A 72,089-nucleotide genomic window follows, 5' to 3' on the forward strand; every position below is an offset into this window, starting at 1 on the left:
TCAAAACGTTAGCTGCCACTTCCAGCATTGCTCTGTATTTAGCTCAATTCATCTTCCCATCAACTCTGACCAGCTCCCTGCTTAAGCAAAGTATTCCCATGGCACCATGTTACTGGTTGGACTGGGTGTTCACAGTGATGTGTAATGGCAGTATTCCGCTACACATACTATTTCTGACATTTTCCACAGGTTTGTTGAGTAACCTGCAAACTTGAAAAGGAATATTCTTATTGCCAATCTTTCATAAAAGCTAGATTTGAGCAAACCTTTGAAAATATTCAACTTTACCATTTTTCCTTCCTTATTTTATTATAAGGTCAAAGTTGCACTGCATTTAGATATTAGTTGTAGTTATCTTAGTCTTGCTCTTGTGCTCAGTTACGCACTCTATTTACAACATACACTGTTGTCAATTAAAACATTATTTTATCATTGTGAAGTATTTGATAGAGTGTAGGCCAGAGAATCTGGGCGCTGTTCATAGGGGAAAACTAGAACAGTGGTTACAGACAAATTTCTATTTAATATGATGAGGTTAATATGAATTTCACATGGTTCTATAGATACAGAAGCTCAAATATTTTTGACAAAATGTCTGCAAACTACTGCAAAGAGGAAATTAAGGCGTGAGACAATAATTCTCCACAAATTTGTCTACAGTTCTGCAGATGCTTGTGAACATGAAACTTAGCATTCAAGTTTCATGAGGCAGAGTATTCACATTTAGGGGTCATTGTTTTATTTTCTAAAGCATAAATAATGCATGTCTCATCCTTGCTCATTGTTGCTTATGGGTGTTTTTTTATGCTTCAGTCAGCTGACTATCTTTTAAAGAAAAAAACACAATCTGAGATCAATGATCAGACTGAGATGCTTGAAAATGAATTTGGTGCTGAGCAAACAAAAACTTCCTCACAATCTTTTGGAGTCACCCTGAGAGGAGTCAGTAGTCTTTTTTTGTATTGGCAGCTCTGCTTCCATGTTATAATGATAGGAATGGACTTAGACCATTTAAGTATTAAATCAATAGCAAATTAAATTTTTTAGCAGTGCAAGCTGCAGTCAGAATCACCTGTAATTAGCCTTGACAGACTCTGGTTACACCAATCTCATGTCACATTCTGCTCCAATTACACAGGCTGTTTAAGCTTCACTCGCAGCAGATACTGATTACTATTTGCACCTTTAAAAAAAATGATGCTATGTAGTTGCTTTTTGGGGAGTCATGAGCGTTTTCACTATTATTTATTCTTCAATAATAGACAATACGCCTTGCAAAAGTATTCATATCCTTCAAAATTGTCAAACATTTTGTCACATTACAGCCACAAACTATAATTTGGATTGAGATTTTTATGACAGACCAACACAAAGCAATTCAGACATATCCAATATTTTACATTATTATTGGAAAGTTAATCAGACCAATATAGTAAAATTATTACAGATATGCAGGAATGAAAGAGTGTTTATTTCTTACAAAAGGCATACATGATCTAAGTTATTAAATCTTACCGTATTATTTAAATTTAAGAAGAAACAAAATTGATATGTTTTCTTTTCTCATGCAAAATATCTTACTCACATAAGTTGGGGGACATTTTTCTGCAGTGGTTTTCAAGAATTACCAACAAATCTTAATTGGATTTATTTCTGGACTTTTTCTGGGCTGTTCTCTCAGATGGTCATGCTTTTGTCAAAATTGTTCCAGTGTAGCTCAGGTTTTATGTTTAGTGTAATCCTGCTGGAAATTAAACCTCTGTCACAGTCCCTCAAAACGTTAGCTGCCACTTCCAGCATTGCTCTGTATTTAGCTCAATTCATCTTCCCATCAACTCTGACCAGCTCCCTGCTTAAGCAAAGTATTCCCATGGCACCATGTTACTGGTTGGACTGGGTGTTCACAGTGATGTGTAATGGCAGTATTCCACTACACATAATATTTCTGACATTTTCCACAGGTTTGTTGAGTAACCTGCAAACTTGAAAAGGAATATTCTTATTGCCAATCTTTCATAAAAGCTAGATTTAAGCAAACCTTTGAAAATCATGTTTTATTTTTACTTTCACCCCACTTCACAATGCTGAGTTATTTGACTTATAAATATATAGAGATTTCAAGTGACAACACATGAAAACAAGGGGTATGAAAACCTTTCCAAGACTCTGAATGAACACATAAAATGAGCAAGTTGCAAATATCTCTGTGCATATCGGTGCTAAGAGTTGGAAATAAACCTCAATTCAGATAAAGTACAATGACCTACAGGCAGTTTGAAATGAATAGTGTGTCCTCCAAGCCTTTCCTTTTCCTCCAGCTCGCTACATTTGTCATCTCCATATGAATAAACAGCCATAGTTAATCTCTCTGTCCTTCCATAAAACGCTGCGCTACATATGCTAAGTGACTATATACGTGCTACCTACTAATGTGCCGGTCTTTCCCTGTTCCAGAAGCTTGGTTTTCAACAGAACCGACATTGCAAATTCAGCTGCAGAAGTTGTACAGACCTGTCATTTTCTGAATTTCTGTGAAAACACTGACAGCGTTTAGAATGAGCTCAGACTGATCAGCATGGTGGGATGTTTTTACACCATAATATCCTCTGAAACAGCTGTTGTAGATGCAAAAATGCCCAAAAGGGTCAACTTAAGGGTGCTAAGAGAAACAGAAAGAGGCTGATGCTGACCTGTCAAGCTCTCTGCAGCACATCTACTGTTGATCAAGTGCAAATTATCTCCACTTCAATGACATGCCATGCTGGGAATCTGCACACTGGCGCTGCCTCTTTAATAGACTTACACCTCATTTGGCCTCTAAAGCCTGGGAAGCCTCCCGTGGGATGGCCTGAGGCTGAGACGCACACACACTCTCACAGACAAATGCATGCACATACAAAAAGGAACAGTAAGTGATGCCTGCGCTGGAGGCAAAGACTTAGGAGGATGTTGGGGAAACAGGAAAGATTGCTTGCAAAAAGAAAGAAAGAAAAAGAAGTAGATGGGAAGGAGCTTTGAGAGACGGAAACAGAGACAAAGAGACAATGGTGGATAAAAGAAAAAAAAACACAGATGAGCTTGTGTTGAATGTGTCAGACAACAGATACAAAGCCTGATTAGGCCATTGCTGCTCAGTCAGGGAAGGCTGAACAATGTAGTCCGCTCTCCCTTTATGACAACAGACCATCCTGAGTCTGACCCTCTAACCTCTGTCACTGGCAATACGTGTCAGAGCAATGACGACACTCTGTCAGACTCACCCCTCCCTGCCCGTCTCCGTCGGCCCCCTCACCCCCTCACCCCCCTTTTTTCAGCTCTAATGACCCTCAAATTATTCACTTTTTCAACAGCAGGTGTTATACACACATTTGTTCCATCCTCATTATAGTGAAAAAAAGAGAAGAATACTTTGATTCACTAATTTCAATCAAATTGGGTTTTTTGTTCTTTTCATGCTTATAATAAAGGTGAAATTCACACAAAGGTTTTCAGGAAAGAAAGCAAAAAGTTCATTTTGAAATGGAGTAACAGCAGCGTTGCAGTGGACTAAATGCCACAACCTGGACTGTATAAATGTCTGAAACTGTTTTTTTTTTTTTTTTTTTCCTTCCAAAGGAGTTTATCTCCTTTTGTTTTGGCATGTTGTATAAAAATACAAGTAGAGTAAAATGGAGCACTGTCACACTGGTTTGGTATGCATCAGGTTTTGGCGGGTTGTCAGAATGATTACATTAGGTGCAGAAACAAATCTATGTTTTTTTTTTTTTCTCTTTGTTTCCTTTTACCAGGAAACTAATTTAATATATATATATATATATATATATATATATATATATATATATATATATATATATATATATATATATATATAATTTTAAATGACAAAAAATGCTTAAAATGGATTGTAAAAAAAAAAAGGGAGAGAGAGTAAAACTTTGAATTATTTACTTTCCCTGAAACACTGCATCTGTTTTAATGGACCTTTTGTTGACCTCTTGTGATGGACAAGCTATTACTTTTCAATTAAATAGTTTATACTTAGCCAACATCTTGACTCCCTTAAACTGAGGAGCAGCTGCACTCAAGTGGTCTCCTTTTTCACCAGACACTTCCTCTTTTTCAAAATTACTCATGTGGACTAAACTGCTGCTACAGACATACACTTTACATCAAAATAACACAAATGCAGCATCACATTATATACACATTATATGGATTAGCTGGCTGAATCTGACTGGTTTTTTTTCATATTTTACAATTTTATGTCATATACCTTTGAAGCCTCTATAAAAAAAGTAAATCTTGAACAAGATGAATTTGGATCTGAACGCAGAAGCAGCTTCTCTTTCATGCACTACAAAGTTTAATTGTTATCTATTAGAACTGATTAGGAAAAATTGAAAGTCACTTTTTGGAACAGTAAAAATAATCTTCATTCGCCGTAGATGAGAACATTTCCGTTTGTTTTGCTCAAACTGCAGAACTTTTCAGTGGTGGAAAAATTCCAAGAGATAAGTCAGTGATCAGGAAAATAATTTCAAAATATTATTTTTCCAATATCACACTTCACAGGGCAACTTCTGGTGTGCCAGGCTATAAAAACCACCAGGCATTTTTGTTCTACGATTGGATGTGCTGGAATTGGAAATTATTAAATAAAGTTAAACGAAAAGGACCAAAACTGAACAATTGACCTATTGGTATGTAGATTTAGCTTTTAGATAAATTGAATATAAATAATTATTTCATTGTATAGTGAATGTTTAGCTCAAAACAAAGTAAATGCTATTACATTATTATACAACATGTACCATAAACTAACATAAAGCATACGAGTATATCAGCATATTACTGTAAAGAGCTCTTCACAATATAATTTTCAGGGTGAATCTTTTGCCACATGCTAATAGTGGACGAACAAAGATTAAACGGCAACTGTTTTGTAATTTGAATGTAAAGTTTTGATAATAAATACTAGAATGTCAACAGTTTTGAATATTTTGATTTATTTCGGTTACTATTAACCTACATTCAAAATCAAATGAGGGAAATCAAAAATGTGTGATATAATTGAGTCAAGGAAAGCACAGAGATGTAGTAAACTTAAAAGGGAACTAAACTTAATGCAACATGTTGAGAAAGCTCTGCAGCTCACACAGATTGTGTATTTGTTTGGCTTTCAATCTCTATTAGAACCACCCTTCAAAAATATGAAATCTCAGAGGTTTTTTATAATTCTAACTAGTCATTGCTATCTGCTAATTGCTAAGATATTAAAGCCATTTTAAAATGTACTACTAAAGCTGTTGCAATCTTCACTACAGATTGGTGGTTCAATGTCAGTAACAAACTGCACAGTTTGAACTGCTTCAGGATTCACTCTTAAAGCAAAAAAACACAGAGACAGGGTAACTAGGAGGGCCCATTGAGGCCCCCAGACCAGCAGGTTGAGATTAGAGGACATTTGTTCCACAATATTGCTGCCTCCTGGTTTCCTAAGGCTGGCGCGTTTGCACAGAAGGTGCAGGCAGATATTTGGGCAGCGGCCAAAGCCTTTCCTTGCTTGCGGGCGACCTTGCTGGAGCTGCAGGTGCTCAGGAGGACTCCCTACTGCTTCCTAGCGTGGTCCGTGACCCTACAGGCTGATGGAACAAATGCCGGTCTGGGGAAAATAAACTTATCTCATTTGGATGACAACACACAGCCTCTGGCTACCGTGTAGCGTTGCACCAGTTTCCTGGCGGATCAGGTCAGTGGGTCCTCCTCTGCACTGCATGTTTAACGGGGGTGAGATATTTATTTTTGTGTATATCTCTATCAAAGAGATATACACAAAATTAATATATGATCATATATTAATGTTTAACATTGTCTTAAAACATCAAGATGTTTACTCATTTATACTTCAGGTGTAACCTTTTTGTTTGTCATCATTGCTATGTATAATTTTAGCCATTGTTTTTATTTATTCCTCACCACAAAAATGTAATCATATTGTGCAAAAGTTGTAAAACTATTTTGCTCAGTTTTAATTGCTAGGTAATTTTACTGGAATTTTAATACTGTTGACATTTATTGATGTACACATCATTCCAGATATGCAAGAAAATCACACACAATCAAATGATGTGGGATAGGCTATGTTTGCTCAGACATCATATATATTCTTTTTTTTTATTATATCAGTTATTTTAACCTGTTCAGCATCAGATCTCTGCCTGTAAACATGCATGTTCAGACATGTCTAGCAATGAAACGTACAAAGGTTTCTAATGCGCAAAATTATGAAATGCCTAGAAAAGGTATATGAACATGTTTTTTGTTTGAAATATTTGCTGTATTGACACCAAGCCTTTTGCAGCGGTCACTGCATGCTCTGCCATGGCCTGGGACATGGGACCGCCCCAGCAGATAGAGGCAGATAACAGCATCTACAGAAGGAGTCTCTCCTGACTGACCCGGCCCTGACCCCTGAGGTGAACCCCATCATGCAGAGGCGTTAGTGTGCCACCACACATGATGGATCACTCCTCGGATTCCTGTGATCTTATAATCAGGGCCAATCATCGGGACTCTCTCTGTTGCTATAATGATCGTCGATGATTCCTGCCTGGAGTATTCAAATGATGGATGGGAACGAATGCCTGGTCCTGAGAGAGGATGAGTCAGGCTTTCAGAGACTATTGAGAGTGTTAGTAGGCTGGGTGGTTGTTCACGTCTTTATCATAATGAAGAGGAGATACTTGACCCTGCAGTGGGCCAGGGTCTCTTGGTGCCTTAATGCTGATGTTTAAGGTGACCTCCCTCTGGGAGACACCCACTCATTGGATAACAGTTTTGCCAGATGATATGCTAATTCTAGTGACCCCAGGCTGAAGAGGTTACTCCCACATTAAGTGTTAAAGCGGATGATTAACTCAACACTAGTTATTTTTAAATTTTATTTATCTGTCATTTGAATACGTGATCATATTTAGGCAAAAACGTGAGTTTTAATCATGGGAAAAGAAAGCACAGTAATAGAACGTCTGAAGCCAGGCTCTGTTTCTCCATATCATAACAGCATGCAGCATCTCTTCTCTGGCCCCGGATTTGGGTAAAGGCTGTCACAAGCTCACATGAGTGCATGCATCACGGAGCAGGGGTACTCATCCAAACCCCACCCAAAAACCCAGTTCCCCGGTGCGGGGAATTACTGGGCCTCTTCCAGCTCCTGGTAACCCCTTCATTATCCACACACCAATGAGTCCAGATCAGATTCAACCTTACTGCAGGGGGGGGAAGGAAATGGAAATTGGAAGGCAAAGGCTGCAGTTCTCGCATCAGAACAATGCCTCAATGTTTCAAAGGGGGGCTTCTTCATCCAAAAGAGATAGCACTCACTCTATTCTCTCTACATTGAGGCATGGTGTGCTTACTTTTGAAGTCTTTCAGCCTACTTTATCTTGACACACCACCCTATGTATATATATCTTGTTAGATGATTTAACAAGATGTTTTGCAATTTCAGAAATTTGTGTCTCCGACACCAAGTCATCTCTGTTTCTGTCCTCTTTTCTCTCTGTATGTCCTCTCTTCATCTTTAAATTAACGTCTAAATGGACCTCATCTGTCCTGAGAGAACCTATTATCTAGTCCCTGTACTCTCATCTAGAGTCCCTGCTAGAGAGGGTTACCACCCTCATACAAACCTGTCCCTATTTACCCATAAACCCATCCTTACACATCGGGGGACTAAAAAAAAAGTCCAACCAGTTGAAAAATACAAACGTAACAAAGGAATTGCATTATATATAGTTAATTACCTACGGCCCTTATGTGGGGTGCAGAATTAGATGTTTTTAATTGCTTTATCACCTGGGCTTGTGAGGGCAGCAACTCGGCAATCAGCCTGATTCGTTTTAAATGAGCTGCCATGAGGACGTGGTGGAAGCTTGATGGTGTCTCTCTGCCCTCCGGCTCCTGGACCACAGTGAGGCCGAAAGGTTCCTGAATCGTAAATTGAATGTCTGTAAATGAATGGAAATCAACAGTGGCAGTCCCTGAAGCTCTCTAAGATTTTCCTGTGACCAAAAAAAAAAAAAAGAAAAGAAAAAGAGGTTGGCCATAATGAAATACTGTGTTCAAAGGGCTCTTTTTATTAAACAGAAAAGCCCAATGCTTTAACTCCCTAAGGATGCTACAGAGGTGGCCTTGGGATTTGAACACCAGATTTACTCAGACAATTAGCATATTCCTGTATTAAAGGAGGGAAGCGTGACAGTGTTTTCCAAGATGTCAGTATGTATCATTAAAAAGCATATTTTAATTAGGGATGTGTTAGTTCGTTACACTAAATGGATTAACATTGCTTGTCAAGGCTGGAGATGTGTTTTACATTCAGGTCCACTGGGGAACAAGGTCTCAGTTTAACAAGACATCTTAAGTTGAGATGGCTCTTGTTAGTGGAGACTCGGAAATGGCAGCCAGTTTAATATTAGGAAAATGTGGAGGCTGATGTTTGCGTGAAATCAATTATTGTATTGTGGAAATCTGCATCATGAGTCGCTATCATTTGCAACACCACTGTATTAACAGTGGAAACTGTTTAATTTTATTGTGCCTTGCAAACATATTCATATCCCCTAAAACTTGTCTAATTATGTCAAATTACACCAAAAAGCTTCAATGCATTTCAATATGATTTCACTGATATTCAAAAGAAGGACAGTAGTTATTTGTAGAGCATTACATTTGATGTTGCAGGAATATGATTCACAATTTTCTACTTTTTAAACAAATGTAAATCTTAAAATGTGGTTTAAATATGTATTTGGTCACCCTGCACCATCTTTTGGAATATTTCTTCCAGATTTTTACATCTAGACTGAATGTTCTTTGTAGAAATCGCTCACGGTCAATCAAAAATGAATGAAAAGCATCTGTTAACATCGATTTTTAAAAAAAGTCTTGCATTAGATTTGTTTTTGAATTCAAGTAGGAACTTTGACTGGGCCATTCTAACTCTGGACCTCCATAGCTTCTATATCCAGGGTTGATGAACCAGTCACAAGTCTTTATGCACTCTAACAGTGTTTTGTCAAAGATAATTTTGTATCTAGTTCCATTCATCCTCCAACCATTTATTACTATCTTCATACCCCACTTGAAGAAAGGCATCCCCACAGCATGCTCCCGTCACCACCATGCTTCACAGTGGGGACAGATGTGGCTGACATGATTTGCAGTTTGTTTTCCCCCATACAACATCTTGCATGTAGACCAAAAAAGTTAAAGCTTGATTTATGTGACTTGCAGTGTCCTCTATGCTGCGTGTTTCAAATTGTAAACATTACTTCTTCCTTTTTGCCACTCCTTCATTAAGTTGTATTAGAAGATAAATATATGTATATATATATTTTTACCAAATGAACTAGTTATATTCGAATCACATGGTTGAAATAGATATATTGCCCTATAAATACTCCTTGTCACTCTATCACCTGTTATCCCAATAAAACAAACAAATGAAGATTGTGGTTATAACATGATGGAGTGTGAGAAAGTCCTAGGAGTATGAATACGCAATAATATGTAATATGAGTGAAAATGCACATTACGTCATGATGCTCCAGTCTTTTAAAGTTTTTGAAAAGAGACTTAAAAGCAAGAAGCTCGACTGTGCACTTTCTGATGATGCAGCGAGTACAGGTTCTGCATGACCGTTTGGATCAAAGAGTGGTTATCTCCCGTATTGAGCTGTTCTCACCTCTGTCTTCTCTCATTATGGTTTGGACAACAAGAATTTCCCTCCCATTAATCAGAACCTGATCCCCAGGTCAGCCATCACAGATCTCCTAACAAGCCAAAATGCAAAAAGAAGTGTGGAAACAAAGAAAAAAAGAAAGAATAAAAAACAAGACAAGCATCTCTTGAATGTCATAGATGCCGGAGAATTGATTTCTTCCCTGTTAGTGGGGAAAATGGGTGAAGTACTACTGCTTAGCCAGAGGTTCTACTAAATTAGATTCACTTTGTGTGTTCAGTCAGCAGTCAGTCAGCAAAGTCAACTTGAACTGGGGGTGAAGTAAGCACACATTCATATTAATTGGCTTTTTTTTTCTGCTGTGAATGAAATAATCCTCCAACCTCTCCGTCCTGGGCAGCTCTGCATACATTCAGACAAGTTGTTTTAATCCATGTATGAGTAACACTTTGTGTTGGAGATCGTGCTCACCGAGAGCCCTATAAAAGCACGGCGAAGGAATTTGTGCCCTTTAGGATGGTTGTTACGAGGCGAACGCTGCAGCTGTGTTTTCGCAGACACCTGCAGGGATTATGGCCAAGAGGATTTGTGGGGGGAAAAAAAGAAGTTTCTTGAATTCCTGACAAGCACTGTGAAGTTTTAAATAAAAGATTAAATTAATTCTGACACTTTCCAATGTAAACATAATGACGTTATGCCAAACCGAAACTGCTTTAAATCCTGTTAAAAGAGAAAATGTCTGTAAGCAGAACTTTAAAATAGCTTTCTGCTTTGCCACATTCCAGTTTAGGCGTAATGTCCTGCCCTACTTTGCCAGTTCTTGATTAAAATGTTGACTTTTTGCAGGGTAATAACGTGATTAATGTAATTGAATGTAAAAGGGCGTAGCTCAGCAGCACTGCTGATCACTGGAGATGGATTAGGAGAGAAGGCTTTCAAATTGAATACAGTTCTCCCTCCTCAGCTTGTTAATTGTGCCGTTTACCTCTACCTGAGTCAGTGACCACTGCTATTTAGTCTCTCTAATGATGATGCACAGTCGGACCCAACCACAGATAATTAAAAAAAGCCTTCCCTGCACCCCCCCCCCCCCCCCCCCCCCCTCCGCCATCTCTCCCTGTCTAGAGTTTGGTGTTGCATTGACAAGCTGCACTAAGGCCAGATATTGAGCTGTCTGCTCTGCAGAGCCTTAGCTGCAGGATCTTGTAGTCCTCTTACTGCTGCTATGTTGTGTGCTATCAAGAAAGAAACCACCACACAGATTCTATTTGGCTGTTTGGAAACTCAAAATGTTCACTCACTTTTATTTGAAAATTTTTTTTTTCTTTTTCCGCCAACAATACAACTTTCAAACTTTCAATAGGTGCGATACCTTTTGAAAAATGTAATTCATAGTTATAAATATTTTAACTGTGTATGTATGGCATGATTTTAGACAGAGCTGATGAAATGAATATCAAGCAGCGGTGCGCAACATGATATATGCAAGCATGATCCTTCAAACATGAAGTCCACTAAAGAAAGTGACATGATACGCCCACACCCACAAGAAACTAACACCAGCGTTGTGTGAAGTGCGATGCTACAGAAGCAGGTGAAGTCCAGGAGAAGCCATGATGTAAAAGCTCAGAGGAAGAGAGAGCTTTTAGTGTTGATGCTTCCAAATTATGGAACGATTTTCTACTAGTAGAATAATAGAAAAGCTGGTTGCTGCTCATTCAGAGCTGCTTTACTGCATGTATGATTGTCCTAAATGTCATTTACTTTAAGCATTCTTTCTAGATTTTTATTGAAATTCAGCTAATTTGGGCATAAATATCTTATTGAAGTGATGGTTTAAAAGGCTGTGTTTTTTCTAGCAATAATTCAAAAGTAACATATTGGGTTTTTGGAGGAGATTAAAACAATCTTTAAAGATGACTTGATTTCAGTATATTTATACATTTATTTAATTGCCAGTGATGTCTTTTTTGTATCTCAACGTGGTTCAATAAATTAAGGGTCAGAAGCAAAACTAGTTTGGACAATAAGCATTTTTTCACCTTTTTTCTTATATTTGTTTTTGTAAAAGACAAAGTTGCTCTTATTGATGCAAATAATTGAGTTTTATTTTCAAGATAGTATTTTGCTTTTTTATATAAGACATAAAATGTCTTTTATATGACTAAAACATCATTGCATCTTTATGCATTCGTCTTCTACGTCAGGGAGAGCATTCATTTCTTTAAATTTCCGTCTCTTTCAGGTTATTAAATTTGAATTCTTTATTCCAAATTGACCCTTCTGAAACAGCCTCAGCCTAAAGAGCATTTTAACAGGTTTGAGAAGAGGAAAACCTGTGAATTACACAGCTTGCCGTCTCGAGTAAGCTGAAATAATTAGGGAAGAGAAATCTTTGGCTTGTGCAAACTTCCTTCCACCGCTGCAGAACAAAATAATAAAGAGAATGTGTGTGAGACAAAGGAACAGGAGACCCCCGTGGAGCCTGGGTCTCTGCTTCCTGTCATGAGTATTCCTGCGGGGTTTCACATGACAAAACGCAGAAAGTTGTTTTGTCCCCATGCCTGTCACCATCCACCCTCATAACCGCAGCTGTGTGTAGGGGTGCACATATGTGTGAGTGTGTGTGTGATTGTGTGTGCACGTGTGTGTTTGTGACTGTGCTTTTTTTTTTTTAAGTTTTTTTTTTTTTTTTTTAGTGCAGGCATGTTGTCTTGCTGTCTTCCCTGTCAGTGAATAGCCTGGCACCTGCTCTCATGTTCCTAATTAGTGTAATTTATTTAATTATATTCTACTGCACATATCTTCTCTTTTTAAATACATTTTCTTCACATACGTTTCTCCCCAAAATAGCTCTAAGGGAGGAGACAGAGCTGCAGAAAAGAGAGGCTTTAGGCAGCTTGGTTGTCATCCTCTCAGAACATATGCGTTGTAACTTTTTCTCCGGTAAAATTAGACACCAAACTGGAGTTTTTTTTCCCTCCTAAGATAACCTGACAACTAGCTGACTCACAGGCAGAATTTCGCCAGTAAGCTGCAGGAAAACAAGTCAGGTTTCAAGGCTGGTGAGTAAACAGAAATCAGAAAAGCACTTTAACTGTGACAGTTGGCCTAAGCACCTCTTTCTTCTCTGTTAGCTCTTCTGTTCCATTTGTCAGGTTCACTTGGCCTGTACGCCACTGTTATCTATTAGGTGTGTTTTCACTGCTCTTAGCACTACAGAAAAGCACCAAGCGGAGGCAAAGCAAGGCTGAAGGAGAAAGGTATGGAGCTGAAGAGCTATGAGAGTCAGCAGAGGCATTGAGCAAAAGTCTTGAGTCAGTTTTTGATGCTTGATAAATAGCTGAGGCTTTTTTTGAAGTACTCGGGAAAAAAAACAACTAATTTTGTCAATATTTTGTCTCCTTTTAATCTGTTCCTGGACAATTATCAAAGAAATAATAAATAGTTACACAAAGAAGTCTACATTGGAGTATAGAGTTGAAATATGTTGTGTTTATTTTATCAATCAATCAATCAATCAAATTTTATTTGTATAGCACATTTCAGCAGCAAGACATTTCAAAGTGCTTTACATCATTACAAACACAGAATCACAATCAATCATTAAGTCAAGTTACATCAATTGATTACATTTCAAATACAATTCTAAACAGGTGGGTTTTCAGTTGAGATTTAAAAGAAGTCAGTGTTTCAGCTGTTTTACAGTTTTCTGGAAGTTTGTTCCAAATTTGTGGTGCATAGATGCTGAAAGCTGCTTCTCCTCGTTTGGTTCTGGTTCTGGGGATGTCTTTATGCTGATGTAACCCCCATAAACTATGCTGATCTGTCTGTATGTTTAATGTGTTTGTTTGTTAGTTCTTAGAATGTCCTGTAGAGGGCACAAGACCCATATTTCTCCTGTGTCGGTACGAGAAGAAGAGTAAAGAAGAGGGAAGAAGAAGAAAAAATAAATGGCAGATTAAGCACATTTCAGCAGAAGTAGAGAAGTTACTACGCATAAGTGCTGCTGTGATATGAAAGAAATCTGTTTATTTTGAACTGGATAATGTACATTCTGTTCTGAGATTTCTCCGGTGAGTCTGTTGTTTTATTTTCAGCTGCTTACTTACGCAGAATGGCTACCTAGCTGGAGCTAAACGTTGCTCAGTGTTTTTCGAACTGGAAAAAAAACAACCGGAGTTTAAAGTGTCTCTCTGTAAGCAGCATAGCTCTGTGAAATGAGACCGTTTATGATGAAGTGATGTTTATTAAGTAATTTATTTATTACGGAGCGTTTTTGGTTTATTTTAAACGCTAATTTGGTTTTCACTGAGAAGTAATTGAAAGATTTCTATGATTTCCGTATACCTGTATGATCGGTTAACGCTCTGCATGCAGGTTGGTGTTTTTTGGACGACCGATACCTGAACGAGCCAGTGGTTCCAGAACCAGGAGGGATCCGCCGCCATCTTTGTGACCCGGACTCAAGCCTGGAAAGACGGAGGGCCTGGTGCTGCTGCTGGATGTTTTGCGTGGACAACAGATAAGCTTATTGAACAAAAAGGGGGCCCCAAATCTTTTTTTTTTAATTCCACAAACTATTTGTTCATGAACATTTTCATAACGGACAACTTATGTGCAGATTGACTGAACTGACTGACTGAACTGTTATATTGAAGGACTAACTGGAATATGTAATTTCTTTTGTTGAAATAAGCTTTAAAGCTACTGTTTAAAAAACACTACCCTCAATTTTCTATATATTAATTTGATATTTTTATATAAGGGTGGACAATTTAAGTTTTATACCTTAATTTTATTAAGGTAATTAGTGTTACCGGGATTATTATTTTTTTTTGTGGGGAAAGAAAAATAAACTTGAGTTGTTAAAACTTTTATGCTTATCATCCTCCTGTGTGACCCTAGAATAAAAGTAACTTTCCTACTGAATTTATTGCTAATTAAATTAAGTAGTGGTTGCACTATGTTTATTTTTTTTCCAGGTGTTGTTTTCAGAAATAGTTGCTGTTATTTTGGTATTCTGGTTGCTGATGTTCACTTTGTTGTCTTGATGTGTCCTGCTACATCTGTTCCTGAGTTGCTTTGTATCTGTTGGTCATGTCATTCTGTTTAGCTATAGTTTATCTGATCCTTCCTGTGTTTTGCCATTTTCCACTCAGCTCATGAGTTTCACAGCTGTTCCACATTCAATCAGTCTTACCTGTTCCCACTGCAATAATCATCTTCCCAGCACTTACATTTACCTGTTCTCCACCAGCTGCTGACCTCTCCTGTGTACTTTCATGTCTAATGTGTTTTTCCTTAATTTCTCCTTTCTGATTTTTTTCTAATTTATGTTTGCTTCTCATTAAATCATTGATCCATATCATTTTTGCCCTTTGTCAAGAACACAATATCTGACATATTGAGGAACTTTATAACTGGCATCTTGCCACAAAGACACAAAAGCTGTTCCAAAACATTCAGCTGAATGAAAAACCTCAAACATGGCACAGTTTCAGTTGTTAGACACAAGGCTGTGTTTTTGCACCAAGAAGGCCATTTTACTTAAAAAGTTGCTGTACAGTAGATTATTTTTATCTATTGAACAGGGTGACACCAGCAGACATGGATGGTTGTTAGACCTAAAATTAAATGTTCCGAGTTGTTTTAATCCCTCCTCTCCCCGTTTGTTGAAAAAAAAAGTACTTCAAAAATACCTTAATCACTGTGAATAGTTTTCTTATGCAATATTTTTTCTTTTTCTTTCACTTGTTCAAATTTGGAGCTTTTAGTTAATGTACAATGCTCCTAGGTGGACTAGGTCATAAAAATCAGCAAAAAAGCATCAAAAGCAACACAACAAACTTTGAAAAGATCATAGAAAACTATCGATCAACTTTTCTTTCAAAGATCACAACCATGTGAACAAAAGTAATAAAGAAAATGTTGTTTTAAACATTTTCCAGAGTATTACATTCCTTATAAATACACATTCTGATCATTTTGTAGCAAGAAACATCCTTCTGTAATTGCTAGGATGCAATACCTTGGAAGAGTCTTCTTACCTCTTGAACTTCTCACTTTGTCGTGTTAAAATCTCAATTTTGATGGGTTTTATTTGAAATGTTTTAAAATCAGAGTCAACATTTTGTAGAACCACCACGTCTTACCAACCCCCAAAGACTCACATGTCTGCATATCTAAAAACAAATTTCTTTTCTTGTCCTTCTTTTCAAATTACCTGTAGATTGAGAGGATATGTACACTAACATTTACAGTATATTGTTGTATACAACAAATAATAAATATAGCATTTAACACCAATAGTAACTCCTAACTGTCCTAAACCCAATGTTAAGTAGCATGGAGGTGTGATAATCCCCCCCAAACTATGGGGTGAAACTTAAATGGAGGTTTACAAAGTACATAAGCCCATAAAGAGCAACAGTGGAAACAGTGTTGAATTTCACTTCTTAACGTCAAAGAAGAATAACAATCCATCGCAGGCAGCCTCCCAGCTGACCCTCGTCCCATGTTTTCCACTGGAGGATCCCAAGCTTAAAGAAAAGACGCAGTAAATAATTCAGGGTTGTGATGAACACCACGCAGCTCAGCCACAAAAGATTCTGTCAAACTTTTGGCAACGGCAGTGCTGCGGCGGCCCGATAGTGTTTCTGAATGTAGCTCGCTGTACATCGACCATATGGACCCAATAATCACCAGTGGGATGAATCAGCAGATTTTTGATCTAGAGCCCAAAATCACACTACACCTTAATTAGTTGGTGCTGACATCGCCCTTCAGAGGACTAATTTGTCACCGCCGATGAAACAAATTCTAGCAAGCATCTTCTTTTGAGGAAACAAAGGTTTCACTCAGAATCTTGCCACATTTCAGCCGTCAGTTATGGTGAAGTAAATGTGAGTTTGTCGTGATTAATGTATTCTGCCCATCATGAAATTATTTGGAGCTGTTGTTCATGCAGCTCCTTGTAAGGTGTAAATAATTGCTGCCCTCCTTGGGAGGTTTAACCACCATGAAGCAGCAAGTTGAAAAGGTCAGACGTGTTCAGCACGCCAGATCTAAAGTGGTTTATTAGCATCCCAACGACATATTCAGGAGATCGCCTGAGACATAATTACCTGGATAAGGTACAGATGAATACTGTATTTGGGGGAGAAGGCAAGGTTGGTTGGATATTGGCTTTGTCTCCATTAACCTGGAGCACGGTGTTAAAGGATCTGTTTGTGGAGAGAAAATGACAGGGACTCGGGCTGATGAGGCTGGACGGAGACAGTTAAAGGCCCCTCGCTGCATGGGATAATTAATAAATAAAATACCAGGGGAGCCCCTGCCATGCCTTCGTCTATGACAGGGGCTGTCTCCAGTGCGCTAAAGCATTAAATGACCAATTTCTGTCAGACTAACTTCCACCACGCTCCCTCTCCCTCTCTCTTACGCTTGCCCTCTTGTCTCCACCATACTCTCTCCCCCCCACCATTCCCTCCCTCGCTTCCTCGTTTTTTTCTGAAGTGGGTCTACTTTGCTCTCTTTGCACTGAGTTTTTCAGCGACTGATGGCTCTAGTTCATTTCTGCTGAATTAATTGGTCCCTGAATGAATTCTGTTGACAGGGCAATTCATCATGTGTTTGGCCTGACAGTGACTGGGTGCTGGGTGGGGTGGTGGAGGAGGCTGGAGACGGAGGAGCGTGTGTGTTAGTATGTGCGGGGATGTACAGGGGTGGGTTTGGAGGAGTGGGGGTGTAGTTGGGACAGTTTGGGGGAGCCAGTCAGAGGTTGTGGGGGTTGTCTGCTCTGAGCTTCCTCTTCTTCATTCCATGTCGCTTCTTCATTTTCATCTGTCTTGAGATGCGAACGTATCGGTGCTTATGCTGAACTGTCTTCCCAAAACAGTCAGGAATGAAACAAATCAACTCCCCTCCACAGGATGAGCATCTGCCAGACAGAATGCTTTCTCTCAGCTTGAAGAGGGCAAGCAGGTCAGGGCTTCCCTGTTGTACGTATATTGGCTTGTTGTTGCACAGCCACACACTTCAACCTTAAGTCCCTCCTTGCCACTTTACATGCACACACCAACACAAGCCTGCCACCTCAGAGCTCTTCACCCGTTCCTGAGAGTGACATAATCAGGTATCAGGGCATATTTAGTGGTTAATTACACTATGTGTTACTCAGTGGCCACTCAAAGCGATAATTTAGCTCCTTGATGGGAAATTGCTCTGCACTGCTGACTGATCTAACAGGGACGGGAATGGTATAATAGCACATAGTTGGCAGATGAGGCCCGGGTTGAGAAAAGCAGCAACAGCTCTTGGAGTGCTCATTATTCTAATTGTGAACCACGCCGAAGCGCAGAATGCACATGGAGTCTGAGAAGCCTCTGAGCTTGAACGTTGTAGGAGACCTCTTTAGACTGTGTTGAGTCAATCAATGCTCACTCATTACAAACATCACAAAGTCATGTTCCTGTCGCCTGGATGGTCTCACCCGCCAACTGGGAAAATAAGCTCATAATCAGGCTTGGACTCTTTGGTTCTTCCTCTGTTTAATGGAATGATGAGATTTTTTTTTTCAGATAAGCATTCTCACAACCTAGCATATTGGGTTTATTTTTTTAGCTCTTTTAGAGACATGATGTGAAATCCACCGTTGATTTGCTGGCTTTTAGTTTGAGTGGCTCTGACTGGTTGGAGACTTAAAAATCTATAATTTTTCCATTAAGTGAATGCCCCATACATAAGTGCTACAAATGCTCTTGGTTGGAAGAGTATTCATAGTTAAGAATTTTTATTATCAGTTAGGTGTTAAAAAATGAAGCAAACGGATGGAAGAAGTTGTTTCAGAGAACCTGTATTACCTATGACATGTCTGTGGTTCGCTCAGGCTGCCAGAGAGCGAGAGAGAGGAAGACTTTGACCATATAATGGAAAAACAAAACATAAAATTGCTCTGTTTGTTTTGGGACTACTGGACGTTTTTCAGAAGGTTGTGTTTAATGTGTTGTGTAGAATGGAACATATTCTTTTATTAAAAGCAATCCAAGATGCTAAACTCTTATCATTTTGTCTTCATTTGAAAATATTAGTAAAACACTGTCTTGCAGCAACTGCTCCACAAAGAGTGGCATGATTTTGTCTTTACACAATTAATGTTTGCTCACAGCACAAACAATTTTTAATTTGGGTCTTATTGCTATTGGAATTGGCTATGGTCATGTTTGGCAGCTAAAACAAAACAAAAAAAGAGAACGGAAATCTACAACAAAACACTAATCGTCTCTAAACTCCTTGCATCTTTATACAGAGGCAAAATCCAGAGTAACTGCTCCAGGGAAGCTTTCACATCTTATACACTCTCTTTACATAAATGACAAGACGCATACATCTTTTTGATTTAAAGATGCAACGCTGGATTAATGCAGTGCTTTGTCTCCCTAACACAAATTCATTTGGGATTAACAGAGTTAACGAAGACAGCGTTGTGAACAGCGCTGCTCCCATGCAGCCACTAATTAAAGCTGCTTCTAATGAGGGCTCGTTGATTGACACGGGAGGGCTGGCCTCTCCCCTCACTTGCATCAACTATGACAACCACATGATGAGGCTGATGACAGGCTCCCATGCAGGCGGATGACAGGACGTCACAGCCAGACCACCGGCGGTCCTTGTCTCTGAACGGTACTGTATGACAACACCAGACTCATCAAGTCTTGCACTGTATAAGTTTAAGCAAAGAATGATTGTTGTGCTGAAATCTGAAGCCTGGGTGTAAGTGAGACCTTCAGCTAACCAATGTCTGAAGAATTTGGTGAAGGACATAAAGGAGTGACATGTAAAGTTATCTGTAGAAGTTCCATCTTTTGCACAGTCAGATATTTGACCACCTTTGCATTTGGTCTTACTCTGAAAAAGATGTGGTGGGAGGCTTTCCCCTGCCTTCAAAAATAAAATCTGGTTTGGGAAACTTTCTGGAACAAATAGTTTCTTACAATATTCCTAGAACATTTTGATCCTCAGTCGAATGTGATTTTACCAAATGCCTAAAAAGTTCAAGGAATATGAAAATTTGATTTGTGAATGGAAAGTTTAAAATGTGGAATGCATTTGCCACATTGAGCCCATGCATACAATTAGGTCTCAGCCACTCTAACAAATTAATAAGCTTTGATAAAAACCACTAACCTGAAGTCCTGGCACTATGTTTCAGTCATCGTTCTGTTAGAAGGTATATCTCAATTTACATTAAAACGTTTAATAAAATTGGCTTTGTGAACTGCTGTTGAGCTGGATGTCAAGATCCTGACCTGGAGACTAAGAAATTACCAAACCAGAGAATGATTCCTATGCAGCATGGATTTACCTCATGTCTGAAAGTTGACTTTGCTCATAGTTTTAAGGCAGCTTTCAAACTTTTCTCTCCAAGTTAAATGATTTATAATTCATATGGACTCAATTCATTCATTAGCAAATGAGGGGTTCACCCACACAGGAGCCTATAAACTGGACTGTGCTCAGGTTAGTGGCATTACCTTTTTGCTGTATGCCACTAAAGGTTGTCTCCACCCAAATTTGTAAATACAGTAAATCTAAAGCCAAATGGGATTATATATAACACATGTTGTGTGGGGTGCGTGGGGGTGTGTTTGCTACATATAGGGCCATGTGAATATACAGACAAACTTATATGTAAATGTACCTGGCATGACAGAGATAGACTTGTGTAAATGTATAAGTTCATCCTCTAATAGGATGCGTGGTTACTTCATAAAATTTTAATGTTGTGTATTTTCAAATGGAATTCGACAACTAGTCTGAATTGTTGCATATAGTCTGTTTCTTATATAATGCACTTTATCTTAATATTTTCTTCCCTGAGTTAAGTTTTTAATCTTTTTATTAATCTTAGGTGATTCAGGCTGCACCGTATGGCAGGGTAGCAAACACTGGATATCAGCTTTGACTGTAATTGGGCACATTCATATTTGCGTTAATCAAAATGTTCATTAATGCACAATATCTCCCTTCAGCAAATAAAAAAAAAAAAGTTACTAAGTTAGTAAAGTTACAAAGTTTGATCCAGTTTAGGAAGATTTAATGTTTGTCTTCAATCCAGCCGATTGATGTCTGAAGCTTTTATATTTTCAGCTCTTTCCCCAAGACTGTTTCCACCTGCTAGCTGCGGCATATTTTTGCTGTATAAATTATCAGTGACAGACATGAATCACACCAGAGAGGCCAAGCTGTGGGGCATCAGTGGGCCAGGCTGACAATGAGGGTGAAGTGTTTGAGTAAGTCTTGCGTGTGGCCCCGTTGGCCCCATGGCAGGGGCCTCTCTGTGTCGGTTTGAGAAGCCCCAAGGATGACAGGTGCTTTTCGTAATGCCTAACTGATGAGAGCCAATCAGTGCGCCGCCTTCTGCCTGGTGTGTGTGTGTTTCCTCTGCTGTTGTTGTCATCTGGACCTGCTAAAGTAAAGATGAGCTTGACTGACAGATGCAACCGGGTTCACAGTTTATTGGTTTCTCAGAGAGAGCCAGATATGCCAATTTAGACAGGGTAGTGACAAAAAAGTTCCCATCTAAATGGAATAATTTTACCACTGGGAATTCTCAGCTGGGGGAAGAGGAAATGCATGTGGGGGTGTGCCGGCGTGTGTGTGTGTGTGTTTTATCTTTTAACAAGCCCTGAATGACAAAACATAGGACAGTTAGGGGCTGACAGAAACAACAGCTTTTGATGCTTCACGGGGGATCCATGAAATAAACAATAGGCAGAGGAAAGCAGAGAAATTGAATTACAACTGACTGCATTTGTACGTTTCAGAGTGAGAGTACGGCCGGAGCGGCGGCGGCGGCGGCAGCAGCAGCAGCAGCGGGCTATGGCGAGATGAAACCAATGCATCATTAAATAGACTGGAAGTCAGAATGCTCTCCTGCCTTCCCAACTATCCTGCTTCTTTGTTTAGCTCTCTTCTGTCAGCCCATATTCACAACGACGTCCATAAAACTGTTGTTCTTTTTACGATTGACACGGGCTAATTAAACAGTAATCATCATTCACATCGTTTCTTCTTACTGCCTCACAAAAAATACACTTCAACATCATGCCATGAAACTTTGTGTATTTCATATTTTAGCGTAATAATCCATAAGTGCATTGTAGTCCTGACTATTCATAAAACCAAACGTCAATAAGCCCTCAGGAGAGACTCTCCCACACCCGCTTCAACCTTGATCCTTGAATCACTTCTTATGGGGTTAATAATGAGCACACATCAAGTCAACAATGGACATATAAAAGAATTTATTTCTCATGTGCACAAAAAAAAAAAAAAGAATTGGAACAGAACTGAAAAGGAACAATGATTGAGGCCACGAGGCTTTCCTTATAGATTTTCATCAGATCCTTTTAATGTCCGTGACACTTGTCCTGTATCATCTTTTACAGCAGCGGGTGACCCGGTCCAGCAGAGGTCCTCCACGTCCGGGAGGAAAGACCACGTTGTTACATTTTCAGATATACAAATCCCAAGTGCAATTTGTGGAAGATTGCTTTCAGATTGAGTGGTGTTCTCTTCTTTCCTGGTTCTCTTCCTGACAGCAGGTTTTAGCTTGGTTGCCCATTGTTAATCATAGAACAGAGAGATGGTGGACAGTTTTGTGTCTGAGGATTCCGTGTTTCTGCACAAGGAGATGATTACACCTACAAACAGCAAACAGGATGACATCTTTGATTGTTACCCAGGACTTCTTCGTGAAAGGGAAGTGAAAACAATTAAAGGAAAAAAATTAATTCTCACCACGAGTTGTTTGAATCCTTTAGTTAACCTTTGTACTGTTCTCCATGGGGACCGGTTATTTTGAGCCCGACAACAAAACAGCGACAGAAAGCCATTCAACTCATTGCATAGTGACATAAAACACCATCATGACAACAAATCAAAAAGGAAAAAAAAAAAATAAAAAAAGCAAAAACGACAAAAGACAACCTATGTGGATGTTAGCATCTGAAACCTGCCACTGCTATATAGCCATAGGTTATACTTTCCTCAGAGCAGAACATCACACTGAGACACAAATGTAATGCACGTTTTTCTTCTTTTTTTTTCATGAGCTTCAGTGTGTTTATCTACAAAGGGAGCTGGTACATTAGTACGATACTGCAGCGGTGTTTCTGTATGATGTTATATATTTACAGAGACAAATTGTCTTCACATTATTCACACATCTTTCTAAAAAGCAGCACTTAGTTTGCAGCTGTTGGAATATTAAGCCACTGGATTTCACCTTCCTCGCATGGATTATGTCGTTCACCTGTCTCGGCGTACATGTTGAGTCTTGACTCATTTATAAGATAATACTGAAATATTAAACTTACTGTAAATAAAATATTAAATATCAAACTAAGTCTTTGGCAAAGGTGGTAGGAGGAGTAGATTCACAGAATATTTCCCCCCAAAACAAACAGTCAAACAAAAACAAATGCTCAATTTCAGTCTCTGTGAAGAGAAAAATATGACTTCTACTAAATAGGTGTAAGTTAAGGTTGACAAAACAAGCTTGTAAGGCAATTATTGAAGCTAATTTATGGTTATTCTTGTCACAACTGCATCATCTTTCTAAGCTTTGGGGGCATCTTGTGGTTTTACTTATGCAACTGAATCAAGAGGCTTCATTTAGTCAAAGAGATCCAGGATGAATTGTTTGTGTTTAACTTAGCTATTATTAAACTGAGATTTTTAAGTAACTGTTCCTCAAAAAGACGATAAAAAAATCAATTAAATGGAGTTGTTAGTGCAAAAAAGAGCAAAGGAACATGACAGGAAACAAAAAAAAAACAATCCAGAAAATCTTTGATAAGTTTGTTTACATAAAAACTTTGACAGAAAAATCCCTCACATTGTTGAAGTATTTAAAATCCTGACATGACCCTTATAAATTCATGGTCACCACACTTTTTTTTTTTTTATACTTTGCAAAATAATTTACATTTTTACATCTGATTGTTTGCCACAGGTGCGACGTTGCTCTGGGAACCAAGGATCGGTAAACATCAAAGGACGTGCTGATAGCTCAGGATGGGCAGGAGAAGAAGGACGGCCGAAGGAATTATGTCAAAGCACCAGAAAAAAAAAAGGTTTGTTTTACTTTAAATGTAGAGAACCCATCTCTTTTAGGTGTGAAAATCAGGCCCGCAACATTGGTGTAAGTTGCTACATTATCAATCTGTGGGACCACCATCAATCACTCCTGGACATGTCTCTTGAGAGCAGACAAAAAATACTGCAGTTTATTACATAAAGAAGTGTGAGGATTCATGAATAAAATAACAACAACAACAGCAACGAAAAGACAAAAGAAAAAAATTTATAAATCCCACAAACATTTTTCCACATGGTATTCTTCACACAGTTTTTTTCTTCAGTTTATATTTTATAATATATATATTTATAGATTCTGTTGAAGTCATTCTGGAAATGTTCAAGCCTGTGAGGAATTTACAGGCTCCAAACTCCTTCGGGACCCCCTCCACCCCTTGCTCTGACCCAAAATGCGTAAAAGCTAGAGCTGGGTGCGCCAGCTCCAGCCTCGTTCATCCTTCGTCTTTATCGCATAAGATGAAGAGGTCCCAGTGTTTCTCAGACGGGAACAACGTGGAGGTTGAAGCTCCGGCCCTGCAGGTTGAGCTGGTCTCCGGGGTGACTAGTGGCGGTCATAGGCAGTGGCAGCAGCGGGAGGCGCGGAGCCACGGGATGCGGCACTATAATAATAAGGGGAACCTGAAAGTTAACAGAAGAACGAGCCGTTGGAAACCGTTGGAAACATTATGCAGGACAACTTTCTCGAAAAGGAAAAGTCACAGCTTCTGGTGATTTTAGTCGTTTATAAAAGAGCATAAAACACATTTAAATTAGATCAGTTACAGTGCCTTGCCTTGTACCTTGTCCCTGTTTCTTTTTTTTTTTTTTTACATTTTGTCCCATTACAGTGTACATTAATACGATTTGTGAAATGAAAAGATATTTATTTATTTATCAGTTTTTTGTAAATCACAAGTATTTACAAATAAATGACAGAAAAGTATGCTAAACATTATTCAACCCCACTGTTGCAAATACAGTTGAAAGTCTTTTGGGTTAGGACTCTACTTTGGACACCTGGGGAATAAAATCTCTTCAAATTTTCATTTGCAAATGGTTTTAGACTGCTTTAAAAGTCTTGCCACTAATTTTGATTTAGATTTAAGTCTACTCTAGACTTTGACTAGGCTTCTCGAACATATGAATATGATTTTGTATGTTTATAATTAGTAATGGGATTTGATTAAAGGGGCTGCACAGTGGCGCAGTTGGTAGCACTGTTGCCTTGCAGCAAGAAGGTCCTGGGTTCGATTCCCGGCCGGGGTCTTTCTGCATGGAGTTTGCATGTTCTCCCTGTGCATGCGTGGGTTCTCTCCGGGTACTCCGGCTTCCTCCCATAGTCCAAAAACATGACTGTCAGGTCAATTGGTTTCTCTAAATTCTCCCTAGGTGTGAGTGTGTGTGTGCATGGTTGTTTGTCCTGTATGTCTCTGTGTTGCCCTGCGACAGACTGGCGACCTGTCCAGGGTGAACCCCGCCTCTCGCCCGGAACGTAGCTGGAGATGGGCACCAGCAACCCTCCCGACCCCATTAGGGACAAGGGTGAACAGAAAATGGATGGATGGATGGATGGATTTGATTAAAATCAAGTTAATTGCAGGGTCTGTAATTTATATTTATACTTGTAATACATTTTCTATTCAAAAATAATTTTTGCAGCTAAATTATTAAATAAATAGACATATAAGCTCAACACCAAAGATATTCAGTGTCTCTGCTTTCCTCTGCCTATTCTTTAAATCAATAAAATATATGTGATTAATTAATGGACATTAAAGCATTAAATTTCCTGGACCCATTTATTATCTCTCTTCTTCTGGAAGTTTAGCCTCCATCCCAAACTAATGCCTTTTGCAGCATCCCAGATGTTAACATCAGTAGGTTAACCGTTTTTAGTTTTGCATTATCCATCCTGATAGCAACTCCACCTTTCCTAGCCTTGCTGTAAAAAAAACAAATCCACAGGATGATGCTGCCATCACTGTGTTTCATTACTGATATAGTGTGTTCAAGATGTTTTGTTCAAGGTGCTTTTTTAGCCTCATGTAACCAAAACTCTTTCTTCCACATGTTTTCTGTTTTCCATGTAGTGGCAGGTTTGCATTTGTGCCACACTTTCCATTTTCAGATGATGATTGAACAGTACTTTTTTGTCAATATACCACGCTCACTTTTAAAGGTCGATATATTTTTTTATAACCTTATGAGCTATAAATTTATCTACAACTTTCTCTCTCACCTGCCTCATCTTTTCCTTGATGTTCTTGATGCTGTTTATTCACTGATGTTCTCTAACTAATTTCTGAAGACTTTATAAAACTGATGGATTTACACTGAAAACGATTTACAGACAGATGGACTCTACTTAATTGTTAAATGCCTTTTTTTAACTGACTGGATTTTATTTAGGTTTTCAGACTAAAGAGCCCTGAACATAAATGTGTGTCTTATCATACATTTAAAAAAAAAAAATTGTCAAAAAATAGAAAACCATTTTTATTCTTTTACATTTGGTCATAATTTTTCACTACTGTATGTTGGTCTGTGGAATAAAATCCCAATCAACATGATTTAGGTTCATTATTTTAATGTGGGAAATTGTGTAAAAGTTGAGCGTGTACACGTACTTCAGCAAGGCCCAGTAATGAAGACAAAGTCAGTGGATGTACCTACTCAGTAACGCTGGATTACTGAACCTCCAAGCCTCATTGTAGGTTGTGTATTGGGGATGAGAATAAGGGTTTCCAGAAAAGTCACCCCCTGGTGAGAAAACAGAGACAATCAGTTAGAGGAGATAACTGTAAACAGAAAAATATGTGCATTTTGCATTGTACGATTCATATGTATTTATCATCCCATCAAGTCACTTCTGTTTTAGCAATCTTCTTTTTAAATTCAATTGTCTCTCCTCTGCCCTTTTTACTATAAATCCAGGATTCCTGTCTGTCTGTTTAAGCACTGATCCTTTTCTCTAGCACATCGTAATACATTCAGGTTCTCTCTCTCCGTCTGTCATGTCCAGTTCGTAGGGATTTCAGCATATCCCAGAGTGATGTCCAGGGTTTCCAAGTGTCTCTTCCTTGTAGGACTATAAAGCCTGGCCGTTCCATCAGCAGGCAGCTCCATTGTTTAGGGTCAATCAGTAAACCGCGCAGAAGCAGAAAAAGTCCACAGATTATGGATATTGAAGGTATTTGTATTTTACTTCTGAAATAAGGAACATAAAATTTTGGCTCAACATAATCTTCTTTGAAAATTGGTAATGCATACACTCCAGGTTGTACTGTAAAATCTGCAAGACTGTTTTGAGTGCTGCCTCCTGCGGTTTGAGCTGCGTATGTCTTTAAACAACAGAGGCAGTTGTGTCATCTGCTGTTTGGACTACAGATTTACACACACTGGCAGCTATAGCATCCTCACTGCTGCTCGTGTAACTCGAGCTCGTCCCTGAGAGAGATAGTGATTTAAATATTTACAGGCCCTCTACGCCTCTGTGTTCTGACCCTTAACTGTTTGCTGTGAACCTGAACTACAGGTTAAGTAGAGGGGAAAGAGATACGCTCTGTAGCCCTGCGTGTCCGTGGAGGCGAGGAGAGGAGCACAGGCAGTGTTTATCGACGGGGCTGGTGACAGCGCGCCGCATGTGGAAACGGCGAGGGTAATGAGCGCTGGGAGCTGGAGTGTAACTGAGAGGAACTGTCCTATCTCACGGCCGCTGATTGTGGTGATCGTCTATCGAGTTCATCTAATGTCCTCATCCACAGACGCTAACCGCACGGTACCCGCAGACTTCTAAAGCTATAACGAGCTCGCTTCAATCCAGGAGCAAAGCTCTGCACTCTTTCCGCTGCTGCTTTTGTATCTTAATGTTTGGCAAACAGGTGTTTACTCCTAAATGACCTCAAGCTCTGTGAGAGTCTTTGAAAGGAAGGTGCATTGTGCTTGCTAGCAGTACAATTATCAGGATGCCAGAAAATAAATAAATGCTTGACCTACCAGGAACCATGCCTGCAAGTGTGGAGGTGGGGTAGCTGCCTTGTCCTGTGGGGGGGACATGGGGTGGGTAGCCAGGTAAAGTGGTGCTCGCCATTTCTCGACCTGCAGGTACAAATTAAGGTGTTATAACTAGCATACTTGAATAGAAAAACCAATTAAACAAATTAAATACAGTATTTTTAGTGTAGTATTGAACATTTTAGCTGAACACAAATTCATTATATTAGCAAGATTAAATCTCAATTATTAAAGAATGTAGGCTTTCTTAAAATACTTAAATAGAAATTTAGATTGTATGCACAAAGAAGAATATAATGTATTTAAGTGAAGCACCATTGTGAATAAAACAGGTATTTTTTTTAGATATATATTTTTGCAATGCACACCAACAAACAATAAATGTATAAAGTGAAGTACAGAGGTGGTGCCAATAACTGACGTAAAGAAATCTAATTTATTGCTGCAAAATTAAAATAGCTCACAATTCTTTCTGGACACTTATTTGGTTAGGGCTTCTGTGATGTGTCACTCATTTTGTTTGAGTGGCACAACCAAAATGAAGGCCAAGCAGTGGAAATTGTCATCCTCAGCCTCAGAGTGTTATGTTCATAAAATCTTTATCCATGAATACAGGAGAGAAAATTACATCAAATGAGTTACAACATGTTATCATTAATTTATTACGTCTCTGTCTTCTTTTGAACCCCCTTTTTAAAGGATTTCACTCTTTTCTGGCCTACACCTCAGATAATAACAAGATTACATTTATTGGTAAAATAAATAAATAAATGAAATGGGGCTTGCAGCATTTTAATGTCCTTTCCCCACAAAAGTTGTAGTCGCAAAAAATCTGTCTTCACATATTCAACCCGTTTATTTTTAGTAAACGGGTACTTGAATTCATAAACATACATATTGCGATTCTTAAAAAAAACAAAACAAAACTGTAAATCTAGATAATTTTTTAATTTGAGTTAAAGTTTAACTTCATCCAAATCAAAACGCATAAATGAAACTCCTTAAGATCGCATGGCTTTTGCTTTGCTCCTGCAGAGCTGCAAAATCATGAAGCTTATTCCAACTCTATTGGAGTAAATTTGTGTAAAACATTTGTATTATAAATAATATACTGCAACATCACATTAGTTATTTAAGCTCAGCAGCTAAAACTGGCAAGAACATTGTACCAGCGAGAACTATCTCTGCACTCTGCTCCATATTCAGACTTTTAATTAACAGTGACAACACCAGGTCTGGGTAAGTAAGGGTGCCTGGGATCCAAGCCAGTCCCAGGCAACAGCTTCTATGCTTTTGCAGTCATCGCCAGCCCTCCACCCTTTTTGCACCTCCCCTGACCCCCCTGACTTTGACTCTGTCACGAGGCTGGATGGACTAGAAGGTCTATTGTTAACCCAAGAGATGAGCAGGAGGTCAGATTTGGAGAGCAGCTTTGCTGAAAGGGGAAGAGCCTAGCTTCTGATAATGAGGGCCGAACAGTCAGTTCAGCTCCTGTATCCACAACAGTAGAGCCAAAAAGCAGCATAGGAAGGTGGCTGTTTTAATTTGGTGCACAACCAAGAATTGCTAAACGGGCAAAAGTGAGCACAGAGAGGTAAATCAGCTGGATATTTTTCGTGTTTTTATTCGGCTATCGGGCCTCATGGGTTAGGCTGTACCTGCTATAAAGGGTTGGCTGGCATACTGGCTGTAGCAGGGACCGTGGGCATGGGGAAGGTAGCTGGGAGTGGAGGCATCTACAGAGAGGCTGGACTGGTGGGGTAAGATGTCAGCTAGAGCAGAATCCCCAACAGAAGAGGGGGTGAAGGGAGCAAAGGATGCCTCATGGGGCTCCCGCTTTACACACATGGAAGGCGGATATGACGGGTGAGAGTCTGGCAGGTGGAAAAAAAAAGAAAAACTTGATAGGATGCAGACATACATTGCCACACGTTCTGTACTTAAATTTGAGTCAGTCACACATGCAAGATGAGATGGAGGTATGAAAAAACACACAATAAGTATATTTTCTTATAATAGATTTAGACTTTACATATTTCAGGAGTGAGGAATCTTACATGAATACTGAACAGAAAAGCAGCATTTAGTGTCTGATTTGTTCATTTACATAGCTTATGATAATAATCTTATACGCACCCCGAAGTAATTCATCCAACTGAGTGTAAACATACACCAGTGAAATGTTGCAGGAACACGTCGTGCCTGATCAATCAAGCTCAAACGCATAAAAAATGTCCCTATGGTTTTGGGAAAACAAACAGCATAATCTCACGGCTGCTCTCTCGCAGCAGAATAAGCAAACAATCAGCTCGCAGGCAGCTCAAAACATCAAGCGTTGATCTAATTCAGCTGATGAGTCCTGGCATCTTTCGGTTTTCATCCGGCTCTGCCTCTTGAACCTGTGCAATCAATGTGAGCTCTGTCTCTCTTCGGTCCCTCCACACCGTGCAGCAGAGCCCTACTTCTGTTTGCAGGAGCCTGAGATGGCTCTTTCGCCCCTCCCGACATCATGATAGCCTCATTAGCTGCTTCCCCCATCATTGTTGTTTTACAACAGGACTGTGTGTTGCGATTCCTCATTAAGATAAGGGCTGAAGAGGGATTTAACACTGTCAGCTCTCAAAAGCAAATGCACGAGAATACGGCAACACAGATGAGTGCTTTGTAGCAGCTTTTCCGTAACCCTTTCATAGCTCTAAATGTTCACTTGAACAAAAAAAAAAAAAAAAAAAACAGACAACGAATGACTATAGAATAAGATTCGCTCATTAAAAATGGCTTATTTGATATCAGGTTGAGTCATCTTAGGATTTAATTGGATAGACCAAAACTTTATCACATGCCAAATCCAAGTAGGACGTATAATTTTCAGACATAATGGCAACAACCTGGTGCTTAACTTTGCTCTTCAGTTAATTTATACCCACCATGCACTCACAATAAGTCTTCAAAGTTACAACACCTTTCAAAAGTCTTGTTACCCTGCAGGCTGATCGTAGCACAAAGCATCTTCAGCTAAACATACAATAAAATTGCTACACAAGGTTTGTGTCCCAAATTCATGATTGCTCTGAATTTCCTTTATAAAACATAAAAGGTCAGATAGAAAAGTAAGGCAGTGCGAAAATAGCATTAAAAAAAGTCACTCTAACCGCTTTAATGTTTGCTTCTTACACTCTTCGCTGACAAGCCGTACAGATTTTGTTTCAACTACATGTTTCCTACATAAAGACCACTAATGATGCACCGCCTCCAAATCATCACTTTCCGTGTATATAGTCACAGGCTTCCATCTAAAACTACGCAAAATTGACAACTGCTTGAATATTCACAAAAATATATTTACAGAACCACTGACATTTCTAAGATTTCAGTTGTTAAGTTTGTAGTGCACTTTGTTCTTGGCCTCCCCTTGGACTAAACGTCAGCATCAATCTGTTTTGCCACCTAATCAGGATTCATATTAAAAGAAAATATTGCAGGCATGGTAATAACTGCTTACAATGGGGAACAAATTTACAACCAAGTTATGACAATATTGTATCTCGGAACTTAAATGAGAAAAGGGAGATGAAATTACAAGGAATCTTAATGCTGCTTAGCAAATTATCACATGGAACAGGCAGCTTTCAGACAGCCTGTTTAGTGAAGTATTGCATCAGATTGTTGGTGGTTCAGGACGCATTTGTTTGCACTCCATTCGAGACCTCCAGCGTTTTCTACAGTTTGCTTCTGTTTTCTGAGCACCTGGGCAACCATTGTGAAACATTCGGTTGTTACGGAGCGTCAACAACTGATACAAATGCTGCGTTCAAGACCACTGAACTCTGAATCTAATCAGACATGGTGCTGCTTATTGTCCTGGAGACGAGGCAGCACCGGGGGGAAAAAAGGGAGGCTGTCAAATCCCGGGGCCTGATGATGGAGATGGAAGATAAACTTGGAGTCCATGGGGACCTTTTTCCCTCTGCAAACACATCTCTGCGAGAGGAGAGAATGGTATAGAGTTCTCCAACATCTGTCTCCGCTCGACCACTGATACCACATCTACAGACCCCATCAACCATAGAAATAAACTGTTAGGAAACCTGTACCAATCCTCGGAGAGACGCTTTCAGACACAGCAACAACTGGCTACTCTCAAGTGAGCGTCTTAGTTTTAAATGTACATAGAGGAACTTTGGTGCACATTGTTTGCTAGAGCAAAAAGTTTTCATCCCTTTGAGTAAAACTTCCAGTGTGTGAACTCAGCAAACATGTGCTTTTGCTCACTGTTTATGTGATGATTTATGACTATTTACACCAAGAAGTTGAACGTTGCATCCATTTTTAGTTGAGCATAGACCATTTGCAGAGTCAAATGCCCTCACAGTCCACAGTTTTAACATAATTCATTATCAAATGTGTGCTTAAAGGTTAGCATGAGTATTAAGGGAGGAGGAGGAGGGAAAGAATTAATTTCTAAGCTTGGGGCTGCAGCCGTTAACTGAGCAGCGACGAACCATTTGTCACCAGGCCACACACCAGGCTCCGCAGGTTAGGTAGCTGCGTATTGTTTGCAACTCAGCACAAAAAAAAGCTGGTGCTGCCAAGTCATAAAAAGGAGCCTCTATTCGTTTGTGTGTGTGTGCAGCTGAAATGTCCTCTAAAATAAAGCACTCAGCTCTTTCAGCTGATTGGGTTTACTGTTTGTCACTCAGTGTGGGTGTGAAGTGGATGCAAAAAAAAAAGACAAAAAAAGAAAGATAAAACTACCAGCTTTATTTTTAACATCTGCTGGAGTTCACAGGGGCGCGCATTTACACCTCAGCCTCCTGGAAGGCTCTGCTGAGAATGATTATCTAACCCAGCTTGCAGCTCACTAAACTCTCACTAGTTCTATTCCTGTCAACTCAGAAAAAAAGTGTCTTAAAATGTCGTTTGTTCCATGTACTAAACTCTTGAATGGCTTATGAAAAACACAACCACATTTAAACATGGACAGAGAGGGTCGTTCTCCTTTTCAAAGGAACCTTGTTAGAGTGCATTGCGACATCAACTTATCACAGTACTAAAAGATTTATAATAATAATGTGGCTTATTTTACTAGTTAAATGAAAATAGGGTGGACATTGAGTTTTTCAACACAATGATAAATGGAAACAGGAAGGTTAATTAGCACAGAAATGACTCCAAAAACGTTTTTCTTCATTCTCTAGATATGGAGAAAATAGAGAAATAGTGCAAAGAGAATCAGAAAAGATCCCTCCATCTGTATGCAGCTTTGTGAAATGTTATGGTAGAAGACTAAGTGTTGTCCTGATGCCCTTATTCAAAGCATTAAGGCAGCCACGTATTGTGTCTCTTTGTAAAACCTATTCACCATATATTTTTACTTAGAATAATGCAAAAATAGATTTATTTATTATAAGGCCTTTTACACATATGTAAAAGACACTGCATTTGAATATTTTATTAATTGGATTAATTTACTAAAGTGGGCTGCACAGTGGCGCAGTTGGTAGCACTGTTGCCTTGCAGCAAGAAGGTCCTGGGTTCGATTCCCGGCCGGGGTCTTTCTGCATGGAGTTTGCATGTTCTCCCTGTGCATGCGTGGGTTCTCTCCGGGTACTCCGGCTTCCTCCCACAGTCCAAAAACATGACTGTTAGGTTAATTGGTCTATCTAAATTCTCCCTAGGGGTGAGTGTTGTGTGTGAATGGTTGTTTGTCCTGTATGTCTTTGTGTTGCCCTGCGACAGACTGGCGACCTGTCCAGGGTGTACCCCGCCTCCCGCCTGGAACGTAGCTGGAGATGGGCACCAGCAACCCTCCCGACCCCATTAGGGACAAGGGTGAACAGAAAATGGATGGATGGATGGATTTACTAAAGTGCAATGTTTTTTTCATCATTAACTAATATATTGCATATATTTAATAATCCTCCTAAATTCCATCTCTGTGTGTGTGTGTGGTTGTGTGTGTTTGCGTGTGCACGCCAACTCTGTGACATTGCTGCCACCGTTCCTCCAAATAAACTGCATCATTTGACCCGTTAGGGTAAACAGAGGACACAAAAGATGGCCGACTTTGCTTTCTCTTTGGGGGCCCCTGGAATGCAAAACTAAGCAGTTCATTAATCATTCATCTTTAATAGATTATGCAAATTCCAGGACATAAAAATCAACAAGATCAATAACGGTATGCATTTTAATTGGAAGCAGAAAACATTTAAGGAATGAATATAATCTCATAGCTCCATCCAGTATGAGAGCATAATTTATTGATAATTGGATTCCAGCCTAAGTGAGGAAGGTAATTTAGCAGTTTCTCAGCCTTGGCATACATTCCTATTTACAGGGTTTGCTAATGGCATAAAAAAATAATAATATCGCGCACTAACAACCTACACACTGCTTCATGTGTTCCTTTGCGTCATTGAAGTGATAAAGTTTACTGGATATTACTTGTGAGTTTAATTTTGTTTGTGTTCAGAGCTCCCATATACATTTTTTTAATTAAATGGCTGCACTGATGTGTTCTGTCAAATTGCACTTCTTGAAAAGTTTTGCCTTCTCTTAATGCAACCTCTTTCCCTCGGAGACATTGCTTTAGGAGGCCCCAGGCCCCCAGGTGGACTTGAAGGCCACCTGCTATGAGTTTGCTCCCCAGAGCGAGACCGCTTTCATAGGAGGAGCCCTGCATAAAAGACAAAAACACACCTTTCTTCTCCTGAAGCCCAACTTTCCCGGGCAAAGCTACCTCCCACATGTTCAGGAATAAAAAGGGGGTCTTTCTTTTCCCATCACTCCATGCCCAAGACGGGGGCCAGACTAGAGGGATCATATGAGATGGGCGACTGCAGTTTTTCAATCATGCTGTCCTCTTTCCTGACCAGCTCACACACATACACGCCTACACACATGTGCACCCCCCCACACCTCCTTACACACACACACACACACACACACACACACACACACACACACACACACACACACACACACGCTGACTTTGATTCCCACTGCACCATTATGGGACTTTTATTAAAACCCTAGCGTATTTAGAGAGTCAGTGTGGCCCTCAGTAAACTTAACCTCTCCTGGGAGAGAGCTTTGACCATCACAATGAAACAATATGTCAATTATCCAGGTGGCTATCAGCCTGGACCGCAGAGCTAAAGAAGTCATACAGCAATACAAATGCTACAAAAATACCTGATTCACTGCATTTACAGTGCCTGCCTGCTGACTCTCAGAGGAAGGTAAAAGTGAAAACGTGCCATCAGTTTGAAGGAAAAAAACAAATCTTTGCTTTTTGCCATTTTACTTCTGTGGTTGTAGCAAGCTAACCAGCCACAGTCCTATTCTAGCTGCTGTCAGTCAAAGAGATATGATAGTCTTTGATGGCAGTGCGAGGACAGCAGCTGTCTGTCCTGAGAAACACTCACAGTCAATCTGTTAGCAAGCCATTCTGGGCAAACGGCAGCCAGTTAGGAGGCTAGAAGCAGTAATTGTGAAAGACCTGTAGGATCTAATGGGCTCAGGCAGTGAATCCACCTCATTCTGTGCCTCAAAGATGAACACAACATGCTTTACAAAGTGTGTTGAAAGAGATTTTTCACTAAGCAGAATCGAAAAATTTGTCTGAAGGATTATAAATTTGTAATTTGTACATTATCTGCAGTGTCTTGCAAAACACCTTCCATAATTTCATTTTACAACCATACAATTGTTTGTTGGAATTTTATGTTATATACCAAGACAAAGTAGTGCCTAAGTATCAAGAGAGGAAAATAATTTCCGACTTTCAAAAATATTTGCAAAGTGTCTCTCCATGTTGACAAAGTTTTCTATCTGAGAAGCAAATACTGGCATCTCCTCCTAGGTTACTAATGGGCTCTTGGCCATTTGTTGGGTATATCTTTACACCCCAGGTAGCTGGAGAAATGACAACTTGATATCTGACTTTTATGCCTTGCTGAGGCACCTTAAATCTAGTAGTTTTTTTTTTTTTATAACAGTGGATGTCACTACAGTAATAATTAGTAGCAAAATTCCTATCACAACTCTCACTATAAAGCTTGGCCTTATAAGTGTTACATTAATAAGCTGCCAGATAAGTTGGAGGGCCATGTCTTGATGGGCCTGTTGTTGTGTAATATTGATATGTCCAACGTTTAGAGTGTTATTATATAACCTAAGCCTTGTTTAGGGTGGTGAGCGTAACGGAAACCCTGTAAATTCTAGACACTAACAGGTACCATAGAATTGCACAAAAATCCGTGAGGGACGGCGGAGTCCCTGCTCGAAATTCCGTGAAAGAGATGTACGGAGCCTTGTACCAGAAGCCCATTAAAATGCTGTCTACATCGTTTTAAACTGTGTGATTGTGAGCGTGAGTGGGAATAAAAATAGCAATAGGTATTTTGTCCCATATAACACAGTAGGAGTGTAACAGGTAAACCTTCTATGGATGCAAACTCAACTAAAAACCCACCTGTTTAGGATTGTATTTGAAACGTAATCAATTACAAATTTATTGATGGAACCTGACTTAATGTCATGTTTTGATTGTTGATTCTATGTTGCATTGTGTTTCTGTGTTTGATATGATGTAAAGCACTTTGAAATGCCTTGCTGCTGAAATGTGCTATACAAATAAAATTTGATTTGATTTTGATTTTGGTGGGGCCAGTAGTACAAAATCTTCCTGGAACCAGCGGATTGCCAGTTCTGTCTGTCTCGGTCCTTGGGTAAGACACTTGCCTGCTGGTGGGGGTCAGAGGTCCCAGAGGCGCCACTGCATGGCAGCCTCACTTCTGTCAAACTACCCCAGGGCAACTGTGGCTACAATGTAGCTCTCCACCATCACTGTATAAATGTGTGTGAAAGGGTGCATGCCTGACTACAGTGCAAAGAGCTTTGGGGTCCTCTGGACTAGATAATGGGCTTTACAAGTACAGGTCATTTGCCATGTTTCCCCTTAACGGTCATGACGACACTGGTGTCCTCATGGACCCATTGGATAACATGTAAGCATTTTCTGCATGGCAGTTAAGGAGTTAAACTTCTCCACAACTTTGACCCTGACCGTTCCAGTGAAATTCTTTGTCTTCATGATTTTGTTTGTTCACTATTTGTTTCCAACAAACTGCTGATGCCCTCACAGGTTGAATTACACCTTTATGACTTTATGACTTTTGCTTGGAGCATCACAGTAAAGGGGTTGGCTACAAATGCATGGCAAACCTTTCCCATTTTCTGTTGCATTTTAAAGTGTCATATTCTTTTCGTTTTACAACTATGCAACATTTTGTGTTGGTCAACCACGTTTTATTCCTTATAAAATATTTGGAAATTTTTTCCTAATGTGTCAAAATGCACACAGATTTAAAGAGAATAAACACCTTTTGCAAGGCAAGGAAAAATAAAAAATCCTATGTCTTTTCTATTCCAAAATTTGGGTTGTGAAAGTAAAATCCTCCAAAAAGGGGAAAATAACATTGTGTTCAGCATCTTGGATTCTGCCAATGCTTCTTTACTGTAAATTTCACAGAGCTTTTTTTATACCATGCTTATATATCTTTTTACGTAGGAACTCTGGGAAGTTAGACTGGTCAATGGAGTCAAGGGAGGAGTTTTTAGGGAGCTAAAAGCACACAGAAGACATTGTTCTGCTGTGTTCCTCTCACTGACTGAGCTGACCACCTCAGTGTAAGTGTCTTTCACTGCTGCACCTGCGCGCATTCTTTTAAGGCCCAGTGCAGCATGAATCAGATTGTACCTGTCACAACAGAGTAGCTTTGCGAGACACTGGAAGCGAGGTCGGAGCTGGCACTGGTGGAGAGGCTGGGCTTCACATCTTCCAGGCTGGGATTCTGGGACGGGAGGGAGTACTCATTCGCCTGCAGACAAACAAACACACACATGAGCAGGTGGCAATCAAAGACATGCAGCTCACTCTGCCTTCATTTAATTTCACATTCCACCAGATCGGGTCGCGATCTGATTAATATCGCTCATGCACTGCACACAGGCTTATTCTAGATGCCAGACTCGCAGCAGATATCCCAGTTCGGGTGACGTTACAGAGAATATGATTGAGTGACACCTCCTGGTGTAGCTTGGATTCTCTCGCACAGGATATTTCCTGCAAATTCCATGAATATCAGCCCTGCCCGTGCTCCCCTTGCTTCACTGAGACCTGTGATGATGTATGCATGCATTAGGGCTTGTCTGAGAAGATGGCAGAGAGGGAGAGAGGGATGAGAGAAGGATTGGAAGAGGAGTGAAAGGACGGGGTGTCAGCTGGCTCTTTGTGCTCCACTGCAGTCATCCCTGTGACCAGTCAAGGGAGGAGACATTCAGGGCTTTGTTACAGGAGAGACATGTGGTGTTTTTTTTTTCTTTCTTTTTTTTTTTATCTTAAAAAAAAAAGGAAAAAAATATGGGGGATGTACAACCTCAAATTCTGCCTTTGTGCCTTACTTTCAGGAAAAACACATGAAAAGCGGATTTTACATTTTTCATTTTAGGTTTTATGATTTTTTGTATGCCTTTTATTTGCTTTCTATTGGAAGCATTTTATCTCAGCTGCCACAAAACCCATCTTTTGCATTTTGCAAATCTCATTATGTCTCAGTGCTGTGATAGACACCTTGGTGTGATCATATAATCTCTTGTTTTGTACCCCTTAATCTCTGGTGAAGACTCTGTTTGCAGTTGCAATGAATCCTGTTTGTTAATGAGATGACATTTCCTGACCCAGTTCTTCTGTGAAAGGATAAGAGTCTGCGAGTGTTTGTGTCAGAGAGTGTGTGTGCATCCGTTTGTCTCAAAGTGTTGGGTTTGGGCCTGGGTGGGGGCGTATGGGGTCCCAGAGGAGCAAGCTGGTGACCCCAGTCTTGTCTGCCTCTATCCCAGATAAACTCTAATTGTCTGCTTACAACTGTTCCCTGGCACTAGGCTGGATGTTCCTCACTGTCCCGTTGGGCCTCAGCCGCACAAGAGCCATTTTGTCATGCAGATGGGATGTGGGTAGGGGCTGGGCAGAGGGCGAGTGGCGAGCGCAGAGGGGCCTGAATGACCTGACCACATGGCTGCCAGAAGTGTGGGAGGGATGAGGCCTATTCAGCCTGGCCTCTTCAAAATGGCTTTTTAATGCCCTGACGCAGACACCAGACAAGCCCCTAATAGCCTAATATCCCACCTTTTCACCAGTTTAAGAAAAGGAGGGGGTGTTGGAAATAGGCAGAAAAAGGAGGTGCACGGAGAGAGTGGAAAACAGGCTGATTAATATTACATTAAATTAAAACTGATTTTTCTGGACCATTCTGACGCCGTTTTTCACCCCCTTCCCTCAGCCCCCCTCTCGCCTTTTTAATACCTTCTCCTCCACTCTTTGTGATTGCAAGTCATTTCCAATTCGTTTTGGTATTGATCTTGCCGTAGAAATCACTTTGGTAATTAGCTGCATTAGGGGCTGTAAAGCAGGCTGAGGGGCTGTCCCTCTGATTTATCGCCGCTGTAATTCCCCACGATCGCACAGAGATGAAAATGAACTCAATTAAGGCGCAGCTAAGGCTGTGTGGGCACCCAGATAGAGTTCCAATGGAAAAATTAATAGTCGCTTGTTGTTTAACAGTCTAATGAATGTAAATAAAGCTTATCCTCTGTAATAGGTTGTAGGTTTCAAGGCTACTTTTAGGCACCAGTTCACCAGTATGCAGTAGAAGGTAATGTCACTTTTCAACCAACAAAGAAAAATAGCTTCCACACATTTTGACCAAAAACGAATAGGTTTAGAGCAGAAAGTGTTGGTGTATGTGGAGAAACTTAAACCAGATAAATCACAAGTGGCTAACATAACATGACTTGGCTTGAAAGCAGGTAAAGCCTCAGAAAAGTGCTTCTTAAAGGTTTTAGTGTCAATTTTGACATCTGCAGATTTTTGTAGAGGAAAAAAAAAAGAATAAGATGAAAGACTGTAGAGTAAAAACCTAATTAAATGTAAAACTCAGCGCTAGGCCAGTTGTTGGAATGAATTTGCTTCAATGGAATCTGGGAACCAATTGGCCACAGAGTGATGACTATGACCCAATGTTTAAGCCTTTTCTGAATAACCGGTGGTGGATATCCAGGCCATCTCTCCCAGTTTAAAGTCCCAGCTGCCATTATTCAAGCATTTATGAGAACAATTCAAGTCTTTGTCAGATATTCTCCAGAGATTTAAGACTGAATGACAATCGTATTTAAAAATACCACGGTGTAATGGGGTTGCAGTTTGAAAACAAATGCGTAACACAAGCTCATTGCTTAAATTTAAAATGTTAAAGTGATAGGTATTCATACTGTGCCCACAATAACTTTTATAGCCTGAATGATAGTGAAATAAGGCAGCAAAACATAAAATAAGCATATGCAAAATTTATCTGAAGTTTTTATGTGTTTATTGCACAGAAAGTTAGCTGATTTTAGCTGGAGAATTAGACAGCCTACATTCTCTGGTAAAGTCAGCAGCTTAGCTATAATAATAAAAGTGGCATGTTTCACTCCTTATGATGGACTAGGTCTTTTGGTTTTAAAAGAATTTCCAATAAAACAAACTTGCCTTTGTTTTAAATATTGTAATTGTGTGGCTGCTTCCTTTTAGGCAGCTGACTGGTGGATCACAGCAACAGGTGGGGGAGAGGAAGTTTTCTGTTGCTCTCTGTTACGTAGAACAGGAGAAAATGCAATAATGAGTTTGGCATTGTTTATGGCATCTCCAACGTTCTTAAAGTTTTATGAAAGCTGGAAGCTTTTAATATTTGTAAAAACATTTTATAACCTATGTAATATATTTTTTTACACTAGTCTGTGTCCACCTCTAATCTTCGGTCTTCCTGGACATTCTCTTCAACTTGGTAAACAAAGAGAACATCAGGCATCGGAAAGTAAGGAACCTGCTTTGTATTTTGTCCTATTTGACAGCTCAAGTGCCATCCTCAAATAATCAAAAATGAAAACATTCATTTTGTAGAAAGTGACAAACCTGCTCTGGCTTGATGTGTTCTGAAGTGGGGAAGACATCAGGGTAAGAAGGCCGTTCGAACACGCGGTCCAGGGCTTCCAGCTGTTGCTGGGTGAAGGCGTCAGCTCGCAGATGTTTCCTTAGACTCTCCACACTGCCCTGAGAGTCACTGCCAGGGCCTGAGCCATCTGAGCCATCTGAAGGAAAAAAGGAGGGGGAGGAAGTGGGCCAACAAGAAACATTACCAGTTTATTCACATGGCATTACTTTAAATAAACCATTTCTTTTATAGTGGTATATAGAAATCAGTTGGGGACAGATTAGTCAGAAACTTGAAAATCCAACATTTTTCCAATTAGTGAACCCACCATGTTCACTAATTGGAACATGGTGGGTTCACCATATTCCACACTATGTCCTGCTGATAACAACACTCTTCACTGTGAACACTGTTACTAAGTTAGGGAATCCAGGTTAGCTATCCATCAAGGCTTCCATTTGTATACCCACTGCTGTGGAGAGGGATGATGGTTATCTTCAGACATCATTGGTGCGAGGTGGGTAACACCCTGAATAGATAATTTTACGTATCATTGAGGTATGTGATTTTTTGTGGTGCTAATTACCTTTATTTATTAGTAGTGAGACAGAAAGAAGGGCAGAGAGAGAATGGGAAGTCTTGCCGAGGGGTAGAAATCAAACCGGGGAATAACTGTGATGACGACCGTACTCACTTCATTTGGTGCACCTGCTCTACCCCACATGGTGCTCCACATAAAGGTGATTAAACTAAAGTCAGAGGAGGCACAGCAATTCAAGAACAGCTGTTTAAAATGGACATATTTTCCAGGTCATGTTGAGACCTGAATGAGAGATGGCGAGGAATGCTTGAATGGTTTTTTTGTAAATCTCATAGTTTATGTGCGGTTGAGGTTTCTGTGATGTTAGACATGCTACTCCTGCTACTCTACAATGAAACATGGTAAAAACATATTAAGATATTAACTCTGTATTCATGTTTTTTTTTTTTAATTAACTGTAAAACAGAGTTTTACTGTGACTAACACTGCGGGACGATGTTACCTCAACTGACAGGGGGGCTAAAGAAACATATTCAGTGCTGCTTTTATATCTTTGTATATCATAGTTCTTACAGAGAAATCTGATTCAGCTAAAAGAGACTTGAGCAGGTCAAAGCTGCAAAATGCAAAGTTAAAAAACTCAGATTGCTCTAAATGTTCTTAGCTTCACTGGACTGAGAGGGGGTGGCTAGAAAAACTGTTATCTCCCTCTTTGTTTTTCTGTTACTTTCTCTTGCTCTCCAAACACAAACGGCCGCTCAAACTGCATCCCCCCCACCGAGTGCCCCCCAATCCCACCATCAGCACGGTCATCATCTGATAGGTCTGTGGTAATTGATGGATTACCTTCAGTGCAAATATATACTTGTAAGGGAGAGCGCGTTTCAGGAGAGAAAAGTAGGACTGCCGATTACATACAGAGCCGCTCATTCTGCCACTGGGAAATAGAGAGCCATTATTTAACTGAACTATTTCCTCCTGAACATATTACCCGCACCTCTTCTCTCTTTCCATCCCCCCACATATTGCCTGTCTTTTGGAAAGCAGAACAAAGCGAGGATGCAACATTCAGGCACCGAATGAGGATGGGGCGTTGAGGGCAAGCGTATGCATTTCCTCACTTGGTCACATACTATATAAACAAATGAGCCTATGCTTTCCTGGTTCCTCTGATCTCTGACCTTATCAACCCAGGCAGGGAGCCTGCCGCCACTACTGCACTTCTCCCACTGCTCACTCATCATGTCCTGAGCTCTGAACGAAGACGAAGAAAAAAAAAAAGAATCTTAAGCTAAAACCTCCAGCCCAGTATTCCAGGAACCTGCACTCTCCTGGCTGCCTCCCACCACCCTCCCTTTCCTTCTAACACTGCGCCACCAACAGCGGATGAGGGCTTCAGCTCCCGTACAAATCTGTCATTCTAAATTTGCAGCAGATTATGTTCTCTCCTGGGCGAGGCAGCGGTGATATATGATATGCAAGGCCGCTATTGATTGCCTGATCCGCTCGCAGAGGAGGGAGGCGAAATGAACTTGGAATGAACATCATGCCTCAACTCATTGTGCGTATAATACTCTACTTAATCCCACATTTTTCTGTGCTATGGAATTCAATTGATCAATCATGTTCCACTGATGGTACCATTTCAGGGGCGTTATTGCCATTCTGCTCGGCTGCTTGACCTTTTTTCAATGGCTGAGGCCAGAGGATGAACCCGATTCGCTCCGAGAAATAGATCCATTGAGAGAATGGAATAGAGGACGGCAATTGGGAATGAGTGGAGTGTAGATCAGAGGGCTGCGGCTAAAATACAGTACTTTGACTTTATCCTTGGGTAACATTGATAGAGGAATAGCATTTTTCCCACAATGCGTGTTTTTCCAACCATGAATTAACAACATATTTTAGCTCTTCTTCATTTCCCAACAGCTCTCGGAGAAAGGGCGCAGTGGTGTTGCTAAATGAAACTAAGCCGTCGTCTCTGGCATGGAGGGAAACAGAGAGAGTAATGACGTAGTTCAGGATTTCTGAAGTGAGGCTCTCTGAGAAGGTCATTAGCAGTTAATACCTTACCTGCAGTAGATAGCTCTTTACTTAGAATACATTTAAATAAGATGGAAATAGAGAGAGAGTCCAAGATGGATCAAGACCAAAAGAACCTTCTATGGGCTTAAACAAGCTCCAATGTAAAACTCTAGAATTCTTAAAGTGTCAAAATTATTGACAGAAAGGCCTTTTATTTTTTTAAATGAGAAAAGGGAGGTGGGGGTGTACCATCAGTGACCCTCGTGAGTGCAATAAGTGCTGAAGACAAAACATGTATACCATTTCTGATCCATTAAAAAAAAAAACAGAAATATTGAGTTTTTTGGATCAAGTGAAGTTATTGATTTTTATGCTGACTTACTTTTTTCTACTAAGAACTTATTTACGGATATCATTTTGCCTTGTTTCCACTGACGGGTACGGCACGGGTCGGTGCGGTTAAGTAGGCTATTTTGTCTGTTTCCATTGTAAAAGCAGTTTATTCAGCTGACCCATACTGCACCATTCATGGTCCCCGTTCTGTTATAGGTCCATAGGACAATGGTACAGTGTGGTTAGAGCGGAGCTCCTGGCAATACACAACACAGATTGGGAGAAAGAAATACATCACTGATTATGACAAGGCTGAGACATACTAGTGTGTTAGAATTTGGGTTTAACCCCACCTGCCCAGTGAGAGTCCAGCTGCTAGTGGAAATGCTCTCCTCAATATGTTGTACCATAAGCTAGCGTGCTGAACTGCATCAACCTGTGCCATACCCCTCAGTGGAAATGAGCCGTTACAGTATCTTTTCTTTGCACATTTCACTTAGACAGATAATTTGAGGTTCATAGGCTTCTGTTGCTTTTTTAAATAATCACTGGCTTCTCTGTAGCATAAATTGCTAAAACATTTTTGAAACTAAAGTTGTTTTAAGACAGTAGAGGTCCAAGGTGTTGGCACCTCTTGAGCTAGCAATACGCTACCGTGTCTGAAACCAAGTAATTTACAAAATGAAGACACTCACAAGTGTTATTTTATGAATCTTCAACCTTTCAGCCTCATTATCTATTGGACTGATATTTACAGAGAATTAGCTGATCAGTTACATAGAAGAAGATGCTAAAACTACTCACCACTAATCACAGTCCTGTGAAACCAAGACACGTCAAATGTTTGTTGATCTAATAGTGAGGCAGTGAAAACTATCAATAATCAATCGTTCCCCAAAACTGCTATTTTTGGTTTTTACACTGTGTCCAGAAAAGATTTACATACTTTTCTCCACATGTTTTTCACAAAAGAAAATCAATGGCATCCCACTGTCCCCTACTTCCACTTCCCACAGAGGCAATCATTAGCTTATCTGTAAATATCATGTGCCTTTGCTATAAAATTCAAAATATGTATCTGAATAAATAGCTATAACAGATTTTTACCTTTTCAGCTTTTTAGGGTTGTTGAAGTGAAAATCCCTAGCTTCAGTTATAAAAACCAACTAATCTGGATTCATACTAAATCAAGATGCAAATAGAGTTCTACAGGAAAGGTCTTTTAATGGAAGTTCACTTCAAAAATTGTGAAATATTAACTCTATATCTACTGGTATGAGTCAACCGTAATCAATAGGCAATGTTTATCATTCAGTATATAAGTAGCAATTTTCTTCAAGCCTTTCGACCTGTGAACAAATAAGACCCTACTTTCCATGATGGGATTTACTTTGGTGCTCTCCCTGTGATATAAACCTGTGCAACACTATATAATATCTATAAAAGTTCATTTAGGAACCTACTATTTGACTCGTACACCATTATTTGAGTTAGCTAATCATTAATTCCACCTCTTATTTTTTCTTACACTATTTAAAACTTGGCTGCACAGTGGCGCAGTAAGAAGGTTCTGGGTTCGATTCCCGGCCCGGGGTCTTTCTGCATGGAGTTTGCATGTTCTCCCTGTGCATGCGTGGGTTTTCTCTGGGTACTCCGGCTTCCTCCCACAGTCCAAAAATATGACTTTCAGGTTAATTGGTCTCTCTAAATTCTCCTTAGGTGTGTGGGGGGGGTGGGTGTGTGTGTGCATGGTTGTTTATCCTGTCTCTGTGTTGCCCTGCGATGGACTGGTGACCTGTCCAGGGTGTACCCCGCCTCTCGCCCATACATGTCTCGCTAACCCAGCACTCCTCCCAACCCCACTAAGGACAAGGGTGTAAAGAAAATGGATGGATGGATATTTAAAACTTAAGCAAATATAAGTAACGTACAGATTTGCCATTTTATTTTCAAATCCAAGCTTTAATGCTTCTAAAATTGGTCATAAAAGATTTCTGTTTTACATATATTATGAGATAGGTGAAATAAATCAGATCCATCTTTTGACAGTCAGTGTGTCAAGTGGAGTGTGAAGTCTGCCTGTCGGCGTGCGTCTGGGGGTGTGTGTGTGTGGGTATGACTGTCTCATTGGTTGGTTTGTTTCATTTTCTTCTAGTGTTTCTTCAACCCCTTCGGGTGTCTCAGCAGGTATTCTCTTATCACTCCCAAAGCACCAGCTGACTGCATCCCTTTGTTTTAACACCGCCGTGTGAGGAGATAAAAACAAGAATCTCCCACAGTGACGCTCACACGTTTTAGATCCGGAACACGGTTTCTTTGATCAGCTTAAAGTGATGCTTTCTGACCTTCGTGTCAACTTGTTTGTTGATAAGAATGTCAAGACGCTCATGAAGATTCGTTTTAAGGTGCCGTGGATGATGCACCAACAAGTAAAAAAGGCATCACAAGAAAACTTAAGCACACACGCTCATATAATTACAGTTGCAAGTACAAAACAGACTTGGTGTAGCACAGTGGTACTAAATGTCCTTCTTTCATCTCTCCTGTTCCTGAGATAAGATAACTCAGAGAAGACTAGAGGAGGAGGCTTGTTTGAAAGGCAAATGAATTCCTACACACGGCCCGGCACGCTCCATAAATCAATGACATGCGGGGTTTTCCCAGATCAGAGGCTGCGAGCCAGCCCTTCGCGTATTGGTCCTGCGCTGATAGGTGAAATGATGCTATCACAAATTGTGGATCATTTGTTGATGATTTTTAAAATGCTGTTGAGCTAAGGAGAAAAAAAAAAAGACAGAGCAAGCACAAACAAACCGGTATACCCAGAGGGTGAACACTCCTTCCCTGGAAGCTAGCTATATTTATGAAACCTCTGAAGCGGAAAGGAGAGAGCTGGGTGGGGTGGTGATGGTTGGGGGGAGGAGGGAAGCAGAGAGGCAGCAACACTGCCATGGCTGTTAAGATCCTGTTATGTTGTGGCGTGTTTAAGAGCTTTATTAATTCGATTCAGCACCACCAACCAATGTACTGACAGTCAGCAGGCACACCGATGTTGACTTGATATTTGCTCTCACTGCAAGGACTGAGGAGGTGTTGATAACATATTATTTAGACTTTATCTTTTGAAGATGGCTCAGAGAGTTTGCAATAAACAGAAGCATGCAGAACATTGTCATACTGTTCTCTTTAATAAGACCCAGGAACAATTCACATGTTTTGATCTCAGTATCTGTTTCCCAGAGGTGAATCACTGATAGCGCTCGTCCTCCTGCCTTCAAATCCAATGAAAAAAAAGTCTCAGATTTTTACATGGGATTTGAAGGCAGAAGGGGGTCTCCATTTGAAACATAAGAGTGATTTAAAGTTTCCTCGTACATATGTGGGTTACATTGTACTTATTTTTTATTTTGATTTGTCTTTGAACATGTCTCTTTTTAAATTAAGCACTGTCAAAGGAAAAATTCTCAAACAATAAAGTATTTGTCAAAAACCGTGTTTGCATGAACCACAATGACATTTTTTTCACCTTAGACTTATTTTAAGGTGTAAAAAGTCCCTTTTTTTATTGGCACCTCTTGGAATAACCATTAGTTTCAGCCTCCTGGACCAGCTAATCTGGATTTTAAATAAATTCAGACATAAAGAGAGTTACCTACTGCAGGTAAGACATTAACTGACTACTCTTTTAGCAAAGCCGCACTTCTAAAAACTCCAGTAAGTAAACACACAGTTAAAATTTCCATCTTTTGCTGTTCTTTTTTTTTTCTACTTCTAGTAAAAAAGCTAGCAGCTCGTCATATCTTCAGTATTACTTTCAATCAACATTTGTTTTTTGTGCTGATATCAGCCTGCAAGGTAACTGCGGTTTTGAAAACTGTTTCAACCGTAAATACTTTAACTGTATACTTTCTGGCTAAAATGAACTGTTGCAAAGTCTCTTTCATCCAATTAAATCTGAAGCTTACTGTTTAAGTAATTTCAGCTGAAGTCAAGTCTTCAGAATAACTATTATTTCATGGATCTAATCATCTGTTCTTGTTAACATATGTGTTACTATAAAAAGTTTCAATTGAAAAAGGTCCTGAACTATCCCTTAAGCTGAATTTGGTTTCTGGATCATTTTGTCCAAGTGTCTTCATTGCTAAAATGTAAATGCTACCAATGGAATAGAGAACGCACTTGTAAGTACAGAAATATGTTTTTGATTTCAGTTGATTTGTTTTTTCCAAAATCTTAATCCAAGATTGAATTAATGTGAGAATGGTTTGCTAACAAGCCCAATTTTGCACCCCTGGGTCGGTAATATGACTCGTTTTTCATCTCCGATTCTGTGTTTTTGTCCTCTTTTGCTTTCATCTCCCTCCTCTGTACCAGCCTGTCGTTTAGCATTGCCATCCTGCATGGGTGTGTATTTCTGGAATGCAATTAATGAATTCTCTACTTTTCCCGTGCCTTTTTCTCCCCTTCTTGTGCGCAGCAACGCGTCGCTCCATTAATTCTCAGCATTGCTACCCATAATTGACTTTTCTCTGACATGATTCCTCTCCACCAAGTGAGTCCCCACTTTATTATATTGTATTTTTCAAACTGATCTCATTGTGTGTTGTTTACAGCGATACATGTGGTCCAGAGCAGCCGTGCCGTTTAAGGACAGATGAAGAAGAAGGGACAATGGGAGAAGAAATGAAATGTTGAAGAAAGGAGGAGGGGGAGGAAAGCAGTGTGGACCTCTTTTGTGCCTCGTCTACTGTCAGGGCCCTAACAACTTCTTGTCTCTATGTTACGCTCTGTGGTCCCCTCTCAAACCTGCGCTTTTCTCTTTCTCTCCCTCTTTTACACACTCTCAAACACGCGCGCGCGCGCACACCCCATCACAGCCATTATGGCACTCATGATTCCATTTTTTCTGTCTCAGTCTGGATGCATTTATTTTTTAAAGTGATCCTCTATTGACTCATTGTCATGGAGAGGCTTGACTAGTCAACCAGTGTAGGCCCAGGTTCAAATCCGTACACTAACTGATTTAAACTCCACAAATGGGTCACATGTGTTAAAAGATTCACTCCAAAAAAAATGTCAGAAAAAGCCAAACATAAATGTGGACAAATCTAAATTGCATTTTTTCCCCCCTCAAGGCTTTGAGCGATGTTGATATGATTCAGGTAGCTGACCGTGATCGTTCTTTTGTCGTAAATGAAGAGGCTGTATTTCTTTCTCAGCTCTCACACACTCATCAGCTCCCCTTCTGCACTCATCCCACACCCACGCTACAATCACAAGTTATGACCTTTGCTTTCTCAATATAATTTATCACTGTAGCTCCCTGCTGCCTGTCCTCCCAGGAGCTCCGCTGGGCTCCGTCCAGCCATGAGAAGAAAGCGCGCCGTTGGGTCACATCAACCTGACTGCAAACATTGTCGAGGTCAGGCGACCAGGAGAGCACTAAATTTACATTACACTGTTGCTCTACGGGTCACTAATCAGAATTTAATTTGAAACCCATTGTAAGTGTTCAAGAGTTCGGGGAGATAGATGAATTTTTTTTAGCCATGGGGAAAAACATAGAGACGTACCAGTTTTGTTTATTCCTGAAACTTGCAGATTGAAATTTTGACCAAATTTGGTTATCTTTTAAAATTACTACAAAACATAGAAAGGAAATATGTGCTTCATATTCTTTGATAGATGTAATTGTTTCATATTTGACAACAACAACAAAAATTAGGAATTATAAGACTATCCTGATTTATGATCAGATTATATGTCCTAATCCTGAGTCTTTGTTTTTTAAATTCAATTTCAGATGAAAGTGCTGGGAGCTCTTTTAAGTAAAAAATCTGATGTTTCAGTATTTGCTATGTTGTTTACTGATCATAGCTGATCAACAAAATCTGAGTGTAATACTGGTGCATTTCTAGAAAAATCTGTTTTTTGTCACTGATTTACTTAGAAATAGAAAAAAAAATATTAAATGAATAATTAGCATTACAGTTTTGAAGTTTTTCCATTGTATGTATACAGTTACAAATCTGTCCTTTTTGAATTCAAGTCTGCTTTGGGTTCCAAGTTCAGTGGGGGCCTTGTTAAATCTCAAAGTTTGTTTATACCCTAGGCCGGCTCTGACTATATCCATTTCCTTGAAAAGATTAAATGAAACTTTGAGTCTGGAAATGGCCTGGCACTAAGTCCTGAAAGTGTAACTGAATGGGAGAAACTTTTATTTTATTTTTTTTACACTCGGCAGTTGTCACCCAATCCTCTCTGACTTTTCTTGGCTTCCACTACAAGCTATAGGTTTAAATGACTGAGGGAGAACATGCTGTACAACAGGCTAATTTCCTCTACTTTACTATTAATGCATTTGGCAGGAACATCATTCCATTCCCCGTAATGAGATACACAAATAAATCTGGCTATGGATAGATTCAGAGCTGGGTGGTGGCGATGATGGTGGAAGGGAGGGGATGGTGCAAAGGAAGATGTGCATTGAGACGCATACTCCAAGCCCTGGCATAATTGGTATCACTGCTTGCAGACATGCAAACCAATCTCTCCATAGATAGGGCCGAGACTCTCTTTTCCCCCTTAAGGCTATTTCTTTTGTCTTTTCAATAGCTTGCACATCCAAGATAGAGGGAGGGGACTGGGGCGTAAGGGGGGTGGAGGGGGTTAATTTGTGAATTAATAGCTTTTCTCTGCAGAATTGCAAATTCTTTTTAAATGTCACTGTGTTGTAGATGCGAAGAGCATCTGAAGCCACAAACTCTCACACAAACACATTTCCAGGCAAAAGGTGGGAGTCAAACCCATCCACAAATCCTAGAACTAATCCCTGCTCCATTATTATCGAGTCTGCCAGGACCTACCTTATCCCTACTTTCCTCACAAAACAATTTTTTTTCCTTCTCTTGCGTGAGCTGTCCAGTGTAACATGCTACTTTTAATTTGCAATAACACATGACAAGGACAGATTAATAGCTCTTATGGCACCCGCGTCCCTGAGGCTCATCTTACGGGGGACCAGGTGTACATAACGCGTGTCACACTACATTATCTCTACAGCCCTGCAGTAATGGGGACCTTTTTCTTCCTGAAAGGGCAACTGCTGACTTCAGTCACACAAGAAGCACTAGCCAACAACATTGTGACACAAGCCGAACAAGGACGGTACAAATCTTTCTTATAAAGAGCGCCATCAGGATTTAAAATATGCAGAGACATTTTGTCTTGTAGTTTAATACTTTTACACATGATTCAACTCATTTACAGGCTAAGCTCAGTTGGCAGCTGAGTAATAACTCAGCTGCCATATCAATGATTTTAAAACTTTAAAAAATGATGTATTAATTAAAGAATTAACCTTAAGTTAGAATATGGCTGCAAACGAAAGCAGTTCTCATGTACCTACAGAGAACAGTTACAATTTAGGGTACAACTACCGAAATGCATCGTCAATGTTTTTTTTTTTCAAAACAAAATAAAGACCATTGTTGTCTGCATAAAGTTGTAACAAAGTAAAAAAAAATTCTTTAGTTGATATTACTATAAAACATCCACTATAAAATATCTACTACTAGGTCTTTATTAAATTGTATTTTGCTGAAACATGTTAGCGCTTAGCTTAATACATTAGCATATAATTTAAGCAATTCAATTACCATTGTTGAGAACTTTGACTAATAAAAAAACACTATTTAAAAAAAGTGAGAATATGTCCAGACATAGAAACTACACAATACAGATGTTAATTTAAGGATTGACATCTAAACAATTGCTGAGAATATACAGAATTTTCTACTTTTTTATAAACATAAAAACCTCATGAAAAATATTATTTTCCGCAATAACTTTACCTTAGTATTTTTAAACTTATTTTTGAAAAAAAAAAAACATATTTTCCTGCCACACTTTATGAGCAAAACATGAATAAGTAAAGACATACACTGCAGGTGAAAGTAGAGGATGTGTGGTTTGATTGATTGAGCAAAGCAAAAAAAATTAAAATAAAAGAAATAAGGTTGTCTAACTTCAACTTACAATGTCCTATTTTCCTTCCATCCAAGTGGTTGCCACTCCAGAGAACTAAAGAGACAGAAACATAAAAGGAAAGGAAGTGGCCTGTTTTCATCAGTGCTCTCTGAGATCATTTTTAACCACATCATCCCAACCAGCAACCTCAATAATGTGCCCACACAAACACACACATACACACACAAAGACGCACAAGCACATGCAAGCACACAGCCCCTGCCCTGCCTCCACCGGTCTGTTCCTACACCTGTTCAGGCCTCCACCAGGGACATGTTAATTCATAGGCATTAAAAAAAGCCAATTGTTTGCACAACCGATAATCTATTAGCCCTTGGGCATTGTGTGTCCATTCTCCTGCTCTGCCCAGGAATGAAGAAGAAGAAAAAAAAAAAACATCCTGGCTTGGACTGGAAAACCTTCCACATAATCTTTGAGTGTATCTACATCTGCTTTCTTGCCAATTCTCAGCTTTTCTTAGCTGTAAAATACACGTTTTATTTGTCTTTTTTTTAATCAGAAAAAAAAAATGTCCTTAAAGTTTTTATGTAGTGCTAAATATTAAACCACTAGAAGTTCACTGATAAAATCAAGATTGCAGAGAAGATTTTTTTCCTGCCTTTTGAGACTTTATGGGGATAGAGGCAGCAATGCTGATGACTCGCCAAGGGGGATTAGAGTTGTAATGACAGCTATATGCAGTGTCAGTGGTATCAGATAGAGATGCTGCTCTGTTGCCATATATCTGTATGGTAAAAATGAAACTGATTGGATCACAGCGCTCTTTTGAACACTCGGGTCTGCCTGATGTAACAACATAACAAGTCACTGGAGACAACACACAGAAGCACTCTCTTGACTGCAGAACTGTCATAAATGTCATCTTCTTCACACAGAGGGGGGAAAAAAAGTAAGAGAAGAGAGATGAGATGAATTAAAAAGGATGAAAAACAAAAGGGGATCTTGTGTTTTTCCTTACCATCATCCCGTTTCCTTTTCTCGCCGTTGGAGCGGGGAATACCCAGAATGCCGTTGATGGAGTAGGATCCTACGGGATTGTTGGAGGCACTGGTCACGGGAGGCGAGGCTGTGCTGGGCACTGGTGTAGAAAGCTGTGTTAGTGTGTGTGTTTCGTGTGTTTTCCGAGTTGTTTCAGCAACAGCGATTGTCTTATTTGACTGTCCTCTAATCTGCTTTATTCATTCGCTCACCTATGGTGTGGCCGGGTGTGGAGAGCGGCGTGACGGATCCATCAGGGGATGGGTGGAATTGCTGCTGGACTTTGGTGCGGATAATCCTGATAAAGTGAACAACAGACATGGATCAATCAATGCTAGTTTCCACGGCGCGGAGATTTCACATCAAACCGGCCCGGCCTCGGACGCTTAAACACGCTGCTTCACGTCCACTTTATGTCTGTGCATGTACAAAGCGCTCTTGCCGTTTGTGGGCCTGCTTGTATCCTCACATGAGGGCCTGTCCGTGTCACAAATAGCCAATCTCTGGGCTTTAGGGCCAATCTCTCTGCTCCTTGTGTGCAGCTGAATAAGGGCTGGCCCCTGGAGATTGTGGATTCAATCTAGTTGGATTCTGAGGTTAGAAATATGATAAAGTCCCCCATACAAGTAAGATGTGATGTGGCGGGAAAGTCTTCATTGCACTTTGGTCTGAATGATCTTGCAAACAAAGCATGAAATCACATCAATTCACCTCAATGATCAGCTTCACTGGCTCTACCTGGCCAACTCTAATAATCTCCCTCTCCTGCACACCACACACTCTCTTTTCTTCTCTCTCTCTCTCTGTCTCTCTCTCCATCTCTCAAAGCTCCATCCTCTTTTCTCATTTCTCCTCTCTTTTCTGTCCAGCGCTGCTTTACTGTACCTCATAACGACTGACTCTCAAACTCCACTTCTCCTCGATTTCCTTCATTTTTCTTTCTCCAATCTTCTCCTCCATTTCTGTATCTCTGAGCCGTACTTTTTTTCTTCTTTTTACAAGCTAAACTCGGGACTCAGGAGTTCTGTGTGCTCAGAGTTTATTGATTGGAACTCCCAGAAAGAAAAGTTGACAACAGATGCTGGGAGACAAACGGCACATGCAAATTGTGATCCACAAATTAAATGTGACAGGTTAGCAATAGGGTCTGAATGGCTCCAACACCACATCCAACGTGTTTTAACCTTTCCTGTGCTTTGAAATAATAACCGGTAAGAAAGAAACAAGCAGAAAATGTATTTGAACTGACGAGAAAAAGGAGAAAAACTTTCCCCAAATCATGCTGCCATGATGAAAAGTCTGCAGTAACTCTTCTGAGACATGATCGCATTAAACCATGACTATGGTAATCTTTTGACAGTCAGGAGAACATGAGATAATTGATTAACAGACAGAGACATAAATCCCACATGGAATTACATCTGGCTGCAAACATGTGTCAAGAACAGACTTTAAAGGGTGCAGATAATGTGACTGACACACACACACACGCGCACCCCACACACAAAGTGACCAGGAATCCATCAGCTAAAGGGTTAAACTAAGACTTTTCATTCTCCACATTATCTCTCTATGTCCTCCACCACTCTCTCCTTCAGGTAGGGCAACAAAAGACAAGCAACCTCCTCCTCCTCTTCCTCCTCCTCCTCCTCCTCCTCCAGAAAACTCCACATCAATATTTTATTTGAATTTCCAACATCTCACCACAACAGTTATCTGACCTCATGACTTGAGGGAGTCTCGTAAATTCAAGGACTTAGTTTCGAGTTGTGTGTTGTTCGTATTGAAAAAGCAATCTGGGTGGTTGAGTTAATGACTTCGGTGTTTGGCTCTTGTGTAAAAAAAAAAAAAAAAAAAAAAAAAGAGTATATCAAGCAAAAGAAATATAATTATGATGATCAATGTTGATGGAAAGCCTCCTATTGGTGCTTTTCTCCAAAGGGGCATTGGACTACAAAAAGAGAAACCCTGTCTTTATGTAATCTTTTATAAATCACAGAAGAAATAATATGTTTAAAAATAAAGCTCTTCAGTCAAACACAGCAGAAACCAGACACTTCATGACACAGGCCACCACCAGGGTTTTTTTTTTTCTATATCCTTTCCTTTATGCATTTAATTCCTCCTCTAAGAATCTTCTTACAACACCAACTCCTATTCTGCACCGTTACCATTTCGCCTGGAATGGTTTCATGCTTTGTAATTCACCTTTGTCGTTTTGATCAAGTTAAAGCAGGTGACATGTTTTATATCTGAACACATCAGAGGACTAAAACTCAGAGTGAATTCTTAGAGTTGTTGGGCTTGTAACCCGTGCTGTTAATTATTAACGTACAAACTGGAAAACAATTTCTGTCGGCGCATTTTTCTCACAGCAGCGCATCATCAATGCTTCCAACAGAAACTTGAAACAGAGCAACAGAGAATTATACTTCACCGTATTTCGCTTTTAAAAACCTGTTGAATAATCTCCAAGCGTCGTTTTCTTGTTTTCCTTCATTATTTCCCCCCTTGAATTTAGCTGGACGTGTTATGAGACTCTTTTCAGCTCATTAAAATGTAATGCTGAGGACGAGCTCTCTGGAACAGTGCCTCCTAAGTAAAGTTCATCACTGCATGCACTACGGGACTCTTTCCTTTAATTCTTTAGCCTTCTTGTGGGTTTTTAAACAGCATCCTTCCACCTAAAAATATTGTGTTTTTTTTTCCAAAACTGTCCCGCAACGAGGGAAAAATTGGTATCTAAATAGGTATTTAATAATCTAATCATTTTTATTTGTGAAATTGTTTTCGTATTCCTCTTTTTCAATAATAATAATAATCTGAATTTTATATTTGACATATATTGTGTTGGACGACGTGGATATTGACTGGCAGTGAGGACGCTGCAGCCGCCTCCTTGACAGTGTGGTCCGTGTATTGAGCGCCTGACTCGGGTATTTCCCTCCGCCTCTGGATCTGGTTACGCAGGTATCGATCGGTTTTTATCGAGACAGATGTGATCCTTCGCGGCCCCACGCTGCCTCCGTGTTGTGGAGGGCCACGCATTGGAGGGATTGAATTGCACATGTGAGACCACCCTCGAAACAGGGCTCGGCCGCCAGATATGTGCAGCCAGAGTATATATCTTTAATAGTATTGCTTCTTCTTCTTTTTCTTTTTTTTTTTAAAGTCGCTGTTTCTTTAAAAAAAAAAAAAAAAAAAAAAAAGTGCCTACCAAATTAAAAACCATAAATTTGACTGACGATGAATCCACGCACTTTCGGGTCAAATTGTGTCACCGAATCCTCTAGTGAATTAAAAAGAAACCATTTTCCGCCTACCTGTTGATGGATGAAACACTGGGTACTGTGTCGTTGTCGCAGACCCCCTCCGCCAGGAGTCGGTCTCTTATCTCCCACGCAAACATTGTGGGATTCTGGCGCTTGTACTCCGCGATTTTATCCACCACTTTCGGCGTTGCGACCTTTGGTTTGGAGCCCCCGATGACTCCCGGTTTAATACTGCCGGTCTCGTAGTACCTGCATGGGGACAGAGTGAGCCTTCCTGAATGGATCCCCCGCCTCCGTTCAACTTCAAATGTTATGCTCAATAAGAAAGGTGGCTTTTTAAACATGTTCTCAACGCTTATTCCATCGAGTTCTGCAGTTATGCACATTTACTGCAAACAATTACCCACAAATAGGATCTATTAATTGGCCTGGGAGCGTTTTGGGGCTAATTGAGTGTCAGCTGGAAGGCGAGCAAAAAAAAAAAAGAGAGTGTAATTAAAATAAAATATGAGCGGGGCAGACAGAACAGAACAAACGCTTTAAGAGCACACTTTTAAATTTCTAATTTTCACCACTATCAGCAGCATGCACCAAATGCCACCGTGACCTATTGGTAAATGTTGGTGACAAAACATTCAGTGTGTGTGGAATGAAATACCTCTGAAATGCCTTCTGATAGCTGAAAAAAATATATGTCAAAAAATTATTGGTGCCCTTAAGAAGAAGCTGGTTTAGATGCTTGCAGGCGTTGTTTTCCTGCTAGTATTAACTGTATAAATGTCTGAATAAAATGTAGGCTATGTGATACGCTTTCATTTCTAAAACATTCTATTTTTTTTTTTCGTAATTATTAAAGTTTACTTCTTCACTTTTAAGAAAGTCTCCAGCTATTTATTTATTTACTTATTTATTTATTTATTTTTTTTTGACATTATGTTTTTCTCATGCGAGGTGGCAAAATCCGCCAAATATTTGGAGAAAAACAACAACAAAAAAGAAAATGAAAAGAAGGTAGGAAAGAAACGATTTGCCTCTGCCAGCGATGGCTGAAGCCGAGACAGGGCGGGATGTGCATTTAAATACTCTAAAAAGATGCTGGACACACACACGCGCATACACACACACGCACACTCGATGATGGGCCCCCCTCTCTTTTACCTGCCGAGGATTTTGCTGACACAGCCGTGACTGACCCGTAGCTGTCGGGAGATGTCGCAGGGCCGGACGCCCTGGTGGGCCAGCTCCACTATCCGCTGCCGCACCACGTCCGGGAGGGGTCTGCCGTTCACAAACACCCCGCCGAGCTGGTTCACACCGCCGTGCCCTGCGTGGGATACAACAGCAACGCGAGGGGGGACATAACATTACATACCTGCAGACAGGACACACACTGCTGCGTATGCAGGGGCCGTTTCAAAAGTGAAAGGTTACTATTAATGCTAAAAACGGAAAGAAAGCACATACTTATAGACACTAATGAATCAATTAAATAATAATAATAATAATAATGAAATTCATGGAACTCTTACCCTAATAATTGAACATTTCAATGTTTATTATACCTATATTAATATAAAAAAACATATCTTCTTGCAAATTAGACAATATTTTCCATGAGTATCACTCCTTCTGTAGCTTAGCACATGTCGCACGTATCACGTTTCCAGCCTGTTTAATTTTCCTCGCTACAATTATTGTAAATAATTAAAATAAGCTTTGATAACTCATATTACCAACGCGGATTGTGCGAATGAGGACAGATTAATAATTTAGTCCCAGTCCGGGTCTTCTTTTACCCATATCATATTGAGTGAAAAAAGAAAAAGAAAAAGAAGAAAAGAATGAAAATAAAATAATACATGGGACTGCTCAGTTTTACTTTGACGATTAAAATGAGACAAATGGTGAATAATGAGACACGTTTACGTGCATTTACACACAGCGAGATCTCGTTTGCTCACAATGAGGCTGATATTGCCCCAGGTAATAAAAAGCTCTGTATTTAAATCGAGGTGTTCATAATTCGCCACTTCACCGAGGAAGCTTTACAATCTAGCTAATTTTAGGACAATTAAAAACTCTTGACAAAAGAAAATAGAAACAGAACCCCCACATTTCGGCAAACTCTCGAAAATTCGGTGCAATTATTAAAGTTGTAAGATAACCACCTGATTGATGTATTTCAGTTGTTCAATCTCGCTTTGACGATGCAAAATAAAAAAAATAAGAAAATAAAAGCGCAATTTGTAGAATAGCAAAAAAATAAAAAAAAAAACACATTTATGTTTTACTTATTTTTTTTTTTTACTTGTGCGCTTCTAAACTCTAAAATAAGTTTACTAATAGATTTGGAGCCACAAGGGTTTGATATAAATAGGCACCTTTTTTTTCAATTGGTGTAAGTCGGCTAACTGCCGCAGACAATCTAATTTGAGTGGGAATGAAAGCCACATCACAGAGATGTTTCGCTCTATAAACTAATTCAGCATACTCACGGTGCATCGCCGAGAAGGGGTCTGCTTTGCAGTGAATATCCATGGGATAGCAAAGGAAAGAAAGGTAATCGACTGAGGTCGCCGTTTCGCCTTTGTGGTGCAGCTTTAAACGAATAAAAAAAAAAGAAATATAAATTTGTTTTGGCGTAAACACAGTCCGCCTTGGAAAGGAGTCCGCGGATGCTTCAACTTCTTCTTCTTCTTCTTGTTAAGTTTTCCTTTTCCAAAAAAAAAAAAAAAAAAAAAAAAAAAAAAAAAAGTATGGAAGAAAGTCTGTCAGGTGCAGCGCATGACCCACGCGTGTGCAGAGCGCGGCGGCTGCAGCAACATTTGGCTTAAGAACTCGTGTCACTCTGAGTGTTTGGAGGACATCCTGAAGAAAACCAAACAAGACGGTATATAGCTCTGAGCCTCCGCTCAGAAGAAGAAGAAAGAAAGGAGAAAAAAAGAGAAAATCCCCCTCTCTCCCCTGACAGCGTGCTGGACTGGCGGGGCTCTGCGCTTCAGTCAGATAAGGGGCGGAGATGACAACAACAACATGGACATGGCGGAGACAGAAGCAGCTCGTCCACCCTCAACCTCCGAAACGGGGCTGTGCCTGAGCGAAGCTTTGGACTGAGAATGAAGCCCCTCTCCTCTTGTGTCTGTTTCTAAAAGCCGCAGTCCCACAGATCGCACCCCACAATCAACCTCTCCCACCAACCGCCACCCCCACTCACACCCCCTCCTCTTCTCCTAGCCTGCCTCCATCCCACAGATCCCCTTGCATAGAGATGGATGACTTGTCAGACAAAGGCAATAGATTCCAACACTTTGTGATTCGCCCACGTAAAAAAAAACCTGCAGCTCAAATGAGGAGGTCCCTGCATCCGACAGCCAGGAATGGGAGGGAGACGGAATGGGAAATGATGAGACTTTGGGGTGAAGAATCAAGGAAATTAAAGGCACGGGGGTAGAGGAGAGGCAAAGCGCTATCAGGACGTGTTCTTTCTGATGTTTACACGGAGGCTCACCAAAAGAAACACTCGGGGATCCCTGCTAAGACTTTTGACATAGGACTTTTTAAAAATAATACTACAAAACTACTTCACCATTTTTTTTTTTACATATGCATCGTGGATTCATTGCCTAACTTGTTCACCTAAATTATAAAAAGCCAAAAAAAAAAGTTCACCAAGTAAAAAGAATATATATATATATATAAGCCTATCGTAAGCTGCTTCTGTTATTTGACTGAATGTGTTCAGAAGAGAAGGTAAGAGTCAGTCAGTAGGCCGTCATCATCATCATTACCATCATCATCATCATCATCATCTGCCCGTTGCCTGTGCCTGGTTCTGCTCTGTAGATGGCGCTCATACAGTAGGATAGACCGCCCCGCTGTGCTGAAGCATGCGTGCATGCATGCCGGTGTACGGGCATGGGCTGCTGAGGCCGGACGGGTCAAAGGTTGATGCTGAGACTACAGTGAATTATGCGCTCCTAATCTGCCCCGGAAGTTAATAGAAAATGAAGAGAAAACACTTGGAGCGCTCATAAATGAAGAACGTGGTGATAGGAGTCACTTCTGCACGTCTGCACTTATAAAACACTGTTAGAGCTTAACCAATGAAACTGACATAACAATTTGCAAACATTTTATTTATTTAGATTGATTTCAGTGTTTGTGAATTGAAATGTTGTCAATTGACTCTTGAATAATGAAGTTAATAACACAATATTGTGAACTGTGCTTAGAAACTAACTAAAATAACCTCTGACTAATGTTTAGTAAAATTTTGTTTTTTCTATAAGAAAAAAAAAGAGAGATTAAAAACAGGTTTTTGGACAAGCCCATTGATAAAGTGTTACTGACAGTAATAGACATTTTAAATCTGATCTAACAAGGCTTGTCCCTGACAACCACAGCCAAATGCTTCACTTTCTTTAAATGGTTAAGAAGTTCATCCTTACACTAAAAAAATATTTTGGTGAGTGTTAATTATTGATTAATAAATTCTGAACTCTGTTAATTTATAAATGCAATGTCCAATGATAGTCAAATTTTAACACCATTAGCTTTTTTTTAACAAACATGTCTAAACATTTTGATTGCATTTTAATTGATTTGTAGATTTGCTCAAATATTGTGTGCAGTACCCAACAGACCACAGTAAAACTGATATGGTTAATCAGGTTTTATTAATCATAAATATATCAGCTTTTTATCAGTTGGTATATATATATATACATATATATATATATATATATATATATATATATATATATATGTAAACTAAATTAAATGAAGAAAAAAAATTATTTTGGCAAATTCTTTTTATAAATTGGCTCCAATTCAATTGATTTTGCCAAGTAAGTACATTTTCAACATTTGTTGAAATTTAATTTATTTTAGTACTTCCAGCAGTTACATTTACATCAGTTCTATTAAAAAATAATGATAAGAAATTTAGCCACTTAAATATCGACAAATTGTTTCATTATCAATAAATGCGATCGGTTTGCTTCATCAATGTAAGAACTGTGTTGTGATTAAGGTTTTTAAGTTAGCCACATTTTATTGGAAATTAGTTTATCTGGAAAGGTGGGTGCAAAAAATGAGTTTTTGCTCCAACACAGAAACTTTCTGAACAAATTAAATTAACTTATTGTTTTATCTGCTTTTATTTTCACCTTGTGTCATGTTTAACAGTGCAAATGTAGTGTGTATTTTAAAGAGACCATAATAAAAGCAAATAACAACAACAACAAAAATTAAAAATACAAATAAAAAAAATAGAAAATACATTGAGCTGCCAGTTCAAAACTTTCTGAAGATCTTTTCAGGTTTGATGATGATTCATAGCTTTTATTAAGTTGATATATTCATTCACGATACCTGTCAAATAAAAAAGAAAGTAACTTTATTCTCTGTTTGATGCTGCACACCATGAATAAAAAATAAACAAATTAATTGAACAAATACTGTTCAAAATGTTAAGATAGAAGTTATCAAAAATAACATTTTCATTGTTGTCATAAATTAGCATTTACAAACCAACATGCTTGATTTCTATATAAATAATTTTATTGGTTTATATTTGATGCGCTCCAAAAATCATTTTTGTAGTGTACGCAAGCAAATTTCCCCAAACCGAATCCATGCAGCAACATTTCAAAGATGCTGGAGTAAAACCATCACCCGAACAAACTTTAGTTGTTATTTAGATCTTTATTGGACTAATGGCTGCTCATTGCGTCCACGTTCCCCTCTGGACAAGTTTAAGAACGATTCCTCTTGTGGTTTCTGCATTTTTTTTTTCCTTTTTTGAAAGGGGGTGGAAAGGAGCTTCTGGTACAATATGTAGCACCATCGGCTGTAATTTCACACGTGAGTGCACTTTTGCCCTAAAGCTGCTGCTATTTCGCCCACAACAGCCCTATTTGCCCCCCGTATACCTCTCCGCACTGCTACAATGACGTTCCCGTGTCACGGCGCTACAGCAAAACAAACGGCGCGATGATTAAGAAGCTGTTAGTCCTGACTTCATCCCCCCTCCACCCTTCTAAAAGAAAAAGAAAAAAAAAAGGAGAAAGAAATCCGGGCCACTGAGAGGCCTTGTGGGATCAGGTTTTTCGATTTTTGTGCAATAAAAATCTCCGGAACAGTGGCTTTAAAGTGCTTCAGACACTTTAAATAGTTATACAAATTTCCAAAATTAATAATGACTTTAATGTTGTGAAAAATGCACCAACTGGGGACGATCTAGAGCATAATGAAAACACTGATGAGGGGGGAAAAAATGAAGCTGAAAGATGTAGAGGAAGGGGAGGATGATGAATTTCCATAGAGGATCAAACAAATCTTTTACTTCCGTTTTTAAAACATATGGCCTGTGACGCACGCGTGGAGCAACGATCGATAAGTTTTTCTAATTGTCAGCTTAACCCATACACGGATCCCCAGCCATCTACTTTTTATATGAACAATCCTAATTTATTAAGTATTTACATTTTGATATGCACGCAATTTGGCCTGACCAATGGCTGCCTTTGGAAATTGTTTTACCAAATATGTTATTATTTATTGCACGGTTACATTTTTTTAAACTAAACACATCTGAAATCCCACTGACACAACTTGTATCAGAATACTGTCATGCATATGTTTTTTTTCACAAGATTATTTTAGTTTATTTGACAAAAATCCAACACTGAACTTTAAAGTAATCGACTAAACTTGCAATCAGTAACCCCGGAAAGTCAAGAAAATCACAATATTCCACAGTCCTCCCCCACCTCCAACTTATTAGTTAAAACATCAGCATCATATCAGGAGTCCCTCGCAGCATCCCACAATGATTTGGAGTCTCCTGACACACCCGGAGCCATATGGGTAGGCTCTGCCACACTGCAGGATATCAGCTGCGTCCTCAGATTGCCTATTCATGCGCTCTATAACGGGAGCAGATGGATATCAATTTGACTCCATTCTCGACACCATCCCAGATTGATTTTGTACTTGCTTTTAATTTTGCCATAATTAATTAGATCATTACAACTGTTTTCCCATTGATATTTCCCAGCTTAAACCCCACAATTGAGAGGTGAATTAGGTACTGATCTATGCATTCATTCATTCATTCATTCATTCATTCATTCATTCATTCATTCATTCAAGTCACAAACAAATAAACTCGGAAGACACAGATTACTACTACTTCTACTACTACTACTACTACTAATAATAATAATAATAATAGTAATAATAATAATTTGTCTTACCTTAAACATTGACATGATTTCAATAAAAGTAAAAAAAAAAATAGGCAACCAATTAGACATATGATGTTTTATTTTCCAATAAAATAAAACAGAAAATGTTTACATTTAAATGTCCAGACAGATTATAAACAGGATGTCTGATACCTGAAAACAAATGCTTACATTAGTGTGAGGCAGAGAGGCAGAGATCCTTACCTGATCGACCCGCGCTGTGAGGCATGGCTCCCTCTTGTCTAATGGTGCGTCTCCCCCCGACGCAGCCCAGTAGATCTGCCCGGCCTCCCGCGCTCCCTCCCCGGCCGGGAGTGCGCGTTTCTCCCCGCTGGTTGTCAGAATCTTTGACCGATCATCCAAAACTAAACGGTTTAGGCGACAACAAAAAGAGGAAGCAACCCTGCTCCAATGAGCTACGGACTGATAAAGGAGCAAGTAGGGGGGAAAAAAAATAGAAATCAAAGAAACACACGGCGCTCCTGAATTAAAAGGAACCCCAAACCTCGCCTGTAATGAGTAAAAAAAATAAGACTTTAGTTTGCATACAGCTGCACCTTCACTGTCAAACTCAAAACGATAAAAATGCGTTTTGTCCTTTATTACTTACCTTAGTAACAATCTTAGACTTATTCAGTGAACTTATGTTTTTTTGTGTGGTTGATTTAGTTCATTTAGCTCTCATCCACATACTCAGAAAGTTACACAATTATCAATCTTTTAACTTTAATCTAACACCAGTTGTTTTTTTTTAAATCATGCTGCAGAACTGAGCAGTCAGAAAAGCTGCATGTACATGAAACTTTCTTTGTGTGTTTAACAGAGTCCGGGGATACTAAAAAAATGTATAAGGGAGAGAATAAAACTTAGTAAGTGGAACATTAACAGATGAATAACCAGTAAAAATACAATATTACAATATCCACAAGAACGGCAGAGCGTGGTGAAGCCATAAAAGCCAACATTAAAAGATTATAGCTTTTCTATCGGCTATTTAACAAACATTTTGTGTTATAAGACTCTTTACAGTGCTTGAAGTTCAGACATGGCTATAAGGCTGCCACTGGACCAAGGACCAGTAATGGATATTGTGGAGCGCTTTATACTCAGATGGAAGTGATCTGTTCCTTACTTAAAATGTCATTTAGACAAGAGGCCCACTTTTCTGTCAGCTTTTGAAAACACTATAACGCCACGGCGTGCTGCACAGCTAAATTAGTTACAGGGATTTAAAGCTACAGAAAAGATGTTCCTTCACACACAAAAAAGTAAAAATAAGGAAAAATCCTCATCCAGGATTTTTTTAAAAAGTGAGATTAAATGAATTATTTCAGATTATGATCTATGTGGCTCAGTTCAAAAACAGTGCAGAGTTTCATTTTATGTTTACTGGTTCCTAATATGTGTTATATACTTACAATAGTTCTAAAATCATGATATCCCACCAGTGAGCAAGAAGTTTGGCTCATAAAAATATATTGTTTAATTCAACTGAATATAGCTTTTTTTTATACACTGCAAGACAACAAGACTCAGTTATAAACACTTTACAAAACAAACAGTCCAAATTGATGTCCAGATATATAAACAAATCAGTATAAATCATTCCAATTAAATTATTTTGTGAAACTCAGATTCAGTTAATTAGATTCATCTTATTTATTAAAATAGGATGAATCTAATCTCTATGGCAAATATTGTCTCACGTTACCATACAAGACAAACAGATCTCATTCATATGCATTCAATTTTAATAATGGTGCTCTTCAGTCAAAGTCAGTGGATCATAAAATGCCAGTTGCACGGGACACAATTGCATTAAGCCATTGACTTTGCAGCAATTCCTCCTTGAGTGAGCATGTGGCGACAGTTGGGAGGTGCAACTCCTTTTTTACTGAACCAAGTTCAGTAGCAGTTTCCATCTGTACCAGAACAAAACTAATTGAAGCTCTGGTCTAAGAGTGGAATTAAACAGAGCATTTATTACTTGTTTTTTTTTTTTTTTTAATTATTATTATTATTTCTTAAGGACACGCTTTTTGGCAACATGTGGAACATTCATAAAGTTATCAGCAGCAGTAGCAAAATTTTTGCTACATGTCCACATTATATGGACAGGAGAAGAGTGATGTTGGCCACTGGGGGAAGAAATCTTTATGGTGGTCAGCAGTGTCTACCTTTTTTGAGACGGCCACCCAGGTAGGGAGGAAAGCAACATTTGTTTGAAGGGTGAAGGTGATGTTAAGGTGTCTCTACACTTCCTACCTTCTCACCTGCACATTCACTCTTTGTCCTTACAGCTCCAGCCCAGCCACCTCTTCTCTCTTCTGTTTTGATTTTTTTTCTTTGTGTCCCATTTGCCCATGAGCTGAACATTAAACACACCACCTACCTCTCACCCTGCCCACTCCCCCGTCTCTCTTCCTCCTCACGCTGGGGTCAGTGTAACTCTGTCCACAGCTTTCAGTGACACATTAATTTCTGCTCCTTGTAAGGCAAAAATAAGCAACACATCTCTGTCACATGTAATCATGAATGGTCCCTAATTCTGTCACTTCTACACTCAATTAAATATTCATCCACTTCCCTAAGATGTTCGATGGAAAGCAAACAAACCAATTAAACAGCTTTTAAAGCAATGTTTTCAAAAAGACTAAATAAAAAGTACTGATCTTGACAAATATATAAAAGGTTTAAAAGGTCAAAACACTGTTTTAAAACAACTGTCATTGAAGGAAAAAGTCCTGATTTTACAACTCAATGTTGTTTTCCCCCTTGTGACAGAATATTGGTTTCTGAAAAGCTGTGCTCTGACGAGCATAACTATTTATATTGAAACTGAAATCAACAAATCCAGTCCTAAATCTATATAAATAAAAAAATTACACAAAAGATCTTTTAGTTAGGATCCTACACTACCAATCAGACACCAACTTTGGAGTTATTTGCCTTTCATGAGATACAGAACGTTTTCTTACAGTGCTTAGTCTGTGCATGCCACAGGTGCAGTCCCCATTGTCCTTAAATTGGACATGCAAATAAGTAATAAAAAACTTTTTAAAATGCAAATGACAGCACTTCTGATTTCACTTTCTCCTATTTTTATTTATTGAAATTGTTTTTGCCTCGTTGTGCTCCCCAGGTCATGACCCCCTAGGCAGAGAGCCATATTGCCAACGTTGAATCCCACCGCTGTTTTCCCATAAAGTAAATATAAATATGGCAAAATAATTTGTTTCTCCTCATCTAAAGGGAAATGGATGGGCTAAACTAAGACAACAGTGGAACAATATGCTTCCTGCCTGGTATCTAGATGGTTTGTTTGAAATCTGGGCTGAGCGACAGCCAGTATCATCATCATCAACTCTTGCCAGCTTTTCATATTTAAAGCCAGCAAGGGTTTAATTACCAAATGATGACAGTGTCATATGGCACCATGATGGCACAGAACGAGTGTTTAAAATGTGTGTGTGTGTGTGTGTGTGCCTCGGTTTCTCTCCCTCTCTTGCTCTCTCGCTCTGTCACTGTCTCTGCTTGGTGTTTAGTTGTTTGTGGCAACACCTTTGTGTGTTAACATCCTGATAGCGAGAATAGCTGAAGGGCCTGAACTGGCAGACAGACGTATAGACAGACAAAGGGGCAGGAGCAGCAAAAGAAAGAGGGAGGAGGAGAAAAAGAAGAAGCACAGAGAGAGAGGGAGAAAAAAAACATCTGTAATTTGTGATTCTCCAGCATCCAATGACTGCTCATGGATTAAAGATTAAAATCTATTGTCTTGACAGATGGGAGAGAGAGGATGAGAAGAGGAGGCACACTCATGCACATCCCATTTCCATTTGTATATGAGCGGCACAGTTCGGCTAATCACGGTGGAAAAATAAGCTGTCTGCCTGCCTCACTCTGGGCAATACCACCATGAGCCTTAATTCCAGCTGTGGAGACATTAGAGTCAGACTGAGCGCTCACTCTATATCGGTCTGCATTTATTTATGAATATTCTAGTGAGAATTAGGCGCACCGAGAACAAAATGCTTTTCAGCGCGCCGATAAAGCAGCTTGGTCCGATTTCAAGGATTATCTTTGACTTTTTAAAAAATGTCAATAATTTAAAATAGGTTGCATGAATTTCTTGTTTGGTCTGTGTGGTCTACAATGAGAGAGCTTTGTGTGTGCGTAAGGGGTAATGGTCTGGTCAGTGGAGTGAAGCAGACCACCTGAGAGTTGTTTTTGGGCATTAGTGTGTGTTCTCCCATCGCTCGCCCTTTCTTTCTTTCTGTCTCTGTGTGTGTATGCGTGTGTGATATATGACACTGGCCATCTGAAGGAGGTACCATGCTCTCCCTCTCTATGCTGCATGAAAGGGAGCCGAGAAGCCCGATGAATTAAAGCCTCTCTTCAATAAAACATCAGAGTCTTTCAGTAACACACGCTTGAGATGCCCCAGTAATTGACTTTTTGGACTTTAGGATTTACATGAACCCTCCAAAAGCAGCTTACCTGTGCAGTGATGCCCCTTGAGTCTGCATCCGCTCCCTGCCGATGTGGATTTCCATAAAGTCAGACAGGGTTTTCATTCATTTATTCATCTTTCTTTTTTTTCTCATATGTGATAAATGCAAAACTACGCACTGTAGATAATTTGAGGGATTTATTAAGTGCCTGAATTTATTTATCTTGACTTAAAAAAAATAAATCTTCATCCATAAATATTTGTCAGGATTTTCTTGGCTGACTCACAGATCCAGGTCAATTAACTTCTATTACTCTCATTTTTGTTTATCTTTTTGAAAAACACATACATTTATAATGGCTTGAGATATTTTAAACAAGTTGGAGATGTAAAATCTTGATTATATCTGGCAAGAACATAAAGAGATCATGACATCTTGATCCCTGTTCACAAGTAGACAACTTTGCCATACTGAAAGGCGAAAAGCTCAAAAGTATGACTCTTTGTTTAACCAAATATTCCTTATTGCTTAAAGCTTTGGGAGATTTTATTTCTCTCACAGTCAGAATCCAGAAGCCATTAAGTAGGGTAAGAATGATATGATGCATTAATCTAGAAAGATCTGGATTACCTTTGGATACCTTTTACATCCACAAAATTGTGCGTGTTTTATTTCTATGTGATAAACTATGTTTCTATGTGGTTTTGTTTTTTATTTGCACAATCTGAAAACTGCAGCTTCCAACTGCACATCTAGAGACAAAGCTTTTGCAAAATGGCCTAAGCTTAGTCAGACTGGAGGGATAGAGTCTGTGAACATCACATTTCTAAGTCTTGCCACAGATTCTCAATTGAATTTTGGTCTGGATTCTGACTGCATCACTGTAACACATAAATATGATTTGATCTAAAACATACAATTGTAACTCCAGATGTGTGTTGAGTGTTGTTGCCCTCCTACACTCAAGTCTTTTGCTGTCTCAAAAAGGTCTTCTCCTAGGATTTCCCTTCACTCTATCCATGTTCCCTCCAAGCACACCATGTGTCAGTGTCGGGATGGTGTGTTAAAGGCATGTGTGTTTTTTTTGCCACAGATAATATTTTGCAAATAGGCCAGATGTTTTGTTGTCATTTGGTCAGGGCTCCTCACTTTCTCCCTGCCTGTCTTACTGATGAATAAAATCCACTAGAGCAAATAAAATAAAAAAGAAAAACAAATATATTTTTTTCTTTATGCTCTTCAGTAAAGGAAACCATTGTAAAAATTTCAAGAGGTATGAACACATTTAGAAAGTGCTGTAGCTTCTAACCATCTGAACTGCTAATTCTTGATGCAAATAGTGGAACGATATCACTCATCAGGATGCACATGACCATTTTGAAAATTGTGATTGGAAGCAGAGCTGCTGGACAAAGTCGTGAATCCAGCACAATATGCAGTATAATAAACTCTTTAACAAGAAGGCGAAAATAAGAGTGAAGGAAGATCTATGGGAGGGGCAGAGGAGCTTAGCAGATTTAATTAATCACCGCATATTAAAATGTTTGTTTACAGAAGTGAACAGCTACAAGAGGTCCGATGTTAATTAATTTAAGGAGTACTTCCCCCCAGTCACAGTGATATGTCACAAGCTGCAGAGCTGCTCCCTTTGGCTGGGACTCTGCGTCTCATTGGATATCCATCAATTGCTATGAGGTGTGTAAGAAACAAAGAGGCGCAGAGCACAAATTAGGCTCAATGTTGACAGTATTGTGCATGAAGATTTGTAATTAGCAGGCAAAAGGAAAAGGTGAAGTGGTTTAGAAATATGTGATGCATGGGTGATCGCTGCGGAAATACAGCAGCTGAAACATGTTTTTATTTATTTTTTTCTTCTGCACAGCATCTTTTGTCTGGAATCAGAGAGTTGTGTTAAGTAGCCACAGAGCATTTCCACAGCACTGGCAGGTGCGTTGGCTGGACAGGGTGGGACTGCTTAGCACATGTGCTGTTTCTGTAAGGTCCCACAGGTTCCTCTGCGGACAATGATGTATCTGACTCCCCTTCGAGGTCAGCTGGACGGAGTCCAGGACATCACCTGCAATCAATAGTGTTGGTAAAGTGGGCCCAACTGAATGCATGTGAGGGCAAAGCTTCTGCTCAAAATCCCAGTGTGGGGCCTGCATGGCCCATTGCCTTGTTAAAACCACAACACGGCCAGGCTGGGCAGCAGAGACTCTAGTGTCTTAGGAAGAGAGACAAAAACAAACAAAAAGACTTCAAATAAAGCTTAAACTACACATGAAAACAAAAGTGAACAAAAAACATAGTAAAACTAGAACTGCACATTATATCAAGCCACATTCAACATCACAAAATAAGTGTCTGTAGCAAAACAATAATAAAAGGTGTAATAAAGTCTCTTTGAATAAAGTATTTTTAAAACTACTTTATTTTAGATGGCATAAATTAATGAATTATTTGAAATATTTGCCAAGTTGGGAGAATTTTACTGCCCTTAGTGCCGCCTATTGAAATTGACGGCACTAATTTCCTCCAATCTGATTGGTTTGTAATATGGAAAGTTTTAAACTCAGAGTAGTGGGGAGATGATGATAATAGAAGAGAAAAAAAACATTTGAGAAAAACAGAGGTTAGCAATACGTGCTAACCACTGTTGCATATTTTGCTCAAATTGTGCAGCCCAAGATAAAACAAACATATGCTTCCCTGAAAGCAGGTTTTTTGTTTGTTAGCGCTCATTTATCTGAAGACCCAACATGTGCAGTAAGAGACCTAGTAAGGAGTTGTTGATTGAGGTCAACATCCAGGGCATTTGAGGAAATAATTAAGTACTGTTTTTACTTCAGGAGTGCTCCATCCTTCTCGTCTGTCAGCAGTTAAAAATCTAATTGGAGGGATTTTTCATGGGGCAAAAGTGCCGCATGAACAACTAGCACACATGTCCCTCAAGTTTATCTCTTGCCTTATGATAATTGGAGGAGTGCATGCTGCAAGTCATATATACATAGATGTATATATGCTGAGTTTCCTACCTTCCACTGTTGCTTTTTAAAAAAAAAAAAAAAATCACATTTAATGGAATAATCGCAATAATCCTTAAATTTCCAGTTGTTGCTAGGATGACTACTGCCTTCCTGCGCTATTCAGCTTGATTCAAATCTCGCTTCACAGCACAGTCTGGGCTTTCTCCTATTGACTTTGATTCCTCTGGTATATTTTGTACCTGGCCAATCAGCGTACAGAAGGAGAAGTGAATGAAATAGATTTTATGCGCTGTTTTACAGTGGTAGTCTGCTTGTAGTTTTAGTAATCTCAGATTAAGAAGTGAACGAAGCCTTTCAGTACTTGTTGGCTGTACTTTCCAAATATTGAATTAACATTAACAGCCATCTTGTTTGGCTTGGGAAATGGTTGTTTACAGCACAGTCAATTTCCATTAACCTTTGTAGAATCAAAATGGAGCATTACATATGTCACGGACAAATCTCAGTGATTGGGTAATGTTTCAAACTTCAACAGAGTTCACACCTCCAAGAAGCAATCATTTCTCAATAGCCAAGTCCAGACTCTCTGGACGAAGCAAATATCATAGTACAAGTTAGCCTGGTTTCCATCAGGCTAACTTGTTATTATAAACGCATCATCACCCAGAGCTGCCATTTGTGGTTAATGTGTTCTATTACAGATTTTTTCTTTTGAGTTTTGGGACATACTGACTTTAAAAATTCTCAGGCTAAATATTTGGACATTTAAATTAGCTATGCATACGTTTTTGATGACAACTAGGTATCTTCTGTCTTTCTATCTACTACATGGAAGCTCTTTAACTTTTTTGAATGCCACAAAGTAAAAAGAAAGTAAAAATCTTAGCCAATAAACTGTTCTATTGTCAAGCTCAAACAGTCATTTTTACTCTCAGCTATCAGATACTGACAGAGCGTCATCTGCAGACTCCACTGCTGCTGATCCCCAGGAATCGGAGAAGTGGCAGATGTTCCTCAGCGCACAGTGTGTGTATTCGTGTGAACTCCTTACTGTAAGTGGGATTTGAAGAATTGGCACAGTCATCTGAGCAGTGCGCCGCATCTCTTGCAAACAAATGACGGCGTAGAGCCTTAAAGTGAGATTGATATCTCTTTCTGAACTTCACAGGGAATAATCTGAATATGGATAGGGTTTCCACCCTCCCAGGAGATCCGAGGGGTACAGCGTTTTGCCTCTTCTCCCCACCAACAAAAACAAGGGGGGAAAA

The 72,089-nt window shown here is 39.5% G+C and overlaps 1 protein-coding gene across 5 annotated transcripts; it reads right to left on the reverse strand.

Annotated features, from left to right (window-relative positions):
- Positions 1–22,038: 22,038 nt before the first annotated feature.
- Positions 22,039–59,750, reverse strand: pax2a (paired box 2a). 5 transcript variants are annotated; one of them, XM_028005949.1, is made up of 12 exons: positions 58,629–59,747; positions 57,292–57,457; positions 56,792–56,812; positions 56,185–56,382; positions 53,074–53,159; positions 52,842–52,961; positions 51,872–51,916; positions 40,917–41,092; positions 37,668–37,788; positions 27,887–27,988; positions 26,564–26,650; positions 22,039–24,529 (listed from the first exon to the last, which is right to left on the reverse strand). In XM_028005949.1, the coding sequence occupies exons 1-12, from the start codon at positions 58,669–58,671 to the stop codon at positions 24,453–24,455; spliced, it is 1,242 nt and encodes a 413-aa protein (XP_027861750.1). In that variant the 5' UTR covers positions 58,672–59,747; the 3' UTR covers positions 22,039–24,452. The 5 variants fall into 5 exon arrangements, with proteins under 5 accessions (XP_027861750.1, XP_027861752.1, XP_027861751.1 ...); XM_028005951.1 differs by lacking the exon at positions 51,872–51,916 and having other exon boundaries at positions 58,629–59,749; XM_028005950.1 differs by lacking the exon at positions 56,792–56,812 and having other exon boundaries at positions 58,629–59,745.
- Between the last annotated feature and the right edge of the window lie 12,339 nt (positions 59,751–72,089).

This window comes from Xiphophorus couchianus, chromosome 22 (assembly GCF_001444195.1).
Source record: "Xiphophorus couchianus chromosome 22, X_couchianus-1.0, whole genome shotgun sequence".
NCBI classification, from domain to species: Eukaryota; Metazoa; Chordata; class Actinopteri; order Cyprinodontiformes; family Poeciliidae; genus Xiphophorus; species Xiphophorus couchianus.

Excerpts from the sequence above, each read along its gene's own strand:
- pax2a (XM_028005949.1), bottom strand. The coding sequence starts at position 58,671 with ATGGATATTCACTGCAAAGCAGACCCCTTCTCGGCGATGCACC. Across the intron at positions 57,458-58,628 it reads CCCCTTCTCGGCGATGCACC|GGCACGGCGGTGTGAACCAG; the intron begins GTGAGTATGCTG and ends TATCCCACGCAG. Across the intron at positions 53,160-56,184 it reads AGTGTTTCATCCATCAACAG|GATTATCCGCACCAAAGTCC; the intron begins GTAGGCGGAAAA and ends TCACTTTATCAG.